The sequence below is a fragment of the Bubalus bubalis genome, chromosome 20 (assembly GCF_019923935.1).
Source record: "Bubalus bubalis isolate 160015118507 breed Murrah chromosome 20, NDDB_SH_1, whole genome shotgun sequence".
Classification (NCBI taxonomy): domain Eukaryota; kingdom Metazoa; phylum Chordata; class Mammalia; order Artiodactyla; family Bovidae; genus Bubalus; species Bubalus bubalis.
Genome location: NC_059176.1, coordinates 60,850,932 through 60,923,020, shown reverse-complemented (window position 1 = coordinate 60,923,020; position 72,089 = coordinate 60,850,932). Strand labels below are relative to the sequence as shown.

The following is a 72,089-nucleotide window of genomic DNA, read 5'->3' as shown; positions in this document are numbered from 1 at the left end:
TGTATGGCAGGGCATGTTCAGAACCGAAACCACCCCTGCTGGGGCCCTTTGGACTCCTGCAGTTATTTAGAAGCAAGGGCTGGGGTCCATCCTTCACTAACATTTTTTTAGATGACCCCTACATGTAGCACACAAGCATTAGCTGTTCTCATTCTATGCTCTGGGTAAACACATTTGCCACATGCCATTTCCCAGGTTGTATCTTTCCCAAGAATCCCTGAATTAAAACAAACAGCTCATTTTCCCCAAAGTGGAGAGTATCCAGCGGCAGTGGACCGCCCATCACATCTCCTTTGAGGACTTCTCACCAGGCGCAAGCATCTCATTACTCTTTCTAGTCACAGTCAGTAACTGTCAGAAACGCAAAAACACACCTGTCACAGGGGTAAATACTAATATCTGGATCCGCTTTAAATGCATAAGGAGAAAAAAAAAATCCAAAGGACCTCACAATTTGCAAAACCATCTCATTCACAATGGAGTCAGCGCTTCTGTTTTTTCACTTGAGCCGTTGTATTTTCACAGCATAAAAATGCTATAGATTATCAATTCACCATCAATTAAAAGCAGCAAATAAATACTACCACATTAAACACCCCTTTATCATTAAATGTTTCTTTTTATTGAAATTAAACATTTATATTTAAAATATAAAATAACAAAAAAGCCTATCTTTGGACATCCCTGGTGGCTTAGTGGTTAAGAATCTGCCTGCCAATGCAGGGGACACAGGTTCAATACCTGGTAAGGGAGGATTCCACATGTTGCCACAGAGCAACTAAGCCCATGCACCACAACTATCGAGCCCCTTGCTCAATAGCCCTTGTGTCACAATTACTGAAGCTTTCATGCCCTAGAGTCCATGCTCGCAGCAAGAGAAGCCGCTGCCATGAGAAGCCCTCACACCGCAATGAAGAGCACCCCACACACCGCAACTAGGGAAACCTGCGTGCAAAGACCCAAAGCAGTGAAAAAAAAATTAAAAACATTTGTAAACATTTGTAAAGAAGCCTATCTTAGAATTGTATTTTTTTTTAATACACAGGCAGAAAATTAAGTAAAAGAGGCATTCTCAAGTTAGCAAAGTTCTAACTCGTGAAGTTTCCCTAAATGACTCGGCCTAAAGACTCACCATATTTTTCAGACGTTACTTTTCAGAGTTGAAATAATTTCATCATATCTTGATTTTTTAAAAATTTATTTGAAATTGAGCAGTCATTGGCAGGAATATTGGAATCCAGACACAGCACAGGATCATACTATCTAAGAACTTAATTTTCTCCTGCTATAATCAATTATGTTTGCATTTTTAGGTCAAGATAAGTCAGTGGAAATAATTATTTTTTCCACAGATATTCATCAAAATATAGACTATCAAAACAAGTTATACAATACTGAGGATATGGAAAATAGTATTTTCTGAAATTGCAAATATAATTTGAAACAAAACCCCAAATTTACTAGTTTGTATTCATCCTTGCAAGTAAAGTAGATATGAAAAAGGTTCACTGGTTGACTAGAATTCACTGTAGCACAACTTACTACCCTAAAGATTTGGATAGGTCACAGGTCAAAGGATGTCCTGCAAAATTCCTTAAACAAAGATGTTCCTTAAAATTTTCACATAATTTGCTTAAAACTGGGGATGCCTCTGCTCCCTTATACCAATGGTAAAATAATATTCTATTTAATTTTTTTCTTTGTATATTAAGAAATAGGTTTATCTTGCATCACTATTGAATAATGGAGGTGCCATCTAAGGATACCCTCTGAGGTCAAATTTTCAAGGACAAATTGCAGGATGCTGAAGGATCCACAACTGGCAAAGGTTCATCTAGTCAAGACTATGGTGTTTCCAGTGGTCATGTATGGATTTGAAAGCTAGACCATAAAGAAAGCTGAGAGCTGAAGAATTGATGCTTTTGAACTGTGGTGTTGGAGAAGACTCTTGAGAGTCCCTTGGACTCCAAGGAGATCCAACCAGTCCATCCTAAAGGAAATCAGTCCTGAATATTCATTGGAAGGACTGATGCTGAAGCTGAAACTCCAATATTTGGCCACCTGATGCGAAGAACTGACTCACTGGAAAAGACCCTGATGCTGAGAAAGATTGAAGGTGGGAGGAGAAGGGGATGACAGAGGATAAGATGACTGGATGGCATCACCGACTCAATGGACGTGAGTTTGAGCAAGCTCCAGGAGTTGGTGATGGACAGGGAGGCCTGGCGTGCTGCAGTCCATGGGGTCACAAAGAGTCAGACATGCTGAGCAACTGAACTGAACTGAACTGAAGGATCTACAAGTCTATTGTGAATCATGCTGGCCTTGTCAAAGGACACCAGGCACTACTTGGAACCATTTTTGTAGCAAAAGGAAAATAGCCTGATAAAACAATTGCCTATATTTTTTACGTATTTTTTGAAATCAAAATATTTTAGTTGCTTAACTGGCAATAGCATACCTGCCCAATTTCCTCTTATAACCAACCTCCCAACTCAATGTTTAAGTTCAATGCTCTTCCTGACACTGTTTTTGTTAAATCTCTGAGTCATGTCCAACACTTTGCGACCCCATGGACTACATCCTGCCAGGCTCCTCTGTCCATGGGATTTCCAAGCCAAGAATATAGGAGTATGTTGCTATTTCCTTCTCCATCTCTTGACATTACCATGTCCTATAAGCCATTAGTATAATTTTTATTTGCCATGACTGCTTACATCCAAGGATTACTTACAAATTCAAACTTAAGTTAGATAAACTAGACTGAGAAAGTGATTACAGTTTTGCACTGGTATTTGAAATATATACTCTTAGATGTATCCATATTCATTGTCCAGTGACCTGCTGATTGAGCTTGGTAAGTAAAGGAAAGCTAGCATGGCATGGTGAAAAGAGGCAGGCTTTGTAGTGAGATTTACTTAAATTTTACTCCATCACTTGCTATGTGGTTGAGTTTAGGCCAGTTATAAGGCCTCTCTGACATTCAGTTTCCTCACTGTTAAAACAGAGATAATCATTCTTATAAATGACTGATTTATGCCTGTCCTGGGGTGTCTGCTCAATAATTTATAGCTGTTGAATTTTTACAGAAATATAGAACAGGAGATGGGGAGTGTTAGTTACATTATACTGTCTTCCATTAGGTCACAACTAGATTTTTTTTTCTTCATTTTTAGGGCCCACTTTTTAAGGAAAGGGGTTTTGATGGATGAGTAAATGCACAAGAAGAGAGTAGGAAATCTAAATTATGCATTGTGAACAGCAGCATGGAGAAGAGAATACATCACAGAGATAGGCAGTTTTGTAAAATAACTGCAGATCTATAATGTGAGAAATTTAGAACTATCTGTGTGATCCCAGAGAGCAAGACTGGATGGGAGAACTACTTAGGCAGATTTAGCTCAACATAAGAGAGAAGTGAAATTCCAACCTCTGAACTAGATGTGCTATGAGATACATCTGTTCTAATACAAGCTGGCTAGGTATCTGGTCAGGGCATTATCATCTCTATAGTGTGACTTGAATGGACTTCTGAGGTGGTGTAGTGGTAAAGAGTCTGCCTGCCAATGCAGGAGACACAGGTTCAGTCCCTGGGTTGGGAGGATTCTCTGGAGTAGAAAAGTGCAACCCATGCCAGTATTCTTGCCTGGAAAATTCCACGCACAGAGGAGCTGGTGGGCTGCAAACCACAGGGTTGTAAAGAGTCACATGTCTGAGCGACTGAGCATGCTTGCATGTGGCTGGAATAGTAGTAAAGTGAATTATTTGATAGCTAAGGAGCTGTCTTATCCTAAGAATCTATTTTAATGCATAAAGCATTACATAACGTAAAATGATGACTGTGTTTTCACACCAAGAAATAGAGTTCTACCAAGTATAATGAGATAATAACCACAAGACCATGATCATATCCTCATCTCTAGTTTCCCCAAGGTCCTTTTGTCACTTAGTACTCTCTCTTCCATCACCAAGCCAGTTTATACTCACATAATCTGGTTCCAATCTGCTTTTTCAGTCTCATATTTTGCTTCCTGCTCATCCTGGGTATAACCACATCAGGCCATCTATTAATATATAAATGGGCCATGTCTCACTATTCTCCATACCTCTGTCCATGCATCCTGTGTCTCAAAGTTTCCTCTCCTCCTTACAATCTCTCTTCTCCTCATACCCTAGCAGTGATTTTAGGAACATGACTCTTTATTTAGAAATACCAAGAGGCCTTTAAGGCCAGGACCATGTCTCATGTCTGCCAATATCTCAAAAGACTGTATGTGAGGTCTTTTGATAATTACACAATGTTGATTTTTCCCAAGCATTTTTATTCAAAATAAAGAAAAACTGAAAAAAAATCTTTGTTCTTTGCAGGGATTTCCAGTCATTGTCACTTGGGCTACTATACAACTAGACATTGTTACAGCAAAGTTTAAAGACACAAAAGAGATAAACGATGCATACCTATTTTTTTTTAATAAAATATAGACAATATAAAGACATTTCAGGCAGCGGATTTACTGTAGATGATAATTTTCAACATTTCCCAGAATACTGTGACCACAGGTCACTCTGATTGATGGGGTCAGGCTCTGACAGAGAATCTGATTGGAGTTCCTCTTGGCTTTGACAAGGATGCCTGCACTCTTCCAAATTAGACAAGGCCTCTGCTCCCTGTTGGACACAGTTAAAGCCCACCCTGCCTGTTTAAAGAGACAGTGATTTTAGTTAAGATCCAGGACACAGACTTTAAGGATATGAACAAATCAGTTTCCCCACATCCTTCCCCCTTCATCTCTGCATTAGGAAACAAAGGTTTGGGGAAAGTTGAATATATTCAGTGTAGTCCTTGCTTTCGGACAGTCTACTCATTGACGATGACATGAATATCTGGCAAGCTATACCAATTGTTTCCAGGTTATTCCATTTCTAAATTACCTTTCTCAATGAATTGAAGGCAAAATTTCCTTGAAGGTCATAGCTGCAATTTGCAAATACTTCCTAAAACCGTCAAATCAACCAGCTGATCTTAACTTTATGGAGTGATTTAAACTGCAAGCTTGATCCTGCCTTGACCTTCACCTCCTCCAGGGGGGATGTAGGATCCTGCTTGTTGCATGCTGTTCACTGAGATGCCATCTTCCTTTCTTCTCCCAGAATCGTTTCTTTTCAGCATCTGAAACCAATCATATTTGGTTGCTGCCCTGATTTTGGTAGCTCCCTCCTCTTGGGTTCCAATCCCAGATGCTAGCCAAATTTCTCTTATGAACTGTCTCTACTGGAAATGCCCACCTGCCTTTGAGAGTTGATACTAATCAATGTTGTCTTTTGACAAAGCATGGGTTCATTCTTGCCAGGGCTCTACTTCACCAAAGTACACGGATGATTCTAAGGTTGTGCCATCTTTCTCTTCACCCAATCATTAGGATGCAATTTTGGGCGATCATAAGGGAGTTGAGTGAAGGCAGTGATGATTTAATCAATAGCATATTAATGAAAATACTGGATGTGAGTCTACTATATAATAGATACTATACTAAGCACTGAGAAGATAGTGATAGACACTCAGCTCTATAGAGTGCCCCTAGAATAAGATAAAGCTGTGTTTCCCCTTGCATTTATTTAAATGTTAATATACCCTTAGTGAAAGTAGTTGTCATTCAGTCATGTTCAACTCTGCAACCCCATGGTCTGTATGTAGCCCACAAGGCTCCTCTGTCCACGGAATCCTCCAGGCCAGAATACTGGAGTGGGTTGCCATTCCCCTCTCCAGGGTATCTTACCAAACTAGGGATCAAACCCAGGTCTCCAGCACTGTAGGTGGATTCTTTACCATCTAAGCCACACAGGGAAACCTGGTGAAGATGGTATCATTGCTTAAATTTCTTCTTTTCTTTAGGAAAAAAAAAAATGTAAGGACTGCTCATTGGTGTCATTATCTCCACCTGGATATGCCTTGTATCCCTGCTCCAGTGCTCTGGTTCAAGACAATTAATCCTAATATCCAGCCCTCCTGTGGTAATTTCTCATCTTGGCAGGTCTCTTTCTGTAAGGACTAAAGGGGAGTGGCCGAGTTCCCAAAGCTTGCACTGAGCCAGATGCATGCTTCCTTCCAGACGTGAACAGCCTGTTCTGGTCTCTCCCTGGCTTTCGTCTTTCTCATTCTTGTCCTTCCTTCCTTCCTATCACTTGGCCCATAAGTAATTTCCTGAAGCTGTTGGTAAGAAAAATTGAAAGGGACCTGACTCAGTGGTAAAGAACCCGCTTGCCAATGCAGGAAAGACGCAGATGTGATCCCTGGGTCGGGAAGGTCCCCAGGAGGAGGGCATGGCAACCCCCTCCAGTATTCTTGCCTGGAGACTCCCATGGACAGAGGAGTCAAGGGGTGAAGTCCAGGGGTGTCTCAAAGAGTCAGATGCGACTGAGCACACAGACATGCAAACACCTAAAGGCTCAAGTCTTTCCCTCTTCCTGTCCTCCCTGCCTCCATTCTTCCTGCTTGCCTGCCTGTCTTCCTTCCTTTCTCGCTTCCTCATTTCCTTCCTCAGTTCCCTGGAAACAGTTTGACTTCAAAAAACAAAATGAAAACAAAGCAAATGAGTCGCACAGAAGCCTCCTCCAGGTTTTGCACATTGAAGAGCTTTGGCTGGAGCCCCCTCTAACCAAGTGTAATTAGGTGCCTGACAAATGGCAGGTAGCAGCGGAGATGGAAATCATCTCTATTATCACACTTTCCTTACTCAGAGAAAGAGCTTCAGTGCCCTAATTTTTTAACCCAATTCCAATTTCATGTTTATGAAAAGCTAGCCTCTGCCACTCCCCAGCAATCTGCTTATTGAGCATACTTTTCTGCAAGCATAATTATATCCCATCCCTTGATATGGCATCCTTTTATTTCATTTTCCTCTCCATCTCCTGCTGCGGTGACTGCCATCACAACACTTCCTGCTCTGTCCAAGAGAATAGGTCATTGATTTTTTTTTTTCCTAAAGCCAGTACCACTCTGTGAATTGGTCTTGATCCCCAGAGACAGTGAGTGTAAGAGAGAGAAATGGGGAGAGCATGGTAACACAGCCATAGGACCCTGGGTCAAAGGTCCCCATCCTCTCCAACAGAGCTACATTGTTTCCTCCCTCCCCTGAAGCCATCTCCTCTAATGACAGATGCTGCTGTGTGAGTGCTTATACTAGAAATTGGATGTCATTTATGTGTGGGCATATGATTATCATATGTACACATGAGCTTTAGCCAAGATCTGCATTTGGAAAGCAGTAAGCAACAAGGGCAATATCCATTAGTCTATAATTTTGGATTTTTTTTTTTCACCAGCTTAGACAGACTGTGCATCTTTTGTTCACATTGGAGATAGCGTGGACAGATTGAATATTTACCAATAACTTTGCAAACCAATACTCTGTGAAGCTATATGGCATTCCTAATCTGAAGGTAACGATTAGGACAGGCTGCTGAGTGTCTGGTAGGCATAGTACTCACTGCCTCTCCGCTCTGTCCCCATGATTCCGAGAACTGTACAAGCTTAGAAACAATCAGTGAATTAATTACTGAGTGAGCTCCTATTCCATGTCAAGCTCTCATCTAGGCACAAGGAATATAGTGATAAGGAAAGCAGAGAGCACTATCTTTCCGGTAAAGGAAGAGAGGATGCAAAAAGATGACTTCACTTCACAATTTTAATCTAATTGTATGTGAGCTTGGTTTGGCTGATATCTTCAAATAATCACTGTGGTTTGCTTTGAATGTGGAGAACATACTCTGAGTATACTTTGGATTTGGGTTACTATATCTATCTCTCTGACTTTATTTTGGGTATATGCATCTATATACTCTTTTCTTATTTGTAGAAACATTGGAAACTAGGTATTTCTATGACAGAAAGTGGTGAATGCAAAGGGGAACATCGCCAGACGTTTTGTGTAGAAAACATTAGATTTGGGTCCTCCCTTGTCTTGTCTCTATGTGTTTTTCCTTTGTTTTGTTTATTTGGTTTCACTTTTGATCTCCATAAAAATCAGCATCAATCTTCAAGATATTTTTTCCCAAGAATAAACTACATATTCCCTCTATGCATTGGTTTATTTTTAATTAGAAAAATGACATCCATTCCTCTATGCCTAGAAAGGTATTGTTTGTGAGTTGTCTAAACCTTCAATACATCAAAGATGCTCTGCACAAAGAAATATGACTGTCATAATTACTCTGACATTATAAACACAAATTATTTCATGTTTATATAACATCCTTCCCTTCCTCTTCAAATTTCCTCATATTTTCTCAAATTTGTCAAACTAAATTTACATTATTTTCCAGTTTACCTTGAAAAATAGATGACTTTTTCTTCTATATGATTTTTATGACTAGAAAAAAAATTCACTTATAGTATTTTTCCTACTAAACATTTTTAATATAAGTTTTCACCTTTAATTTGAATTATTTTGAAAGTTTAAGAATTAATTGCATACTTTTATTTGGCTGTCAATTTTTTTGCACATATCAATTCAATTCCTTGTATCTTAAGCTGAAAATCTTAAGTGTTGAAAATCAAACTATGGATTTGGAAGTTGCTTACTTAATAGATTACTTAATAGAATATTACAATGGTTATATATGGTGGTGGTGGCTTCCTTGCTAAGTCATGTCCAATTCATAGGTACACATGATTCAAGATGATATGCTAAAAATGTGATAATGCAAGTCAGAATTAAATAGATGAAAAACTGTACCATTATAATTCATAAATTACCAAAACCTGGAAACAACAAAGATACCTTTCAACTGGTGATGCATAAATAATCCATGTTACATCCATATGATGGGATATTATTTAGCACTGAGAAGAAATGAGTTATCCAGCCATGAGAAGACATGGAGAATGTTAAATGTATATTACTAAGTGCAAGATAACAGACTGAAAAAGACTACACACTGAATCACTCCAACTATAGGAAATTCTGGAAAAGGCAAAACTATGGAGACAGTAGAGATTAGTGGTTGCTGGCAGCTGTAGGGGAGGTAGGGAGGAATGAATACATTTAGTATAGGGTGTATTTAGGGCAGAGAAAATATTCTATATGAAACTGTAATAGTGACTACATGTCATTATCCATTGGTAAAACCCAAAGAACTATGTACAAGACAGAGTGAACCCTAATACAGACTTTGATAAAGACAATAATGTTTAAGCATCCCTGCATCAGTTGCAACAAATGTACCACTCTAAGGGCTTCCCTGGCGGCTCAGCTGGTCAAGAATCTGCCTGCAATGCAGGAGACCTGGGTTCGATCTCTAGGTTGGGAAAATCCCCTAGAGAAGGGAAAGGCTACCCTCTCCAGTATTCTGGATTGGAGAATCTATAGACTGTATAGTCCATGGGGTCACAAAGAGTCAGACATGCCTGAGTGGCGTTCACTCACTCACAAGTCATGAAACAGTAACAGGGGATACTATGAGTTGATGGGGAGGGAGTGCATAAGAAGTCTCTGTACTTTCTGCTCAGTCTTTCTATAAGTATGTAGCTTTTAAACATAAAGTCTATAGATAAAATGAAAAGCAATTCTTGACATCTGGTAGAAGGAAGCATCACAGTATTGTACTTACTACTTATATAAATTTAGAAAATTTATAAATTGAGGATAAGAATCAACTGATAGAGTTGCTATGATGATAGAATGACATTATCAATGTCAAATCCTTAATGAAATAGGTCATGAGCTACAGTACAATCTCAGTAAATACTAGTTATCTTTATCCTTGAAATTCATAACTATTCAAATAGCATCAAAAACAGATTTCACCCAAAACAAGTATTCTTCATAGGTTCACAAGGCCTTTTGAACTTTTGGCAACATTTGGCATTGTACTGCTCTGTCAAATAACCACAGTACATGTACCCTCCTCAAAAAAAGGAAACAGAAGACCAAATTTTTTCTTTGACTTCATTTCAGAAAATACATTCTTGTCACAAGCTGACTGGACAAAGTCCTGCTATCTGTCAGCAGCACTGCTTGGGAAAAAAAAAAGAAAGTTTGATGTTCTTTTTTATGTCACAGACTCTATAGATACCTTAATAAGATGTTAATTCCAGTCCCAGCATCTCAGCTAACATCATTCTCTGTTGAGACGTTCAGAAGCAGTAAGAAGCAAGATGTAACCCACTAGAATCTTATGCTCAACACAGGTAAAACTGAGCTATTCAAGAGCTATACGGAATCTCTTCACAGAATGTAAGTTTGAAGGGCAGTATTGAGTTAAATGATTCTGTTACACAAAAAGAATGCCCCATTTCATTTGGATGAAATTTTTACTTTTGTTTCTTTTCAAACTGCATCAGAAACAACAGAGGCTGCCCAGGCAGGTACTGAAGACCACGTCTTCCCCCTCCACTCTTGACCCACCTTGGCTTACCTGTTTCCTTCTTCTCTATCTCTAACATCAACTCTTTGTTGCTGAGATTTCCCAGTCAGCTCTTTATTTCAAGGACCTTTTTGACATCTGCTGGGGTATAAAACTTGGTGTCCAACTCAAAGGTCAGCCATATTCAGCATATTTTAGCACACTCTACTGGCTTTGTGTCTAGTTCACTAAAAGAATTTTGCCTTCTCACTGCCTATTAAAAATGGTCCTGAGAGATGTCACCACCAGATCCCTTGTCTAAGAGAGACATTTTTTCCCTTCCATTTTAAAATAAGTTTTGCTTTATATTTATTTATTTTTCACATGCTTAGATATACACTCGGTGGTCTAAACACATGATGATAAACATTCTCAGGTTTCCCAACTTTCAGTGCTTATGCTCTGGGCAGAGATGCAAGTTTTTAGCGCCTGGTACGTCCACTTGTTGTTGCTGTTGTTTAGTTACTAAGTCATGCCTGACTCTTTTGAGCCCCATGGACTGTAGCCTCCTGGGCTCCTCTGTCTATGGGATGTCCCAGATAAGAATACTAGCATGGGTGGCCATTTCCTTCTCCAGGGGATATTCCCGACCCTGGGATCAAACCAGGGATCAAACTCCAGGGGATATTCCCGACCCTGGGATCAAACTTTTCACTTCTCTTGCATAGGCAGGTGGATTCTTAACTGCTGAAACAGGGAAGCCCAGTATGTCCAGTTATGGCCATCCAGTTATACAACTGTTTTAAGAGCAATTTTGACAAATTATCACCAGGTTTCTTAAGACAATCTTGCACAATAACAGGGTTTCCAGAATGTCTTTTATTGTTTATCTGTCCAGTGGATTATTCTACTATTCCACTTGGTAATCTGTGACTATATCTAAGAAAGCTTAATAGTAATACTCTCTTCTTGCTCAGCTGGACCATATGCAGATCATGAATACAACAGACTTCCCCTCCCTTTCCTATATATCTTTTTCTTAACCTAAGTGTGGATATTTAAGGACCCCTCCTTCCCTTTTTAATTCAATTTCTTTTGGCCCTTGTCTCACCCTAGCTAATGCTTTAGGAATGATTCATGCCCATTTTGACAGTTTGACAGATTATTTTTTTTAGTGTGTGTTAAATAATTTTTTTTCTGTGTACTGAAAATTTCTGGTACTGGGTAACATCAGTATGAACAATAAACAGAACTGGTTGAAAATGAGACATGAATTGATATCAGAGAATGTTAAAAATGATCACTTTCTTTGAACAAAATGAGCCCTTTTGGGGTAGAACTTCACAAATACAGTCCACAGACCTAGAAAAAAGGCAACATATCCTTGATTATAAGCATTTCTTTCCACTGAGACTTTGAGAGCAGTACTATTACCATCTCAAAAACTTAACCAGGGATGAATTTGCAAGGAGGAAATTGCAGGAGAATTAATTCCGTGGTGTCCCACATAACGCCACATACCACACTTGAAATGAATTACTGTGTTCTCATTATGACTCTTCCTGAAAACCCTCTAACTGTTCTGGTTAAGACAATTAGGTTTAAAGGACTGAAAAACCAACACTCTTGTATCCTCATCCTGACTCTGTCCCTGGGTGACCAGATGAAAAAGGTACACCTTGGCCATTCTGGGTCGTGAAGATCTTTTTTGTATAGTTCTTCTGTGTATTCTTGCCACGTCTTCTTAATATCTTCTGCTTCTGTTAGATCCATACCATTTCTGTCCTTTATCGAGCCCATCTTTGCATGAAATGTTCCCTTGGTATCTCTAATTTTCTTGAAGAGATCTCTAGTCTTTCTCATTCTGTTCTTTTCCTCTATTTCTTTGCATTGATCACTGAGGAAGGCTTTCTTATCTCTCCTTGCTATTCTTTGGAACTCTGAATTCAAATGGGTATATTTTTCCTTTACTCCTTTACTTTTCACTTCTCTTCTTTTCACAGCTATTTGTAAGGCCTCCCCAGACAGCCATTTTGCTTTTTTGCATTTCTTTTTCTTGGGGATGGTCTTGATCACTGTCTCGTGTACAATGTCATGAACCTCCGTTCATAGTTCATCAGGCACTCTGTCCATCAGATCTAGTCCCTTGCATCTATTTCTCACTTCCACAGTATAATCATAAGGGATTTGATTTAGGTAATACCTAAATTGTCTAGTGGTTTTTCCCACTTTCTTCAATTTAATACTGAATTTGGCAATAAGGAGTTCATGATCTAAGCCACAGTCAGCTCCTGGTCTTGTTTTTGCTGACTGTATAGAGCTTCTCTGGAGAAGGCAATGGCACCCCACTCCAGTACTCTTGCCTGGAAAATCCCATGGACGGAGGAGCCTGGTAGGCTGCAGTCCATGGGGTCATGAAGAGTCGGACATGACTGAGCGACTTCACTTTGACTTTTCACTTTCATGCATTGGAGAAGGCAATGGCAACCCACTCCAGTGTTCTTGCCTGGAAAATCCCAGGGACAGGGGAGTTTGGTGGGCTGCCATCTATGGGGTTGCATAGAGTCGGACATGACTGAAGAGACTTAGCAGCAGCATAGAGCTTCTCTATCTTTGGCTGCAAAGAATATAATCAATCTAATTTTGGTGTTGACCATCTGGTGATGCCCATGTGTAGAGTCTTCTCTTGTATTGCTGGAAGAGGGTGTTTGCTATGACCAGTGTGTTCTCTTGGCAGAACTCTATTAGCCTTTGCCCTGCTTCATTCTGTACTCCAAGGCCAAATTTGCCTGTTACTCCAGGTGTTTCTTGATTTCCTACTTTTGCATTCCAGTCCCTAAAATGAAAAGGGCATCTTTTTTGGGTATTAGTTTTACAAAGTCTTGTAGGTCTTCATAGAACCATTCGACTTCAGCTTCTTCAGCGTTACTGGTTGGGGCATAGACTTGGATTACTGTGATATTGAATGATTTGCCTTGGAAACGAACAGAGATCATTCTGTGGTTTTAAAATTGCGTCCAAGTACTGAAAGTCAAGTGGGTCTTAGGAAGCATCACTATGAACAAAGCTAGTGGAGGTGATGGAATTCCAGTTGAGCTATTTCAAATCCTGAAAGATGATGCTGTGAAAGTCCTGCACTCAATATGTCAGCAAATTTGGAAAACTCAGAAGTGGCCTTAGGACTGGAAAAGGTCAGTTTTCATTCCAGTCCCTAAGAAAGGCAATGCCAAAGAATGCTCAAACTACTGCACAATTGCACTCATCTCACATGCTAGTAAAGGAATGCTCAAAATTCTCCAAGCCAGGCTGTAGCAATACGTGAACCGTGAACTTCTAGATGTTCAAGCTAGCTTTAGAAAAGGCAGAGGAACCAGAGATCAAATTGCCAACATCTGCTCGATCATCGAAAAGGCAAGAGAGTTCCAGAAAAACATCTATTTCTGCTTTATTGACTATGCCAAAGCCTTTGACTGTGTGGATCACAATAAACTGTGGAAAATTCTGAAAGAGATGGGAATACCAGACTACTTGACCTGCCTTTTGAGAAACCTGCATGCATGTCAGGAAGCAATAGTTAGAACTGGACATGGAACAACAGACTGGTTCCAAATAGAAAAAGGAGTACATCAAGGCTGTATATTATCACCCTGCTTATTTAACTTACATGCAGAGCACATCATGAGAAATGCTGGGCTGGAAGAAGCACAAGCTGGAATTAAGATTGCTGGGAGAAATATCAATAACCTGATATATGCAGATGACATCACCCTTATGGCAGAAAGTGAAGAGGAACTAAAGAGCCTCTTGATGCAAGTGAAAGAGGAGAGTGAAAAAGTTGGCTTAAAGCTCAACATTCAGAAAACGAAGATCATGGCATCTTGTCCCATCACTTCATGGGAAATATATGGGGAAACAGTGGAAACAGTAGCTGACTTTATTTTGGGGTGCTCCAAAATCACTGCAGATGTTGACTGCAGCCATGAAATTAAAAGACGCTTACTCCTTGGAAGGAAAGTTATGACCAACCTAGACAGCATATTAAAAAGCAGAGACATTACTTTGCCAACAAAAGTTCGTCTAGTCAAAGCTATGGTTTTTCCAGTGGTCCTGTATGGATGTGAGAGTTGGACTCTAAAGAAAGCTGAACATCAAAGAATTGATGCTTTTGAACCATGGTGTTGGAGAAGACTCTTGAGAGTCCCTTGGACTGCAAGGAGATCTAACCAGTGTAAAGGAGATCAGTCCAACTGATCTAAAGGAGATCAGTTCTGGTTGTTCACTGGAAGGACTGATGTTGAAGCTGAAACTCCAATACTTTGGCCACCTGATGTGAAGAGCTGACTCATTTGAAAAGACCCTGATGCTGGGAAAGATTGAGGGCAGGAGGAGAAGGGGAGAACAGAGGATGAGATGATTGGATGGAATCACTGACTCAATGGACATGGGTTTGGGTAGACTCTGGGAGTTGGTGATGGACAGGGATGCTTGGCGTGCTGCAGTCCATGGGGTCACAAAGAGTCGGACAGTACTGAGTGACTGAACTGAACTGAACTGGCCATTCTAGTGCCAGCACTTATGGAAGAGAGCCATGCTCTTCAGGACTCCAGACACGATTTCAACAGGATTGCTTTAGTCCTTTCAAGCCAGTTAAGAAGTTATTTCTTTCTAGGTGTTATGAAAATACACCTTACAAAGAGATCCTTTCATATTACACAGAGTGCTTCTCATGATCTCAAAGGCAAAATAAAGACCTAAAAATATCCAAAAACTGTCAGCTATATGCCAAATAAAACCGAGCACAATTATACAATTAATAGGAAAAAAATCAATAATAATAATAATAAAAACTTGGTCAAAGTGAGAATCAAGGAAATTAATGATCAATTCAACCACTTGTTGCACAGTATAAAACTCTGAATGAGGAGGACTGAATTAAATCTAATAGGAATACATTTCATGGCATATATTGTTAAGTGTGCCTTTGGTCCCACAAGGATGGTTGTCTTTATTTTTCCAACATTTATTTATGCATGTTTATTAGGTGTAGGTTCCTGCAATAAACAAACATCCAGTGGGGGGAAATACTAGACTAACCTTTGGAGAAATAAATGTAAACATTTTATGCATGCATGCTAATGATAAATTAATAGATTCCACTTATGGAGTTTACTCATTTTAAAATATGATACTTATTTCCTCCAACAAAATAAAGTGTATTATTATTATTACCTTTTTTTTTTAAGATGAAGAAATTAAAGTTCAAAGCTTTAGGTGACTTGTCCAAGAGTTTTCAGTCAATGAGTGGTAGAACTCCAAAGAAAACAATTTTTCTAAAGCTGATGGGCAACCAGTCCTTAAACTATGTCACAGGGACTCTTGCTGCCCAAACGTCCAGGGGCAAAGAGGGCTGCCTGTTGGGGTGAGGAGTTGCCCTTTAAGACTAGGCTCTGCTCCCATTCCCTGCATTTGCATACCATGTCAGAAGTGGTGGCATGAACACCGGGCAGGCCCTTGGCAGTGACATTCTAAGTTGCAGGTTACTTGGAGATGGAAAGGACAATGGGAGCTTGAGTTTCTGTACCAGCCTCTCTTCCACTACTTGCCTCACCTCCACATGGGGCAAATCAACCTGGAATCCTACTCCTTGTTTGAGAATTAGTACTTTGTCCAAGAAAACTTTTCCTTAGAGAAATAGGTGACCAATAATATTGGTACCGACCTTCTCAGATCGACTGGGACCACAACTGAACCTTTTCTTACCTGGTGCCACATGCGCCAATTGAATGAAACCAGGTTCAGGAAAGTGGAGCAGAAACTTTACTTGTAACTGGCTGATGGGGAAGGGAAGGCTAGTCCTGTACAGACCCCTTCCCCCGAAGGAAGGAAGTGGCAGACACTGTATTTGTAGCTCGAGGATGGGGAAAGGAGAGCTAGTCCTTTAAAGACCCCTTCCCCCTGAAAGAAGGAAGCGGGAAACTTGTAAGAGGTAAGAGGTGGGTACACCACCAGCGTTCTGGCAAGGGGGTTGAAATTTCCAGAAACAACCCGAACATGCACAGCACTTTGTACTCCTTTGCACAGAGCACTAGTCGTGTCTAGGAAAGTGCAAGTCCTCTATGGGCAGCGATCCTAGCATGGTAATGAGGCAAAAAGGCAGCTTCTGAACATTGAGTCTCATCGGCACAGGCGCTGGCATCCTGGTCGGACTCGAACTGGTTCAGAGCAGTTAACTGTCGCCATGTTGGGCTTTTCTAACTCATGTTGGTTCTCTGATTTTGTGTCTGTGGCTTTTGTCTTGATTTCTGTTAAGCCAGCACAGCTGTGGGCATATTTAAGGGATTGTGATGTAGGGGAAAAAAGAGAAAATAGGTTAGCCTTTGCACAGGTGTGGGTCTGTTCCCGGTGATACTAAGACCAGCTTATACACTCACCTAGATTGGAATGAACATGCTGACCACCTTGGGCACTTGGACCAAGTCTCTTCCAGACTTACACATAGTACCTCCGCCTCAGCATGCCTGGGTCACCATGGTGGGTGCATAGAAGGGGACCAGAGTGAGACTGGTGGGCACCTCGTGTGCTCTACCTTCCAGCTTCTTCTTCTGTGTATATAGTAAATCCCTGAGGGTTAGCAGAGTCGAGTTCTTTCGTGATAACTGTAGCATGAGGGTGCATCCGCATTTAGTGCTGACATGGAAATCAAGGATTTAATTTATAAGTATAGACACTGATTGATAATTGGTGTATGGTAGGTAGGTATTTTTAAATTTTTTTAGAATCGTGCTTTTAATACCTTTATTTAAAAAATTTAAAGTAAATCTTGGCATATCACTTGAAGCATTAAATACATATCAACTATTGTAGATTTAATAAAACACATAAATGTGTTTAAAAAAATGAGTGCATACCTCAGTTTGATACACGGACAACTTTTTGGCAGAATCTGCTTATATCTTTAAAACTGGTGTTTAATAAAAACCGTCCGCTGCATGTTGCTCTCTTGTGGATTTGGTCTGTTCTTACTGTTAGGAAGGGTTGTATTTGACAAGAATGAGGTTTATAATTGTGTTTATAAATAGATGAACAAATAAGTGAATAATAAGTTGCTGTTCAGTTGCTAAGTTGTGTTTGACTCTTTGTGATCCCATGGACTGCTGCACACCAGGCTCCTCTGTCCTCCAGTATCTCCCAAAGTATGCTCAAATTCATGTCCATTGGGTCAGTGATGCTATCTAATCATCTCATCCTCTGCCAGCCCTTCCCTCCTGCCTTCAATCTTTCCCAGCAACAGGGTCTTTTCCAATGAGTCCGTTCTTTGCATCAGGTGGCCAAAGTACTGGAGCTTCAGCTTCAGCATCAGTCCTTCCAATGAATATTCAGGGTTAATTTCCTTTATGATTGAATAATAAGCATAAAATTTTTATTAAACATGCCAGATCTATAAGAAAATATTATACCCCAGGTACAATGAGTTAGCATCAAAGCTCCATCATTAAGCAAAATATGAATTCCATCTATAAAACTGTGAAATAACCAGTTGAAAGATGAAAAGATACAGAATTAAAATCTTACTTCTCCCATTATTTAATTTACCCTTGAAACAACTTCCAAATCTTAGATTATTCCCATCTCTGAGCATACAAATCTTCAACTTTTCTCCATTCTTTCTCCAAGACTTCAATAACTTGGGAGGGGATGCGTGTAAATATTAGAAGAGCCCAACATATTTCAAAAAGTTATGACATTCAAATGAAATTACATATACAAAGTAGTAAGTTGTAAAGTGTCATATAGGTATAGATTAATTCCATTGCTAAATTATCCTAACTGCAATTTAAAAAACAGATTAAGTAGACATAATAAAGTAATAATTATCTATGAAAGGAAAATATTCCAGAAAGTCTGCTTAGAATTAAAGTTCTAGACAAATAAAGTTGTGTTTACTTTATCTAGAACAAATAGAAACTCATCTGGCATCTTGTAGATCCTCATTATGAATGATAATATTGTCACTAAAGGTTTTGCTCTACAAGACTCCACCACCCCTGAGGGGCAATTGCATATAGTATTGACATTTCTCAAAAGTCCACATTGATTATACAAGGCAATTGATCAGTAATAGCACCTTTTAAGGCCCCACTACTCTGCCCTCCAGCAAAGTAGCAGGCTCTGTGCTGATAGTCCTTCCAGATAGACTATCAATAAAAACAGTTGCCTTTGATTTTAGAAGCACACATTCCATTTTCTGAAGCTCAGAGAGATGTCCAAAGGTATATTTTACTCATTTTAAGTCTCCTGATACAGCCTTAATCAGAAACATAACTCTCAGATACTAACTCTAAATATATGACACAGCTTCACTCAACTTTTCAAATATTTCCTCTTTTCTGCCGTACAGTTTTATTGTATTTTAATGGTGATGAAAGATATATTGTCATAAGAGAATATATTTTCATCTTGCGTCATATGAAACCCTGGCTCTAGTATCTAAATGTTAAACACATCTGCTAATAGACTAAAGATTGACTCCTTCTCTCCCTCTCTCTTGCCCTCTCTCTCTCTACTTTAAATCTGTCACTTGACACCTTTTAAAAACAAAAATGTACTCAAATGTATTATTGGTTTGATTTTCTTCTCCCATCCACACAGGTAACAGTTCACACAAATATATACACTGGTACATACACAGTCCTGCTATAAATAAATGTATGCCTCTGTGGAAGGAGGGAAGGAATCCAGCTTGTTCATTGTTAAGAAGACCAAGTGAGAAGCAGAAGGTTCTTCTGTTTAGTGGGACCTTGCCATCTTGCTTTGATCTATGTGGCTACAGCTGGTGAACTGATGCTTCTATTCCTGGTACTTCCCCTGTACTTTTTTTTTTTTTTTCCCCAAGGAGTATCCCTAACAGATTTTAGTAGGATTGCCTCCATTCAATTTTAGTGGTGCCATTCCCACTCTGTCAGATACAGAGCAGCCTTATTAATCACACTCAGGTCCACTAATACCAACAATCCGTCACCACAGTCGACCCAATGCATCATCCACGGTAACTAGAAAATTCACTCTGAGACCTGATGACTTGTCCTGACTGTGTCCTGGAGCACAAAGCAAACAGAAGCCACTAGGTATACCTTATGTTGTCTTTTACTCTTCTTCTTCTTTCATTTTTTTGGGGGGTAGGGAGTGACAGCTCAAAGCTTATTGGGTGTGAAAGGCATTTTCCCTTTAAAGAAGGATGGGGTGAAGGGAAAGTTAGGGAGTTTGGGATAGAAATATACACACTGCTGTATTTAAAATGGATAACCAACAAGGACTTACTGTCTAGCACGTGGAACTCTGCTCAATGTTATGTGGCAGCCTGGGTGGGAGGGGAGTTTGGGAGAAAATGGATACATGTATGTGTATGGCTGAGTCCCTTCACTGTTCACCTGAAATGACCACAACACAGCCTCGCCCAACTTTTCAAATATTTCCTCTTTTCAGTCTCACAGTTTTATTGTATTTTAAGGGTTATACCTCAATACAAAATGAATTAAAAAAAATTAAAAAGTTTTTACTCCCTGTTACCTCCTTCTTGCTATGGATTGAGCTCATCTGGTAAAGGGTCGTCACTTGATCCCTTGATGATAATGTCAATGAGTCGATATGAATTGGGAATTCGTGTTTCTAGATGAATTTTGACAACATGCTTTTGACTTTTAAAATAATATTTAATCAAATAATATGAATGATGTCCTCTGTTTACCTGCCAAGGTGAATTTTTCATTTCATTGCAGTTTTTCCTTTGTATGTGGAAAAATGTTGTAGCAAGATAGATGAGCAGAAGAGTTAGCTTGATCCAAACACAACATCTCATTAGAATATGTGGACCTGACAGGTTGACCATGGGGATATCAATCGATGTGACACCGATGTTAATAATGGGTTTGGTGCAACAACTTACTTTAATAATGGTGGATATGCTAAATAAACAATACTATCGAGCACCTCCTTTTTTTCAGGTACTGTACTTACCATTTTGCTTGTTTTATTTGTACTTTTCTATTTTGTACATGTTGCAAACATGTATGGTTGGTGTGATCATTTTCATTTTACAGTTGAGAAGACTGAGAGACCAGAAGCAACTAAGGAACTTGGTCAGATATACACATCTCAAAATTATAGAGCCAGAGTGGCACCCAGGTCTGCCTGCCACCAAAACGGGTGGTGACATCAACTTTGCCCAACAGGTTACTTACATACAGAGTGAGAATCTGGCAAAAGATAAACTGTATTTTTACTATTACTTCCCCCATACCATCCAAAGAACCAAAGAATTTAATAAAATAATTTGAGTAGATATTTTGAAGATGTCTTTCTAGATCTCTGACCACTGCAAATGCTCTGCTCCCTCTGACTGTCTGACATGTGTGTGAACTCACAGTTTTATTTATGTGATTCCACCTTGCTCTACAGGCACCAGGCCAGTGCTGACTAGTCCAGGGGTTTCCACCAGGGCCAACTTGGCTGAACTAATCAGTTAAATTCTCTGAATTGGGGGAATAGAATGCAGAGAAGATGAATCAGTGCTTTATGTGTCTTATGGTGAGAAATGTGCAATTTGGACATAGTCATCTTCTACCATGAAGGCTGAGAAGTGAGAAGCAGAGACATTCAGTTTGCCTTGACAAAAGAAAAAAGTCGATGCAGACAACTGAGAGACAAGTAATAGGAAGAAAATGTTGTCTGGGTTTGCTGATTCCCCATGGCAATCCCTTCTGAGGTCATATAGCACACAGCTTTGGGATTCTTTGAGATGTTTGAGTTCTATGCTCAATATTCAGAGGTCATACCCACAACTGTCCCTTTTATTAATGCTAGTTTAAGTTGTTTCCCAATTCTTAAAACTCAAAGAAGTTCAACTAATACATGAAGTGTCTTACTCTCCCTCATCCGCTCAGCTTACACTCTGTGAGACACTGGCACCGGTGGTGGTAAGGCTACCTGGGCTGCCCACGTCCATATTTCCCCGCTAGAAGAGAAAAACCACCTCCTACTCTACACACCGTGCTCACAGCTAGGACAGGGATACTCGAACCTTTAGAGAAACAGAAAGCTACCTCCCGGTCTTCAAAGACTGACTTACACTGATCACAGCAGCAGATGAGTTCATTACTCTACACGCTCGCCATCCTGAGGGACAAAGCTCTATATTCAGTATCCCATATCTTCCATGAAGTGACATTGCCCACAGGCTTTAAAGTTCTGTTTGTTTGTTAACTCTCTCTGTGATCTCAAAATATCAAATCAGAAATGCCATATTCTATCTTTCAGAAAACACACTTTTTTTGGAAAAGAAATATTTCACACAGAATGTCTACCTAAAGCTGTCTTTTTCATTCCTCAATAACAGGGGAAAGAATTATCTTTTAAAAGAGTTAAAATAATATTTCTCTCCTCAGGCATCAGAAATTTAACTTTTCAGTAGATTTTACTGCCTCCTGTCATCATTCTTTGCTTTGGTCACTCCACTTGGCGTGCCTTGACCATGTCAAATATGTTACAGCCCTTGAGATCAAAAGTACCCTCTTCTACTTTTTTGTTTAATAAAATCCGAGTCACCTTTCAAACCTTGGGTCAAATGTCTTCTCTTTCCAGTAGCCTTCCCTGGTAAGTTCTCATGTCCCAGCTTTAGAGCTTGTGTTTCCACTGAACACCTAGACGATGTGCTTCATATCGCAGATGAAAGCTTATGTGTTTCTCTCCTCCAGTATTACTTTTTATCTGACACACATGGACTATATCTATTATTGCATGTTAAAATGCCTAATAAATTGGTCAGTACGTGGAATAGAATTTTAACAATATTTGGTTGAGTTCAAATAAACACAAATCTACATTTTCTTGGCAGAAAACTTTGCAGAAAGGTATGTTTTGAATTTAGAATATTTCGATTTTAGAAAGGAAAAACAGTGCATCTAAACTCTACTGTCCCTTGTATTAAATACATTAATATTTCAGGCCATGGAATATAATAGTGTTCTTTCTAAGCGGAATAATTAAAGACAAAAAGTTGCCCAGGTTAAGTTCACAGTTTCACAGTTTTATGAAAAACAAAAGAAAGTAATCAACAAGCTTTCACAACTTTTGAGGTTCAGAGCTGTTTAGATTTCAGAATTACAGAAGCAACTGTAGAGTTGGAAATCCATAAAGACTTTCTAGGTAAGTTCATTAAAAATTATTCAAAATTATATTAGGCCCTTTGTGATGAAGTTTTTCAGGCCATGCTTTTGTTTTGTGAAAATTGTTCAGTCATTTCCGACTCTGTGATTCATGGACTATAGCCTGCCAGGCTCCTCTTTCCATGATATTCTCCAGGCAAGGATACTGCAGTGGGTTGTCATTCCCTTCTTCACGGGATCTTTCCAACCCAGGTATCAAACTGGGGTCTCCTGCTTTGCAGGTGGATTCTTGATCAACTGAACCACCAGGGAAGCTCATAGAACTATTAACATTTTCATTATCCTATGCTTCAGTTTACCCCAGACATTTAGATTATATCATCCAGGTTAATTAAAGCAGTTTCATCCACTTTTACAGTTGAAAGTAACTTATATCATCACTCCAATAATATTAAATATCAAAGCTTAATCCAGGCTGGACACCATCCTTAAGTGATTTACATGTTCTTACTCATTTAAACCACACCATCCAATGAGACAGCTATTATTTCCATATTTATGAAAATGGGAATTGAGGCATAGAGAGGTTAATTAACTTATTCAAGTTCTCATGGCTAAAATCGGGGAGCACATATTTCGATTCCCATAGGAGGGTTCTAGAGTCTCCCGAGTCCCCCAGTATCACAGCTACACAGTGCAGAAATCCCCTCAGCTGAGTTGGCTACCTGTCTTTAATACAGAGTGTTAAGTATGGAATATTGGATATTTTGTATTAAATCCCATTGCTCTACAAATTATCATTCCAAATTTGTAAACCTGTGCTTTAATTGATTTCCTGATAATTTCCAAATTCCTAAGTGACATCAAGACATACAAAATGGAAATGTGGCTTGTCTGAGTGTACAAATTATACTTCAGCCATATTTCATAAAAGACATTATTATATAGAATCAAGAAGAGTAATGTCGTCTATTAGATTTTAGTTATTAGAGACAAATAAGAAATTGAAGACCATTGATATTTTCAGTTTTCAAGATTTTTCCCACAAAGAATAAGGAAAAAATTTTGATGTCTTAAATGAGTACATTAGTTTCCCAGGGCCACCCACAAAAGTACCGCAAATGTGGTGACTTAAAACAACAGAAATGTATTCTCTCACAGCTTACGAGGCTAGACGTTCAGGATCAAGGTGTGGGCAGGTTGGTTCCTCCTAGAGGCTTTGAGGAGAATCTGTCCCACCCCTTTCTCCTGACTTCTGGGGGCCCCGCAATCCTTGGGTTCCCTGGCACATCCATACCCCCCATCATCCTTGCATGGCAATGTGCCCCATGTTCCCCAGTGAGGCAGGACATGCAGGTCACCAGACTCCTTCATGTCTCACAATTCCTGTAATTTCATAGTTTTAAAAATATTTACTCTTCATAAACTGGTTTCTTTTTAGAGTCTATAGACTTGAAAAATAGTCTTCAAATAAACAAGGATTCACTAAAGTACTTTGCTCATGGAAATTATTTCCTTTGAGTAAAATGAGGGAAAGCTCTAATGGTTAAATTGAGGACTTGTAGTATTGCATTTATAATAGCAATTTCTTTAATACAAAATAAAGAGGCCTCACTGTTTCAGGGCCTTCGGCAAAGTTTTTGGTCTCAGAAGACTGCCTTCTTAGGCTAACTGTTTTCCAGGCAAAAGGCTTTGCTCTATTCAAGGCAGAAGGGAATAGAGTAAGGGAAATCTCTTCATTTTTGTCAGACAATGCAAAAGGGAAAGAAAAAAAAGCTTTGAATGAACACCCTGGCTATTTTATTTAATAGTCTCAATAGAAATTTAATAAACTATTTAACTGGTTATTCTAGTTATAAATTTCTTTTATTTACATGAATAATGCAATCAAGTTTTCCAGGATTATTGGAAATAATGCTCTATTTACCGTAAGTAATTCCTGTTTCTGGGCATTGAAATGTCAAGTCCTATGACTTTCTAGGTACATGACATTGGCCAAGTCATTAATTGTTTCAATTTTCAAATTTATAAAGCTAACATTATATACACAACCTAAAATACATTATATATATATGCATACACACAAACATGTATATAAAAAACATTTATCTATACAGTGAACATTATGACCATCAAAATACAACACTAACATCTATAGTGTATGTGCTCTCTTCCTTCATCAGAACTGGTCTTTGCTTGCACAGTGTGTACCTGCCCTGGACATGGAGGTTGGAAATGAAGGTATTGTAGGCTTTGGGGGTCAGAGACAAAATCTGTTTGGTAACATAATAAATGAAATGTACCATCATGATTATGCAATTTGTCATCATCCTTTAAATGAACCTATTTTTACATTTTTCCTTGATTTTCCCTTTAATATTTTATTTCAAAATCCCACATAGGATGTTTTACAGGTAGTAACACATATAAAAAAAAAAAAACTGACTCCCTTGCTTCATATAAATGGAGGTCAATTATATAGAGTACTACAAATAACACTAAACTTTCTTTACTTCTCTGAACTATATTTAATGAGCATAACTTAAGGTGAGGATTAGCTTTTAGGATTAACTTAATACATAAGTGTTATTATTTCCCAAGACTCACATTCTTCAAATAGTTTTTTTAATGTGACATTGAAAATATGGTTTGATTGTGTGACATAATTCTAATATGTTTAAAGTTCATTAATTAAAAATAAGAAATGTTGAAATCAGCAGTAAGCCCGATGTTTGTACCAATGTATTCCTCCAGCAAGCACTAGAACACTACTTGAGCCTGAAAAATGATTTGTTGTCATTTATCTTTCTCTATTTATCTTAATTTGTGAGTGCATCCCAGTACTGCACCCACAGTGGAGGAATGCTGGGACTCATCTTGGACTCCTTTATTTAGACAGTTTCATTCAGGTCTTGTAGAGGAGCTGGGGCTTCTCTGGTGGCTGAGATGATTAAGATTTTGCTTGCAATGCAAGAGATCTGGGTTTGATCTCTGGGTTCAGAAGATCCTCTGGAGGAGAATGGCTACCCACTCTTGTATTCTTGCCTGGAAAATCCCAAGGACAGAGGAGCTTGGCAGATTCTAGTCCATGGGATCGCAAAGAGTTGGACACTACTGAGCGACTAATATTTTCACTTACTTCACTGTTACAGGATCTAAGGTCTCAGAAATAATGTGACTCTTGTCCTATGGCAAGTGGACATTTATGTTCCTTCTTTGGATGGAGATATGAGCCTGAGACATTACTTTGCCAACAAAGGTCCGTCTAGTCAAGACTGTGGTTTTTCCAGTAGTCATGTATGGATGTGAGAGTTGGACTGTGAAGAAAGCTGAGCGCCGAAGAATTGATGCTTTTGAACTGTGGTGTTGAAGAAGACTCTTGAGAGTCCCTTGGACTGCAAGGAGATCCAACCAGTCCTTTCTGAAGGAGATCAGCCCTGGGATTTCTTTGGAAGGAATGATGCTAAAGCTGAAACTCCAGTACTTTGGCCACCTCTTGAGAAGAGTTGACTCATCGGAAAAGACTCTGATGCTGGGAGGGATTGGGGGCAGGAGGAGAAGGGGATGACAGAGGCTGAGATGGCTGGATGGCATCACTGACTCGATAGACATGAGTCTCAGTGAACTCCGGGAGTTGGTGATGGACAGGGAGGCCTGGCATGCTGTGATTCATGGGGTCGCAAAGAGTTGGACACGACTGAGCAACTGAACTGAACTGATGAACCTGAGAGGCAGCTGAGTCACTCAGTAAATGTAATTACATGTGGGATGTAGAATTCCAGGAATAATGTTTGAACTACTAGACTGAACTGGTGATTAGCTATGAGACAATTTACAATGACTTCTGAAATAGAATTTTCTGCCCCAAATGGAAAATTTTACTATATTAAACAGATGCATATTTTTAAATTAATTAATATAGCAACAATCTTGTGAAAAAATACCACTAACTCTATTCTTATATATGAGTAACTAAGGCACAAATATGTTTTAAAAAATGTCCAAGGCCAGCCAAGCCTTAGTAGAGCCAGGATTCTAACCTGAGCTGTTAGACACCCAAGTCTATTCTCTTAACCTCTACACTGCTCACATAATGCAACCAATCATATTGCCACACTTGAGATCTTAAACCTTTGCAAAGGAATGATCAGGTTTATGAAATACCAGATTTATGAGCCACCAATAAAGCTATAATAATATAACAAAGATGTTAATACATAGTGTGTACAAAAAGGCAAGCTAGATCCTGAAGAATTTTATAGTAAGGAGAAAAGTTTGATTGAACGGCATCAACAACACTAAATTACATGGAATGAAGCCCAATCCTTATCAGTTGCTGTAATTTTTTTAAACTACATTTTATGCTGTAATTTTTTTTTAACTACATTTTAATTTTCTCATTTTTAAATGAGAAAACTACTTGTGTGGTTATATATATATATATATATATATATATATATATAATACTTACCTTACAGAGTTGTTGCATGAATAAAACTATATTAAGAAAATTTTGTGATACCGCATGTTTCCACTTACTTGTGAAATCTTAAAAAAAAAAAAAAACTCACAGAAATAGAGTACATTGATGGTTGCCAGGAGGTGGGAGGGTGGGGGAATTGGAGAAACACTGGTCAAAGTGTACAAATTTCCAGTGATAAGTAAATTCTGGGCATCTAAATGCATAGCTTGAGGACTATAATTAATAGCACTGCATTATATACTGAAAGTTTTTTAAAAGGTAGATCTTAAATATTATCACCACACACATATAAGTGATAATAATATAGGAAATGGAGGTTAACTAACCTTATTGTGGTAATCATTTCCCAGAATAGATATATCAGTTCAGTTTAATTCAGTGACTCAGTTGTGTCTGACTCTTCGGACATATATATGCAATCAACTCTTCGTGGTTCTGCATTCATGATTCAATCAACCAAAGATCAAAAATAATTCCAGAAAGGTTCAAAAAGAAAAACTTGAATTTGCCACAGACAACATTTGTATTTGCACCTATTTACATAGCATTTAGATTTTTTTCATTATTATTTTCAATCTAGAGATGCTTTAGAGTATAAGGGGGAATGTTCTTAAGTTATATGCAAATAATGTGTCATTTTATATAAGGGCTTTTTGCGACCCCATGGACTGGAGCCTGCCAGGCTCCTCTGTCCATGAAATTCTCCAGGCAAGAATACTGGGGTGGGTAGCCGTTCCCTTCTCCAGGGGATCTTCCCAATTCAGGGATCAAGCCCAGGTCTCCTGCATTTCAGGCAGATTCTTTACTGTTTGAGCCACCAAGGTGGCTCATATAAGGGATGGAGTCTCTTTGATTTTTGGTGTCTTTAGTGGGTCCTTAAACCAGTCCCCTGAGAATACCAAAGGACAACTGTAGATGTATCAGATCACTCCGTTGTACACTTTAAGTTATATGTCGATATGTCTCAATAAAGTTGGGGAGAAAAAGTAGAAAATTTTGTAGCATATTTTATGAATTGGCAAGCATAACAGTTTGTATAATACTTACATTTTATATATTTTCAAAGTGAATAACATATGTATGATAGGATACTAAAAAAGCGTCTTTACAAAGACTGATAAAATTGAGAATTTTTATAAAATAGCTCTAAGCATGAGCCTTATTTTGTTTAAAAAAAAGTTATATATACTGTGTATTGTTTTAATGTCTCAGCCAAAGGCACAGGGAATATACCTGTAGTCCAAGTTGTATTAACTCTTTGGAGCACAGAGAAGCACACACAAGGTATTTCTTAGTGAGGGGGTGTTGAGCTAGGTTTGTTATAAGGTCTATGCTTTTGTTGGATATTGGAAAGGGCTTAGGAAAGTGAGGGTCTTGATCTTGCATGCTGTCTTGAAACAGGGTCATTATGGCATTGAATATTTTAATGGGTTTTCTTAGGAGATGGAAGAAATGAAGCTGTGTTTCTTTCCTTGTCACTGATATTAACCAATAGAGGAAGATATTTGATTATTTTTGTGGCTGTATGATATCCTTGACTTTGCCATATATTCAGGCATAATTAGAGTGACCTTGCTTTGTCAAATTGCATCACAGTCTCATAGTGACCTTGTTTAATTATCACTGACACACAGCCCAGCTGTTGGCTACTAGTTTCCAGCATCTTTTGGTTTGTTTGCTTGCTTATCAATATGTAGTGAAGAAAACAGCTGATTTAGTAGTTTTCTTCATAGGCATTCAATTTTCCAAAATTTCTATGATAATAGCTAATATTTAATATTTATAAATCACTATTTTATACATTTAAATAATATATAATTTTATATAATATTTATATACATACATATATGTATATAGAGAGAGAGAGAAAGAGAGAGACTTTTCTTATCTTACTCATTGAATACATGCATCTGCTCCACGACAGGAACAGATTAGAATTTCTAACTCAGGTACCTAACTCAGTAATCTTTCTACTATTCAATGCCTTTAAGACTGGAGCTTTATATACTCCATTTTTTTCTAACTTTGGCCTTATTGCTATCTGCCTTGAGAAGGCAATGAGTCATTTCCCAAGAAATAGCTATACATTCTTTTTGACCTCTGACAAAATTGCGTTTACCTGAATTTGGGTGACCTATTACTCATTGGCTTGCAACCAGGAAAATAACTTGTTGTAGGCAGGATTCCTAACTGCAAACTAATTCTAAAGTCCTGGAGTTCAGGGCCATGATTCACATATTTCCATGTAATGCTTACCAATATGCCTGGCCAAAATCATATGCTCTCAGAAATGGCTGCTGGTAAGTAGATCTCTCTCTCTCTCTCTCTCTCTCTCTCTCTCTCTCACACACACACACACACACACATACACACTGGTTTCTCATTGATCTTGACATTTTCATTTAAAAGCATTTTTTGAGAACTTCTCAGAATATTCTAGATTCCTGTGTGTGAAATCATAATGAACTTAATTATCATGGAGGATTATAAAAGAGAGAGAAAGCCGCTCTGTCTCTCCCATCAATTGCTTCAAATACACATTCCAGGGAATATGGAATGGCTTCGGGTGTCAGTGAAGCTCTGAATAGACAGTGAGAAGACTTTCAGGTGAAGGTTTCCATTCAAATGGGGGAGGGGATGCCCTGTGCTTCAACAAGACAGAGGAAGCCATCAGTGCGGACCAGGGAGACCTGTGGCTTCAGGCACACAGGGTCCCACTGGTCCTTGACACTTTGCTGAGAATATAGGTAGAATAGAAGCCAATTGCAGGGTTTGTTTCAATGGACTAGGCATAATCAGTGACTAGGGGACTGAAAGTTATGCAATTTCTGGCAAACAGAGAAGAGACATAAATACTTTTGTGTTTTTGAAGGAAAAACCTCAGAAACTGATGTTCTCCGGAGAGCAACTGGCAATACAGAAATCTTGTGCATTGAATGAAATATGAGAAAAATGAAACCATGCAAAGATGGTCCATTAGCCAGCTAATAAGCCCTGCAAGATGAAGCAAAGACACTGAGCTCCTTATTTTGAAATCAAGAGAAAAGAGAGATGACTTTACGTGGTAAACTAAGAGGTCCTTAGTCCATTTCTGTTGCAAATATCAAAGTGTTTCTGAATGTTAATGCCCTGAACTTACCCTGGGTCCAATTTCATAATTTTCCTTGACTCTTGTATATAAAGAAATCCCACTGCTGTCAATTTAAATTGTGCGGTTAGGATTCCATGACCGTGTTCACTATCTACTAAGTATATTATTTTAATACATTTTTTATTTTATAAAACCTCATTGTGAACCAAAAGGGAGAACTGAGGTACAGACTAGGGAATCAAGCCTGGCTTCTCCGTTAAATCATTCTCTACATTTGCAAATGCAGAGAATACTGAATACTGTTTCCTGTAAGTGAAAAATGAAAGTAGGGTACCTACATCACAGTAAACATATTAGGGAATTAAAGTTTGCACAGTCTTCGGGGATGGACTTAAATGAACATCTACACAGAAAGAGAAAGAACATGGCTTAATCCTGACAGATGAGTGCATTTTACTCTGAATTCAAAAACAGAATCAAACAACCAAATTAAACTAGGAAAGGAAATGCAGACCTCAAAACGTAGGAAGTAAATTATTAAAATCTGGGATAGTCTATTTTCTAGCTCATCTCCCTTTAGGAATCCCAGAGAAGATTGTTTCCCTCTTATAGAAAATCTAGAAGCCATTTGTCAATATCATTGGGCGGGCAAGAGTCACCATGACAGCCACACCATATCAATCTAGGGTGGGATTTTTTCTCAGCACTGAGTCTTGGAAATTGGACATGCTGATTTCAGTAAGTTTTTACAAGGTAGCAATGTCTTTTTTTCCTTTCATTTCACAGGTACTAATTATTATAATTCTGACAGTCATTATTTCTTTGTGTAGAGCAATTTTAATGTATTGAGGACTCGTAAAATGCAGCAGCCATCTCTACCGACAGGTCAGCATGGGTTGTTGAGGTGTCTGAGTGTGCGTATGTGTGACCATCTGACAGTGGATAGTGTTAATATTTGCTCTATAAATACATTTAAATCAACAGCTTTTGAGCAAAAATGCTGGGATTTACCAATTTAACTCTGAATTGACATATAAACTCATAGGAAGATGTTAATTCTTGGAAAGGCAGTTGTGCTTTGCCAGGGCTTTGTCAGATGGGCTTACCATAATTCAGAGTATCTGATGGGGCCAAGATGAAAGACGAGTCTAGGGTAGAAAGAGAAAAAAAACTAGGACAGAGGTAGAAACAGGAATGAAAAATAGTATTCCTTTCCAATTCAACGTTGACGCAGTCTCATTTCTCTCACAGATCTGTATAATGAAGTCCAGATATTCAATCTATGGTATACACATTTTTAATTGCAAGAAAAGGAAAACCTTTTAATGCTATGGAAAAACACTAAATTTGTTCACCTGCATGGTCTGAATTGGTCCTAAGGGGGATTGAATGGAGATGGGGGTGGATGGGGTAGAATGTTATTTTCTCTTAATCAGTATAAAGTTATTAAACATAAATGGCTTCTCAGTGACCCAGAGACAGTAACCCTGGGGGGGAAATCACCCAAGAAAGCTCATCCCTTGCTTTATGTCTGGGTCAGTTTCTTAATCAGTTGCAAGGCATTTCTCTTGAAATAGCCATGAAAGCCTTTTTCGAGGAATAACTCACTGTTCTAGGGTTGCAGTGAAGCAAAATATGTAGAGTGTGATGCTCCTTGAGTTCAGGTGGGAGCCTTTCAACTTCCCCCTTGTTATGTGGGAAAGATGCCGTGATGAATAGAAACGTTCTTTTCAATTCAAAAGTTCTTCATGAAGGGCGGTCTCTTTGTGGGGCTGGTTCTACACAGGGCAGCTCCAGGTGACCTTTCCTGGGATCCCATGGTGGTTTTGTCTTGATCAAAATGGTTCTATTCACAGGAGGGGAAAGGCTGTGACATCATCCTGCAAAAGAAAATCCTGTAAAGAACAAGGTCGAAAAAAGATAACACCTTCTTTTGGGAAGGTGGGAGAACAGAGAGAAGAGAAGGCAGACGAAGATGAGAGATGCCACTGGCAAGAGGGAAGGTCAAACAAAGGAAATGCCAGAGAAAAGCTAGAGGCAAGAGAGAGAGCCAGGCCAGGAAGCCAACATCCTCCCGCTAGATTCGGTGTTCAGTTTCGTTCCACAACAAAGCCAGTGGGGGGGGGGCTCGATCCCATTTTTCAGTTTAGGAAACTGAGCTGCAAGATGAAGCATCTGGTCCATTCCCATGCAGTCCGCAACCAAACGAAGATTTAGTCTCAGGTCGACCTCATTTTGGCTCTAACCTCTCCCCAAGAGAATGCAAACCTGTGTTTCATTTTGATTAATTCTCACAATACCTTTTAAAGCAAATAGCTCATGTGCCACTCCTTGACCTAAAAGAGGGGCTCCTTTGCACTTTAGCCCTCAGATCTCCCAAAGAAACACCACGAGTATTATATCTCTGCTAACTGAACCCATTCATCTGTTTTCCCAACAATATCAAGATTCTTTACACTTTGAGAGGAAGGATAAAGGCGAGGAAGAATGATGGTGGGAATAAAACCGTGGTAATTCAATGCTGCCTCTGGGATTGATTGATTGATTGTTGATCGTGGCCAGGGAGTTCTTTGTACCTTACATATGTGCAGGGTTATGAGGGTCAGAGTGCCTATGCCAAAAGCGAGTTTGGAGAGAGGGAAGGCTGATGAATAAGAAAGAGAATTCCAGAGAACAGGATCGATGGGGTAGAGGGGGAATGTAGCATCATAGCAAAGAAACTGGAAGCTCCCAGAGAAATCTATAGCTATATGATCTGCACCCAAGGTGGGTGGGGGGGTCTATGGGACACTCCTTGCCCATAAAAATGTATTAGGTGGTAATGGTCCCTAATCGTGCTATGTTTGCTGCCTGAGCATGACACATCATAGTTTGAAAGAAGCAGAAGAAAGAGGAGGAGTGAGTCCTTGTAGAAAGTGCTCCCTGTGCAGCTGTTCAGGCAGTTCTCTGTACTTTGGCACCCAGCTAAGGAGGAGGTGGGGCTAGAATCCAGCTTGAGTTCAGCTCACCAAGCTCTCAGCCCTAAAGAAGGCTGGGCTGGGCTCTCCTGGAAGAAGAAATGCCTTATCTATAAGGTTGTTTCAGTCCAGGAAATGTATCTTTTTCTAATTTGCATAAAGTGGACTAGGGTCTTCAGACAAGGAACCCAGAAGTGTCAGAGATAGAGATTTGAAGGTAACATTTCCTTCCCTGTGATCACTTGCTATGTCAGATATTTTTCTCATTTACTTTCTCTTCTTGAAATGTATAAATGGTCAGACTCTGCCAATTTATAAGACTTTGGTACGAATATTCTCTAAAATATCTGTTGTAAAAGAAAATTTTTCCCTTTGAGAACAGGATATTGTTGTATGCTTGTCTATTTCTGTTTTAATCTTGTAGATTATGTTATTTTATATGGAATAATGATGTGTTTGTGAAAAATTAGAGCTGGTCATTTCTACTGATTTGGAGAACACTCGATCCCCTGCATCTGAAGAAGTTGCTATCAAGCTGAAGATATGTTCTTAAGCCCTCTCTCTTCAGAAGGCTCTCACTTTCAATTACCAACTGGTATGGAAGCTGGGAAGCAACTCTATTTCTTTACAGCATCTCAATTCCTTTTCAATGCCATTTTCTTTCTATGATTGCCTTACTTTCAAACAATATTTTGACCAAAGTGAACAGACAGATGACTGCTAGAGAATTCAGAGTCAATATGGCATGGCATAGACTCTGAACTGAGAACGCAGAGGCCGGCATAGTGGAATCACTAATTAAGCTGCATGATCACGTGATCTTGAGCAAATAACTTACCTCCCAAGATTATTTAAGTTAGACAAACTCTTCATAGTCTGCATGCCTTTAATATTGGCAACATTTATTAGCATATTAAAGGCCTTGAGAAGTCCTACAGTAAAGAGCACTGTTTGCTAACTAGGGAATGTAAAAAAAAAATTTATTTCCCCCATAACATAAATATTAATATACTAAGAATACTTCAGGCAGTGAGGAGAATGTCAGAGAAGACCTAGAAAAAAAAAAAGAAAGAAAGAAACACACAAACAAATAAAACTTATCGTAGTAGTTTGATTTAGCAGAACATGAAACAATATACACAAAGCCTTGACTGGGCAGCTGACCTGTACAAACTGCACAGTTTTGCAAGCCACATTATGAGTTCGGTATACCTCCAAAAAACAGACTGCTAAGGTGGAATGAGCATTAGTCTCTATTCTTGCTCAACTGTGTGGAGCTAGGCAAACTATTTGGCCTCTTTAATTATCAGTCTCCATATTTATTTAACACAGGAATTCTCTGCATATGTTACATAGATTGAGCATCAATTAAGTAAAAGCTTGTGAAAGTGTTCTGTAATCTATCTTGAACTCTATAAAGATAAGAAGTACCCAAAAATATCTCAAGGATAGCATTCTAGTGAATGGCATATTTTTCACATATCTACTTTAATCAAAATGATGCATTTAATATTTCAATGCAATCTATTTGTTAGAAATAAACACACTAATTGACTCTGTACTATTAAATGGCACGATTGAACATTGGTTACTGCCAGAATCCACTGAAATTCATGATCTCTGGCTGATGGCTTTCAGAATCCCTCTTCTTGACAGATGGAGAAATTTGAAAATAATCTAAAACACATAAGCTTACTTACCACAATCAATTTGAACATACTTACCAGATTGTTTTAGCTTGAATAAAAATAAGTCAAACCTAAAGACTTTACCAATCACTATAAAAGTTTCGTTATGAGTTTGACTGAGGATGAAAACTTACATAAGAGCTAAGGGACATAGAATTTGAACCTTAAAATAGAAAAGTTTTATAAGATCATTTAGAGACCTCAAGTGTTTTGCAGCTGGAACCAGAAGATACTTTTCTTCCAACAGGAACAAGAAACATCTGAGAAATGACTGAAATGTTTTAGTGTGTCTTACACATATACAGCCCCCTTAAAAAAAAAAAAATTCCCTCACTACCCATTAGACATGCCAAGGGCATCTCGTTAGATGTCCTGACTTTAGAAACAGATTTGCAAGCCAGAATGTTCCAACCCTGCAGTTGGATTGTGGGTTTTTAACCTTCACAAGTTCGCCCTTTGAGCAGAACTTGAGAAAGGAAGAAAGAAAAGAGGTAAAGAATGAAGAAGAAAAGCAAAATAAATCAAAAGCAGCTTTCTTGGTAACACAGACATCTCCAAGGGCACATGAGAAAGGACTGGAGCTCTAATGATATCAATTAGGCCTGACCCATTGGGACACTGGAAATATATTGTACTCATGGACTCTGCTCAAGTCCATATGTAAAAGGTCATTAACCGGGTACAAAATATTGCCAATTATTGGCCAAGGATGACTCCTTATCCCAAATACTTTTGAAATTCTGAAATAAATTATAACCAGTAATGCTTTCATGTTGACAAGCTAATTCTATTTAGATTTTCCTTCCTAAATCAAGGAAATTAGTATTTTTAAAAAACAGCATTACATGTTGAATGTGGATTCACACACACACACACACACAGACTCACAACTACCTGTTTCTCCCAGCTTTGTTTCCCAGTTGAGATAGGGGTTGCAGAAGAGGTTGACTTCTCCCCTGGAATGAAGATTCCCCAAAACATTCTCTTCTTTGGCTAACCTTTTCGTATCACTTTAAAGGCATGATGGGTATCTTCTCAGCAGTGGGCTGAATTTGCTGAAGCAGGAACCGTAAGCTATTTAATAAAGGATCAGACTTCCATATTTGTGTGGGAATATTTTGGCAGCCCTTCCAGGAGATGTCAGCTCTCCCAGGGCTGTGTTTAGGACGTAGTGGCCACCTGAAGGCATTCTCACGGGCTGATGACCAGCGGCTCTTGCCTACCACCCTCCCTCTGACAGCAGGCCTCCTGCTGGAGCTACAGAGATTTCCCAGTCCTCACAGAGAAACTTTGCCAACTTGGACAAACAAAGCAGAATCCTGTTACATAAAGCAACGTGAGCTGTCATCCAACTGTGTCTTTAGTTTTTGGGGGGGAAAATGGCAAATTGTCCAAGTGGGGGCTTCCTCTGGTAAGACTGCATCTCACCACTGCACCTCAACAAAACTGGGCTCAGAAGGGACTGACGTTGGGGGATGAGTCTTTCCTGTTTCCCAGTCATCAGGTTCTTGTCTAGTAAAAGGAAGTGGAGGAGGGAGGAGATTAAGATGGCAGAGGAGGAAAACATGGAGCTCACCTCCCGCTATTAACACATCAAAAAAACATGTACATGTGCAGCAATCCTCACGGAAAACAAATAGACGACTGGCAAAAAAGTGCATCTACAACCAAGGGTGTAAAGAAAGATCCATGCCAAGTAGGGTAGGAGGGGGAGAGAAGCAATCAAGTTGGGACTCAAGCTCCTAACAGGGGGCACAGAAGAGGAAGGGGATATTATGGGCTTGGAGATCTTCCCTGGGGATTGGGAGGTTCAAGCCATTTATGAGGCACCACAATCCTGGGGTCTGACAACAGGACTATGAGTCCTCTTAATTGGTTTGAAAACCAGTTGGACTTAGAGTTGTAAGGAACCTGAACTCTCCTCATGAAGAGGGTACCCACAGGCTTCCTTACTCCTCCTCTGAAGGAGGAGGGAGTAGACAAAGTTGCCCTGGGCCTTGCTCAGTTTCCCATGAACATCCCAGTGGGCATCCCTGCCCCTCTAGCTCTGGAAGAGCTCCCCACGAGGGTGAGGGCTGCTGTTGCTGAGGAGAGCGCATACTTAGCAGGGATAGAGGCTGCTCAGACCTGTCACTACATCTTACTGGGCTAAAGGTTCCCACTGCTGCACTCACAGAGATGACAGATGAGGGGCTGCCTGGAACTCTGTTTTCCTAGGACCATCCCGGTGTATGCTCCAGCCCACACAAGGTGCCCACTCTGTCTCCACTTGCTCTAGCACGGATCCCCTCCGGGGCAAACAGCCATTGCCGGTGGGTAGAGAGCACAGCCTTAGAGGCAATGAAATCAGCTTGGAACCACACCTCAGGGGTTCGGACCCAGCAACCTGGGACCTGACCACACCCAGATTACAGCAGCATGGCCACTGAGCCTGGGAGAAGCCCCAGGCCGCACTTGGCTCCGACACCAGCCCCTCTATCTCCAGCTTCACTTCTCACCAGTGTGCGAGATGCCAGCATATCCTGGGGGAGATGTAAGCTGTGATGGCCACTGGGCCTGGGAGAAGCCCCAGGCCACACTTGGCTCCGACACCAGCCCCTCTATCTCCAGCTTCACTTCTCACCAGTGTGCGAGATGCCAGCATATCCTGGGGGAGACGTAAGCTGTGTACACGTCAGATTCAGGCCTCCAACCAAAACCAGCCCAGGAATACGTGGGGACACTGCCTAGGGACACCCCCATACAAGGAGAACTCTTTGAGGGTTGTCAAAACAGCTATTTCATCTAATTTCATAGAGAGAGAGGAAGTTAAAGAAAATGAGAAGAAAAAGGAATTTCTTTCCAACAAAGAACAAGAAAAACACGTGAAAAACAATGAATGGAGTAGAGATAAGTTTCCAGATGAAGAGCTCAAAGCATTAGTAATAAGAATGGTAACTGAAATTGGGATAAGAATATATGAAAACAGAATTTTAACAAGAAATTGAAAACTAAAAACAGCAAGTCAGCACTGAAGAGTGAAATAACTGAAATAAAATATACACTAGAAGGAATTAACAGGTAACTAGGTGATACAGAAGAATGCATAGTGACCTGGAAGATAGAATAATGGAAAACAACCAGGAAAGCAAAAATAAAAGCAAACTTTAAAAATGAGAGCAGTTTAGGGGTCCTCTGACACACGTCTAGCATTGTTGTTTAGTCACTAAGTTGTGTCTGACTCTTTGTGATCCCAAAGATTTTAGATTGCAAGGCTCCTCTTTCCATGGCATTTACCAGGCAAGAATACTGGGGTGGGTTGCCATTTCCTTCTCCAGAGGATCTTCCTAACCCCAGGATCAAACCTACATCTCCTGCATTGGCAGGTGGATTCTTTACCACTGAGTCACCAAGGAATTCCATACTAACATTCAAATTATAGGTGTTCCAGAAAAAAGAGAGAGAGAGAGAAATGGTCAGAAATAGATTTGATGAAATCATGGCTGATCACATCCAGAACCTGAAGAAGGAAACAGAAATCCAGATACAGGGATGAAAGAGTGTCCAACAAGCTTAACCAATAAAAGACCCACACAAAGGCATATTATATTAAAATAGGAAGTTTTTAGTATAATATGCCTCTGTGTGGGTCTTATGCCTGTGGCGGATTCATTTCGATATATGGCAGAACCAATACAATATTGTAAAGTTTAAAAATAAAATAAAATTTAAAAAAAAAAGAGAGAGAGAAATGCCTGAGGTCTTCCCCACCCCCACCCCTTTTAAAGGAATTGCTAAGAAATACATCCTAGGTTTTTATTTCTGAAAGAAATCTTTTTCTAAAAGAATTATGTTTCATTGACCAATATTCCTTATATTTATTTGCTTTAATAAAGGGTTATGTTTCGGCATCATAAAAAAAAAATACCAAAAGTTAAAGACAACGAGAATATTTTAAAGGCAGCAAGAGAAAAACAGTCACATACAAGGGAACTCCCATAAGACTATCCGCTGATTTTTCTTTCAGAACCAGAAGGGAGTGGCATGATATATTGAAAAGTGCTGTAATAGAAACACCTATAACATGGGATATTCTACTCAGTAAGGTTGCCATTCAAACTTAAAGGAAAGATAAACATCTCAGACAAGTAAGAACTAAAAGTGCTCACCAATGCTAAGTGGACCTTAAATGAAGTGTTAAAGAGTATTTTCTAAGAGGAAAAGATAATAATATGACAAGAAGTAAGAATTTATAAAAAGGAAAAATCCCACTAGTAAAGGCAAATATGTCCATGGGGTCAAAAAAAATCAGTCACAACTGAGTGACTAACACACATACACAAAGACAAATATATAGTAAAGGCTGTGGATCAATCACTTAAATAAGTTAATATAAAGATTAAAGGACAAAATTATAAAAATAAACTATAGAACAATAAATAATTAAGGGATAAACATGAGAATGCCAAACATGACATCAAAGAACACAGAAGGTGAGTGAGGAGGGTAAAAAGGTAGATTCTTTAAAATGTGTTGGAATATAAATGACTATCTGTTAAACATAAATAAAAAAACTACAATAGATATGCAAAAACTAGGAAAGAAAGGAACAAAGACATATTACTAAATAAAACCATCAAACCACAAGTGAAAAGATGAAAAGAAAAGAAAAAAACAGACAGAGCAAAACTACAGAAAACAAGTAACAAAAAGGCAATAAGTACATAACCTTTTAAATATTACTGTATTAAATGCTTCAATCAAAAGCCATAAGGTGACGACTGGATAAAAGAATAAGACTCATATATACACTGCTTATAAGACATTCAGTTCAGATCCAAAGACATACATAGACAGAAAGTAAGAATATGGAAAAATACATTTTATGCAAATAGAAACAACAATAAAGTGGGGGTAGCAATACTCTAAAGATTAGACTTTAAAACAGACTATATGGCAATGACAAAGAAGGCCACGTATAATGATAAAGGGATCAAGAAGATATAGGGGCTTCCCAGGTGGTGCAGTGATAAAGAATCACTTGCCAATGTAGGAAACACAGGTTTGATCCCTGTGTCAGAAAGGTCCCCTGGAGAAGGAAATGGAAATCCGCTCCAGTGTTCTTACCTGGAGAATCTGATGGACAGAGGAGCCTGGCTGGCTACAGACAATGGAGTGACAAAGAGTTGGACATGCCTGAGTAACTGAGTACACATGCACAAAAAGATATAGTATCTATTAGCATATATATGTACCAAATGCAGAACCACCTAAGTGAATAAAGCAAATATTAAAATGCAAAAAGGGAGAAATTACCAATAATATAATAATAGATTTTAACACCTTACTTATAGTAAAGGACAGATCATCCAGGTACATAATCAATAAGGAAACAGTGGTTTTAAATGATACATTAAAGTAGTTGAACTTTCTAGATATTCATATGACATTCTAACCAAAACTAGCAGAATGCATGTTCTCTTAAAGTACACATAGAATATTCTCTGGAATAGATCACATACTAAGGCACAAAACAATCCTCAACAAACTTAAGAGGAAAGAAATTATCTCAAACTTTTTCCCCTAACTAAAACAGTATAAAACTAAAAAATAATTACATAAAGAAGAATGGGAAAACACAAAACCATTGAGAGTAAACAACATGCTACTAGGAAACCAATGTGTCAATGAAGAAATCAAACAGAAAATATAAAAATACCATGACACAAATGAAAACTTTCCAAAATCTATAGGATACTGCAACAGCATTTCTAAGAGGGAAGCATATAGAGACAGAAACCTACCTCGAGAAATTAGAAAAATCTCAAGCAAGCAACCCAGACCACAATTTATAAGAATTAGAAAAAGAACAAGGATCAAAGTCAACAGAAGGAAGGAAATAATAAAGTGAAGAGAGGAAATAAAGACCAAAAAAACATAGAAAAGGCCAGTAAAATCGAGTCATCTTTTTAAAAGATAAATGAAACTGATAAACTTTCAGCAAGGCTCATTAAGAAAGAAAAGAGAGAGGGCACAAATAAAATAGAAAATGAAAAAGGAAAAATAATAACCAATATCTAGACATATAAAATATTATAACAGAATAAACCAGTTATATGCCAACAAAATGGACAATGTGGAAGAAATGGATAGAAGTATACAATCTTCCAAGATTGGATCAGCAAGAAATAGACAATTAAAACAGATGAATCACTACTAATGAAACTGAATTAACAACAACAACAACAAAAAGGATGGATTCACAGGACAATTTCAGCAAAAGTATCAAGAAGAGCTGTTGCCTACTCTTTTCAAAATATTAAAAATATTTGAAGAGTAGGGGATACTTCAAAATTTATTCTATAGGATCACCACTACCAACACCAGAAAAAAGAGTTTGTGAAAAAATGCCAGGCCAAGATCTCTGATGACTATGGATGCAAAAAATCTTGAACAAAATATTAACGAACTGATTTCAACAAGGTATGAAAAAGTTCATACATCTTGGACAGGAGAGAATTATTATAAGAGTGCGATGATGGTTCAACATACGCAAATCAATAAAAGTGATACACCCCATTAACAAAAAGAATAAAACTACATGATTCTCTCAATAAATTCAGAAAATGCAGTTGATATAATTCAATATCCCTTTATGATAAAATTCTCACCAAAGCTGGTATAAAGGGGACATTGCTAAACATAATAATGACCATTTATTGCAAACCCACAGCTACCACCATACTTAACAGTGAAAAACTGGAAACTTTTCCTCTAAAATGAGAAACAAGACAAGGCTTCCCACTCTTGCCACTTTCTATATCTCATAGTGTTGGAAATCTTATTCATAGCAATCAGACAAGAGAAAGAACGAAATAGCATCCAATTTGGAAAAGAAGAAATAAAATTGTCACTATTTGCAGAGAACATGATACTGTATATAGAAAACCCAGAGGTTTCCACCAAAAAAACTATTAGAACAAATCAATGAATTCAGTAAAGTTGTAAAATACAAGATTAATATACAGAAATCCATTGTTTTTCATTAAGATGATAATGAAGTATCAGAAAGATAAGTCAAAGAAACAATTCTATTTACAATCACATTAGGAAAAATAAAAATCTAAAACACCTAGAAAAAATCTAAACCAGGAAGGCAAAATCCTAAACTCTGAAACCCATAAAATATTGATAAAGGAATTACAAGGTGATTCAAAGAAATAGGAAGATATTCTTGGATTGGAAGAATTAACATTCTTAAGATGTCTTTACTGTCCAAAGCAATCTGCAGATTTAATACAATCCTTATCAAAATACTCATGATATTTTTCACAAAACAATAATAAAATAATCACTAATTTTATACAGAATCACAACAAAAACCAGAATTACAAAGCAATCCTGAGGAAAAAGAGCAAAACTGGGGGTATTATTTTCCCAGACTTCACACTATATTACAATAGAATTGAGTAGAGAGCCCAGAAATAAACCCACACACATATGGTCAATTAATCTAATTAGTTAGTTAATTATTATTCATACATGATTACACAGAAGAACTATACTGAAAAGGTTCTTAATGACCCGGATAACAATGGTTGTGTGATCACTCACCTAGAGCCAGACATCCTGGAATGTGAACTCAAGTGGGTCTTAGGAAGCATTACTACCAACAAAGGTAGTGGAGGTGATGGAATTCCAGCTGAGCTATTTCAAATCCTAAAATGGCTGTTAAAGTGCTGCACTCAATATGCCAGCAAATTTGGAAAACTCAACAGTGGCCACTGGATTGGAAAATGTCAGTTTTCATTTCAGTTTCAAAGAAGAGCAATTCCAAAGAATGTTCAGACTACTGTACAATTACACTCACTTCATACGCTAGTAAAGTGAAAGTGAAGTCACTCAGTTTTGTCCGACTCGGCGAGCCCTTGGACTATAGCCTGCCTGGCTCCTCCATCCATGGGATTTTCCAGGCAAGAATACCGGCAATACTGGCGTGGGTTGCTGTTTCCTTCTCCAGGGGATCTTCCCGATCGAGGGATCAAACCTGAGTCTCCCGCACTGCAGGGAGACTATTCACCATCTGAGCTCAAAACCCTTCAGGATTGGCTTCAGCAGTACATGAACTGAGGACTTTCAGATTTACAAACTGGATTTAGAAAAGGCAGAGAAACAAGAGATCTTACTGCCAACCTTCCTTGCATCATAGAGAAGGCAAGGGAATTCCAGAAAAACATCAACTTCTGCTCATTGCCTATGCTAAAACATTTGACTGTGTGGATCACAACAAACTGGAAAGTTCTTTAACAGATGGTAATGCTAGACTTTACCTGCCTGAGAAACCTGAATGTGGTCAAGAAGCAACAGTTAGAATCAGACATGGAACAATAGACTGGTTCAAAACTGGGAAAGGAGCACAATGATACTGTGCGTTGTCACTCTGTTTATTTAACTTCTAAGCAGAGTACATCATGTGAAATGTCAGGCTGGATGAAGCACAACCTGGAAACAAGACTTCCAGGAGAAATATGAACAATCTCATGCAGATGATGCCACTCTAATGATAGAAAGTAAAGAGGAGCTAAGATAAGCAAAGAGGAGAGTGAAAAAGCTGGCTTAAAACTCAGAATTCAAAAAAATATGATCTTGGCATCTGGTCCCATCATTATATAACAAATAAAAGGGGAAAAGGTAGAAATAGTGACAGATTTTATTTTCTTGGGCTGCATAATCACTGCAGAGGAGGACTGCAGCCATGCAATTAAAAATTCTTCCTCCTTGGAAGGAAAGCTCTGACAAATCTAAACAGCATATTAAAAATCAGAGACATCACTTTGCTGGCAAAGGTCCATATAGTCAAAGCCATGATTTTTCCAGCAGTCATGTATGGATGTGAAAGCTGGACCATAAAGAAGGCTAAGTGCCAAAGAATTAATGCTTTTGAATTGTGGTGCTGGAGAAGTCTCTTGAGAGTCCCTTGGACAGTAAGGAGATCAAACCAGTCCATCCTAAAGGAAATCAGTCCTGAATATTCATTGAAAGGAATGATGTTGAAGCTGAAACTCCAATACTTTGGCCACCTGACATGAAGAGCTGACTCGCTGGAAAGACCCTGATGCTGGGAAAGATTGAGGCAAAAGGAGAACGGGGTGTAGAGGATGAAATGGTCAGATAACATCACCAATTCGAGGGACATGAGTTTGAGCAAGCTTCAGGAGATAGGGGAGAACAGGAAAGCCTGACATGCTGCAGACCATGGGGTCACAAAGAGTTAGGACATAGTAACTAAAGAACAGCAACATGAAATAAAAATCTAAAGACAAAAACACAGACAAAGCTCTTTGGTGTCCCACATAAAGCCTTCCATAATATCCTCAATACTAAATTCCCCAGCTTCTGCATTTAGTAGAGCCATATTTTACCACAGGTCTTAACCTACCTTTCTATCCTACCATGTACATACTCTTTAGAGAACACGTGTCCACACAGCGTATTGCTGCACCAGTAATTCTCAACTGACTGTTGTGGTGGTGGAGATTTACAATGTGTGGAGACATTTTTGGTCATAAAAATGTTTGGTCACCCTGTCATAACTGGGGAAGGGTGAGGGCTGCTACTAGAAGCTAGTGGGTAGAAGCACGGAATGCTGCTAAACATCCTGCAATGTACAAATTCAGTTCAGTTCAGTCTCCCATTCACATCCAATTCTTTGTGACCTCACAGACTGCAGCACACCAGGCTTCCCTGAATATCAAAACTCCTGGAGCTTGCTCAAATTCAAGTCCATCAAGTCAGTGATGCCATTCAACCATCTCACCCTCTGTCGTCCCCTTCTCCTCCTGCCTTCAATCTTTCCCAGCACCAGGGTCTTTTCCAATGAGACAGTTTTTCTCATCAGATGGCTAAACTATTAGAGTTTCAGTCTCAGCACCAGTCCTTCCAATGAATATTAGGGCTGATTTCCTTTAGGATGGACTGGTTGGACCTCCTTGTAGTCCAAGGGATTCTCAAGAGTCTTCTCCAACACCACAGTTCAAAAGCATCAACTCTTCGGTGCTCTCACATATGCGACTACTGGAAAAACCATAACTTTGACTAGATGGACCTTTGCTGGCAAAGTAATGTCTCTGCTTTTTTTTTTTTTTAATTTTATTTTATTTTTAAACTTTACATAACTGTATTAGTTTTGCCAAATATCAAAATGAATCCGCCACAGGTATACATGTGTTCCAGTCATAGTTTTAATCCAAGGAGCAAGCATCTTTTAATTTCATGTCTGTAGTGACCAAATGCAGTGATTTTGGAGTCCATGAAAAAAAAGTCTGCCCATATTTCCATCTATTTGCCATAAAGTGATGGGACCGGATGCTGTGATATTAGTTTTTTGAATGTTGAGTTTTAAGCCAACTTTTTCACTCTCCTCTCTTTCATCCAAAGCCTCTTTAGTCTTCTTCGCTTTCTGCCATAAGGGTGGTGTCATCTGCATATCTGAGTTTACTGATATTTCTCCTGACAATCTTGATTCCAGCTTGTGCTTCATCCAGCCTGGCATTTCTCATGATGTACTCTGCATATGAGTTAAATAAGCAGGGTAACAATATACAGCCTTGACGTACTTCTTTCCCATTTTGGAAACCAGTCTGTTGTTCCATGTCCAGTTCTAACTGTTGCTTCTTGAACTGCATACAGATTTCTCAGGAGGCAGGTAAAGTGGTTTGGCAATACCATTTCTTGAAGAATTTTCCACAGTTTGATGCGGTCCACAGAGTCAAAAGGTTTAGTGTAGTCAATAAATATAGTAGAAATTTTTCTGGAACTCTCTTGCTTTTTCAATGAGGAAATTTGATCTCTGGTTCCTCTACCTCTTCTAAATCCAGCTTGTACATCTGGAAGTTATTGATTCACATACTGTTGAAGCCTTGCTTGGAGAATTTTGAGCATTACTTTGCTAGTGTAAGGGATTTGATTTAGGTCATATCTGAATGGTCTAGTGGTTTTCCCTACTTTCTTCAATATAAGTCTGAATTTTGCTCCAATGGAAGTGACAAATAGATTCAAAGGACTAGATCAGATAGAGTGAGTGAAGAACTAAGGACAGAGGTTCATGACATTGAACAGGAGGGAGTGATCAAGACCATCCCCAAGAAAAAGAAATGCAAAAAGGCAAAATGGTTGCCTGACGAGGCCTTACAAAAAGCTGAGAAAAGAAAAGACACAAAGGCAAAGGTGAAAAAGAAAGATATACCCATTTGAATGCAGATTTCCAAAGAATAGCAAGGATAGAAAAGAAAGTCTTCCTCAGTGATCAATGCAGAGAAATAGAGGAAAACAACAGAATGGAAAGACTAGAGATCTCTTCAAGGAAATTAGAGATACCAAGGGAATATTTCATGCAAAGATGAGCTCAATAAAGGACAGAAATGGTATGGACCTAACAGAAGCAGAAGATGCTAAGAAGGAGTGGCAAGAATACACAGAAAAACTGTATAAAAAAGATTTTCACAACCCAGATAATCATGATGGTGTGATAACTCCCTAGAGCCAGACATCCTGGAATGTGAAGTCAAGTGGGCTCCACCATACCTGGGATTCTCCAGGCAAGAACAATGGAGTGGGTTGCCATTTCCTTCTCCAACGCATGAAAGTGAAAAGTGAACGTGAAGTCGCTCAGTCGTGTCCGACTCTTAGTGACCCCATGGACTGCAGCCTACCAGGCTCCTCAGTCCATGGGATTTTCCAGGCAAGAGTACTGGAGTGGGGTGCCATTGCCTTCTTGAGATTAATGCAGTTGTGCAGTAATTTGAATATTCTTTGGAACTGCCTTTCTTTGGTGTTGGAATGAAAACTGACCTTTTCCCATCTTGTGGCTACTGCTGAGTTTTCCAAATTTGATGACATATTGAGTGCAGCAGTTTCACAGCATCATCTTTTAGGATTTGAGTTATCTCAGTTGGAATTCCATCACCTTCACTAGCTTTGTTCATAGTGATTCTCAAAGCACCCAGTTGACTTTGCATTCCAAGATGTTTGGCTCTAGGTGAATGATCACACCATCATGGTTATCTGGGTCAATAGATCATTTCTGTATAGTTCTTCTATACAAAATTCTATATAAAATTCAAATTATTGCAAAAATTGGACTCAAATTGAAGAAAGCAGGAAAACCACTAGACCATTTAGATATGACCTAAATCAAATCCCTTACAATTATACAGTGGAAGTGACAAATAGATGCAAGGGATTAGATTTGATAGAGTGTCTGAAGAATGATGGACAGAGGTTCGTGACATTGTACAGGAGGCAGTGATCAAGACCATCCCCAAGAAAAAGAAAAGTAAAAAGGCAAAATGGCTGTCTGAGGAGGCCTTACAAATAGCTGAGAAAAGAAGAAACACTAAAGGCAAAGAAGGAAAGGAAAGATATACCCATCTGAATGCAGAATTCCAAAGAATAGCAAGGAGAGATAAGAAAGGCTTCCTCAGTGATCAATGCAAAGAAATAGAGGAAAACAATAGAATGAGAAAGACTAGATATCTCTTCAAGAAAATCAGAGATCCCAAGGGAATATTTCATGCAAAGATGGGCTCAATAAAGGATAGAAATGGTATGGACCTAACAGAAGCAATGCACCAGGCACCCCACCAAAAAATTTACTGAACTCAAAATGTCAAAATTGCTGAATTTGGAAACACCTTCTCCAGACCGTGGGCACCTATCATAATAATTTGACATGAAATTTATTTTTAATTGATTGACAATCGCTGAATACTCCCTTTTTCTCACCTTCCCTTTCCTCTCTCTCTCTTTAAGAATTTGTACTGTAAGTAGCATAACTGACTGCAGGTTTAGTTTTTTAAACATTTTCATACCCTTGCCTCAGTGGATCATCAAACTTCACTGTACCAAGAGGGGAAGTAAAGTATAATAACAGAAATATTACTAGGCTTAAGGTCCAGGTTGAATCTGAATTCACTTATCAACTGTATAACCATGGGAAATGCAAAAACCACACTGAGTCTTAGTGACTTTTTATTGCAAAAATGATAGTATAAGATTGTACTTTTTCTTATCTCAGTTTGAACTCTAGTACTTGGGCTCAAACAGAATGGCAGCATTCCCATATTACACACCAGGAGACTGCAACTCAAATAAATTAATTCAATTTCCCACTGTAATATGATCTATAATATCCACAGAAGAGGACACTGATCTCAGAGGCACTCAGTAAGATGAGACTTCAGTCTATTGAAGAACTTTTTGCTTCATCATTATTATCATTAATTTGTAGGTTCATCTCAATGTGAACACAAATATTACATATAGATAACTGAAACTCAAATGGACCATTCACTTTTTCCCCTTTTTAAGTTGACAAATGGCCTTACCCAGGTGTGGAGGTGAGCCCGTATTCACATCATGACCCTAGCCTGAAAATATAGTTCTTTCATTTTCTTGGCTATAAAATGTGGTTTTTCCTTCCTTACACCTTCACTTTCTGAGCTGCTTCAGAAACACATCTGTTTTCTATCTGCTGAGAGAGGAAAATATGAACGTTTTATTATCCCCTATATAATCTAATGCATTACATTGCCTATGGACTGTATATTTTGTAAAAAAAAAAAGAAGAAGAAGAAGAAGAAGTCAGAAATCTCTAGAGGTACAAAGACAGATCTAGAACAGACAGCTTCCATGAACAAGCAGATGCCAGGGACATCCCTCATATCTTCCAGTGGTCAGGCTCAGAGGTCCAATCTGCTCTTTTCAAGACTGACAGGTGATCACTTAATCCCCTAACAAATTTTATTTATAGAGGAGCATTTGAGATTGCCAGCCACCTGCACACATCTGTTTGGAAGAGCCAGTAAGGTCTGGATAGCAGCCTCATTCTGTAATCAGTGAGAGAAGTCAAAATAAGTAATGGCTGGATTCAGGTCCTTCAGAGTATCTTCCCTGGACACAGCCAAGGCTCTCTCCATTGTTTTATCAGGCTGCTCTCTAGACAAGAAGACCACCATGAGAAAGGCCACCCCTCTAGTGTTATTATGCTGAAAGAAAAGCCTTCTCAATGCCCAACTTGTCATTTAATGAGATCCCAAATACTCTTATGTCCAGTGATGAACTTTAGTCTTTTTTGTTATTATCCTTTCAAAGAATAAAAATATCCAGTGGTCAAGTCCAAGTTGATATCACATATTTTATTTTATTCAATGAAAATTCATCTTTTGAACTATTTCCTTTTGGATGGATCTCTAGGAAAATAATATTCTAAAGAAGAAACAAAAAAACCTTATATGAAATTGGGCAAAATATTTGGGCAAGTAATTCATAGAGAAAAACATATGAATGGACAATATATGAAATATTCCCAATCCTTTTGATAACAAGGGAAATAAAATTAAAATTCAATAACATCTATCTTTACTCCCATCAGATTGGAAAACATTAAGAAGTTTGAAAATGTTAACTTTGGGCAAGACTGTGAAGAAAAGGAACTCGTGTCTATTGTTGGTGATATAACTGATTTAAGCTCTTTGAAACAGATAGATCAATAGCCAGCCAAGCATTTTTCACCTAGTGGTAAGATTCCTCAGTGTGCATCCTATCAGTATTGTTCTGTTTAGATCTATGGTAAATATCAGTGGATAAAAGAGCATTATTCCAACGTTTCTGGAGAAGATCCCTGGGGAGTCAGCAGGGGATAGGAACTAGAGCTTATTTGAGAAGCTCAGACCCCAAAAGAAGACACAGCTCTTCCATCACAATAGGAGAGGGGGAGAATGGCTACAAGAAGATTGTGGGTTTTGAGGAAGGCCTCATCTAATGGCTTTTATTTGGTCTACAAATTGTAGAACAGGTTGAGGAGAGGATGTGCTAAAGGTTTGACAAGAACCCTGGTATTGTCTATTTCTAGTTGAGAGCAGGAAAACTGCTTATTAGAAAAATAATATAGTAAAATTGTGAAGCAGTATTGTGGGGATAGTGTAAAGATCAAGGAGGTTCATAAACTGGTGAGCTGAGACTCAGCTCTATCTGATCCTAAAGCTGATAGCTCTTCTTGCCTTCCTCCCAAGGCTAATGGTTTCTTTCATGGCACCCACGCTGGCACTTCAAAGCTGCTGCCACTTGCTTTCAGTTCATTTCTTCTTCCTAATCCCTGCTCATAACTCTCCATTCTCTGTCCCCATGCACATCTTAGTACACATTCCAGAATTCTCAGTAAACGACTGGGAAACTCCCTAAGTCACAGCTGTGCAAGTTGGCACAGGGGATTTAAATTGCACAGAATGACATCTTGAAGTGTGATTGGGCTTCCAGTTTTATGTTTTTGTTATTGGTGCACACTTATAAAAACAAAGGTGAATGGTTTATTTTAGAGCACAGTTTCTCTAGAGGGAATTAAACACTATACACTGCAGATGGGAGATAATGCCATATATTTTTACACAGCTACTCAATATGTTTATCCTATATTTTATAGGGAGGTGATACATAATATACATGTTTACATAAACATGTACATATGCATGTGATGTATATACATACATATGCTCTGGAGAGTAAACAGAGGCACATAACATACATATATGTATACACATATTAATGTATCTATACATGTGTATATATAGGTATGTGTGTATTTTATGACCTTCCCATAAAATATAGAAGAAATACATTGTGTCAGTATAACAAAAATACACAGTCTTATCTCCCTTCTACAGTGTATTCCATTCCCTTTTGTGAAAATAGGTGCTCTAAGATAAAATATCTTTGTGATAAGGAAAGAGAGAGAGAAAGGATATTACAAAATATTTACCATCTAGCAAGGAATGGGCACTGACAGAATAGATGGTAGCTAAATCATTGCTTTAGCCATACTAGGCACACTGCTGAATGTCAGCCCTGCCTGTGTGTTCCCAGGACCACACAATGTGTAATGCTGGATCCAAAATAAGATACAGACTTCTTATCAAGAAACTACAGATCTTGATAATGCAAATAATGGAGGTCACCATTTCTGCATTAAAATGAATCACCTATGAGGGCTGTATGCTTTGGGTTTTTCAGGGTAGTTCTGATTCGAATTAAGACACAACTGTCTTAGTCACCAGACTATTCTGAAATCCCATCATTTCATTTTGTTACCTATACTTCATATACATCCTTTTACACCCAGCAGTGGCACAGAAAACTTTGTCAGCATTTTGATTTGTAGTTCAGGAGGTAGATTCCCGTAGGATGGATAATGGTGATCTACCTTTTATCTGAACATGCACATATGTGTTTCTTTTTTTTTTTTTCCCCAGAGAAAGGCACTAATGCATAGGCAATAAATTCTAAGTAAAGGCTTATGATTTCAAGTCTCACAAACTATTCTCTGGACCTCTCCTGGACTTGAACCAGTCGATTGACATGAATAGCTCCCAACACAACACTAACTGCTGAGAACTCTCCTGACTAGCAGATAAAAGACCAGATAGATTGATGAATGCAAATAGGCAAAATAAAGATAATGCATCTCTATGACCTTCAGATTCTCTTGATTCACCTCTCCATTGGAGGAACATAAAAATTTTCCTGAAAAGTATTTCAAATATCATCAAGATATAGGGGGAAAAACAAATTAATTAACAGTAAAGCATTGGTATGGAATTCTGATGACTCTGAGATTGACATGCTGACGATTCAGATCAGTACAAAAGAATGCAGCGTAACTATCTTCAATGCATAAAAGCATCAGAACCCTTTGAAAGTTGTTATAAAGCTCAGTTTTCATTTTTGGATGAAAATCTTATGGCCTTTAATGCAATCAGTTTCTTCAAAAGAAACATAAGTTCAATACATTTTATAATGAATTATAAATCACATAATGAGGACAGTAGCAGCATTAGTTCATGTACTAAGCATTCCCATACAACAATGGCAGGCTGAACAATGCAACACAAAGTGCACTGAATCCCTGACAATGCTTCCTTAGTTTACTCAAAGAAAAAAAAATATTAATATAGATTGTGATGAAACAGAATTTGGGGAAGGGTAGCATCTGGTAAATAGAAAGGAGAGAAGAGGATATCTGATGAAATTAAAATATAGAGAAGATGAGTGAGCATCAGCAAAGACTCAGGGCAGTAATGATCAAGCACACTTAGAAGTCTTCCATGCTGTCAGGATGACAAGGGTAATACTGGGTTTTGTTCCTAGCTCTTCAGTTCAGTCCAGTCACTCAGTCCTGTCCAACTCTTTGCGACCCCATGGACTGCAGTACGCCAGGCTTCCCTGTCCATCATCAACTCCCAGAGCTTGCTCAAACTCATGTCCATTGAGTCAGTGATGCCATCCAACCATCTCATCCTCTGTTGTCCCCTTCTCCTCCTGCCTTCAATCTTTCCCAGAATCAGGGTGTTTTCCAATGAGTCTTTGCATCTGGTAACCAAAGTATTGGAGTTTCAGCTTTAGCATCAGTCCTTCCAAGGACTATTCAGGACTGATTTCCTTTAGGATGGACTAGTTAGATCTCCTTGCAGTCCAAGGGACTCTCAGGAGTCTTCTCCAACACAATAGTTCAAAAGCATAAATTCTTCAGCACTCAGATTTATTTATAGTCCAACTGTCAAATCCATACATGACTACTGGAAAAACCAAAGCTTTGACTAGGTGGACCATTGTTGGCAAAGTAATGTCTCTGCTTTTTAATATGTTATTTAGGTTGGTCATAACTTTTCTTCCAAGGAGCAAGCATCTTTTAATTTCATGGCTGCGGTAACCATCTACAGTGATTTTGCAGCCCCCCAAAAATAGTCTGTCACTATTTCCATTGCTCCCCCATCTATTTGCCATGAAGTGATGAGACCAGCTTCTACAGCATTACTGGCTGGGGCATAGGCATGGATTACTGTGATATTGAATGGTATTCCTTGGAAACGAACAGAGATCAATCTGTCGTTTTTGAGATTGCATGCAAGTATTGCATTTCAGACTCTTTTGCTGACCATGATGGCGACTGCATTTCTTCTAAGGGATTCCTGCCCACAGTAGTAGATATAATGGTCATCTGAGTTAAATTCACCCATTCCAGTCCATTTTAGTTTGCTGATTCCTAGAATGTTGACGTTCACTCTTGCCATCTCCTGTTTGACCACTTCCAATTTGCCTTGATTCATGGACCTAACATTCCAGGTTCCTATGCAATATTGGTCTTTACAGCATCAGACCTTGCTTCTATCACCAGTCTCATCCACAACTGGGTATTGTTTTTGCTTTGGCTCCATCCCTTCATTCTTTCTGGAGTTATTTCTCCATTAATCTCCAGTAGCATATTGGGCACTTACCGACCTGGGGAGTTCCTCTTTCTGTATCCTATCATTTTGCCTTTTTGTACTGTTCATGGGGTTCTAAAGGCAAGAATACTGAAGTGGTTTGCCATTCCATTCTCCAGTGGACCACATTCTGTCAGACCTCTCCACCATGACCTGTTTGTCTTGGGTGGCCCCACATAGCATGGCTTACTTTCATTGAGTTAGACAAGGCTGTGGTCCATATGATTAGACTGGCTAGATTTCTGTGATTATGGTTTCAGTGTGTCTGCCCTCTGATGCCCTCTTGCAGCACCTACCATCTTAGTTGGGTTTCTCTTACCTTGGATGTGAGGTATCTTTTCACAGCTGCTCCAGCAAAGCACAGCTACTGCTCCTTACCTTGGACGAGGTTGCGCCTCATCCTTACAAGACCTTTTAGAACTAACACCCAAAAAAGATGTCCTTTTCATTATAATGGACTGGAATGCAAAAGTAGGAAGTCACGAAACACCTGGGGTAACAGGTAAATTTGGCCTTGGAGTATGAAATGAAGCAGGGCAAAGGCTAATCGAGTTTTTCCAAGGGAACGCACTGGTCATAGCAAACACCTTATTCCAACAACACAGAAGAAGACTCTACACATGGACATCAGTAGATGGTCAACACCAAAATCAGATTGATTATATTCTTTGCAGCCAAAGATGGAGAAGCTCTATACAGTCAGCAAAAACAAGACTGGGAGTTGACTGTGGCTCAGATCATGAGCTCCTTATTGCCAAAGTCAGATTTAAATTGAAGAAAGTGGGGAAAACCACTAGACCATTCAGGTATGACCTAAATCAAATCCATTATGATTATACAGTAGAAGTGATAAATAAATTTAAGAGACTAGATCTGATAGACAGAGTGCCGGATGAACTATGGATGGAGGTTCGTGACATTGTACAGGAGATAGGGATCAAGATCATCCCCATGGAAAAGAAATGCACAGAAGCAAAATGGCTGTCTGGGGAGTCCGTACAAATACTTGTGAAAAGAAGAAAAGTGAAAAGGAAAGATATATCCATTTGAATGCAGAGTTCCAAAGAATAGCAAGGAGAGATAAGAAAGCCTTCCTCAACAATCAATGCAAAGAAATAGAGGAAAACAACAGAATGGGAAAGACTAGAGATCTCTTCAAGAAAATTAGAGATACCGAGGGAACATTTCATGCAAAGATGGGCTCGATAAAGGACAGAAATGGTATGGACCTAATAGAAGCAGAAGGTATTAAGAAGAGGTGGCAAGAATACACAGAAGAACTGTATAAAAAAGATTTTCACAACCCAGATAATCATGATGGTGTGATAACTCACCTAGAGCCAGACATTCTGGAATGTGAAGTCAAGTGGGCCTTAGAAAGCATCACTATGAACAAAGCTAGTGGAGGTGATGGAATTCCAGTTGAGCTCTTTCAAATCCTGAAAGATGATGGTGTGAACGTGCTGCACTCAATATGCCAGCAAATTTGGAAAACTCAGCAGTGGCCACAAGACTGGAAAAGGTCAGTTTTCATTCTAATCCCAAAGAAAGGCAATGCCAAAGAATGCTCAAACTACTGCACAATTGCACTCATCTCACACGCTAGGACAGTAATGTTCAAAATTCTCCAAGCCAGGCTTCAGCAATACATGAATTGTGAACTTCAAGATGTTCAAGCTGGTTTTAGAAAAGGCAGAGGAACCAGAGATCAAATTGCCAACATCTGCTGGATCATCTAAAAGGCAAGAGGGTTCCAGAAAAACATCTATTTCTGCTTTATTGACTATGCCAAAGCCTTTGACTGTGTGAATCACAATAAACTGTGGAAAATTCTAAAAGAGATGGGAATACCAGACCATCTGACCTGCCTCTTGAGAAACCTATATGCAGGTCAGGAAGCAACAGTTAGAACTGGACATGGAACAACAGACTGGTTCCAAATAGGAAAAGGAGTACGTCAAGGTTGTATATTGTCACCCTGCTTATTTAACTTCTATGCAGAGTACATCATGAGAAACGCTGGGCTGTAAGAAGCACAAGCTGGAATCAAGATTGCTGGGAGAAAAACTAATAACCTCAGATATGCAGATGAAACGACCCTTATGGCAGAAATTGAAGAGGAACTAAAAAGCCTCTTGATGAAAGTGAAATAGAGTGGAAAAGTTGGCTTAAAGCTCAACATTCCGATAACTAAGATCATGGCATGTGGTCCCATCACTTCATGGCAAATAGATGGGGAAACAGTGGAAACAGTGTCAGCCTTTATTTTGGGGGGCTTAAAAATCACTGCAGATGGTGACTGCAGCCACTAAATTAAAAGATGCTTACTCCTTGGAAGGAAAGTTATGACCAACCTAGATAGCATATTCAAAAGCAGAGACATTACTTTGCCAACAAAGGTCCGTCTGGTCCAGGCTATGGTTTTTCCAGTCGTCATGTATGATGTGAGAGTTGGACTGTGAAGAAAGCTGAGTGCCCAAGAATTGATGTTTTTGAACTGTGGTGTGGGAGAAGATTCTTGAGAGTCCCTTGGACTGCAAGGAGATCCAACCAGTCCATCCTAAAGGAGATCAGTTCTGGGTGTTCATTGGAAGGACTGATGCTGAAGCTGAAACTCCAATATTTTGGTTGCCAGATGTGAAGAACTGACTCATTGGAAAACATCCTGATGCTGGGAAAGATTGAAGGCAGGAGGAGAAGGGGACGACAGAGGATGAGATTGCTGGATGGCATCACAGACTCGATGGACATGAGTTTGTGTAAACTCCTGGAGTTGGTGATGGACAGGGAGACCTGGCCTGCTGCAATTCATGGGTTGCAAAGAGTCAGACATGACTGAGCTACTGAACTGAACTGATGGGACCAGATGCCATGATCTTAGTTTTCTGAATGTTGAGTTTTAAGCCAACTTTTTCATTGTCTTTTTTCACTTGTTTCAATAGGTTCTTTATTTCTTTTATTCCTAGCTGCCTGATATATAGGAGGTACCCAAAAAATCTCTTGTTCAATTTATTGATTCGATACAATGTGGATTGAATTCCAGACTAAGAAATGTAGCCATTATCTTATATGCAAGTAATGGAGGTGGGTGGATGGGAATTGCTTCCAATAATAGCAGATAGCTCCTATTGGACAAACTTCTACAAGAAAGCAACCATAAACTCTTGAAAAAATAAAAAATTCAACCACACAAAGGCTCCTAGAAGGGAATAGGAGAGAAAATGGAGTAGGAATTGATACTTCAAAGAAGGGCATGGCTTTTGTGATGATTAGTTTTATGTATCAACTGAGTCATAGAGTTCTCAGCTGAAGATTATCTCTGGGTGGATGCTAAAAGGGTGTTTCCAGGTAAGATTAGCTTTTGAATCCATGTATTCTGTAAAGTCCCCATCTTTCACAATGGCTCAGTGGTAAAGAATTTGCCTGCAATGCAGGAGACTTCCACGAGGCACAGGTCCAATCCCTGGGTTAGGAAGGTCCCCTGGAGAAGGAAATGGCCACCCACTCCAGTATTCTTGCCTGGAAAAATCCCATGGACATAGGAGTCTGGTGGACTGCCATCCATAAGGTTTCAAAAGAGCTGGGCACAACTGAGCAGCTAAACAACAACTCAGTAGAGTAGATTGCTGTCTGCAGTAAGGATTGCATCATCAAATCTGATGAGAAAATGGATAGAACAAAAGGAAGAGTAGGAAGCAATTCAACCCTTTTTCTTCCTACTTGCCTACATGTGCTGGGATATCAGTCTTCTCCTGACCTTTGACTGGAATATATATCATTGGTTTTCCTGAGTCTCAAGCCTTTGAACTGGCACTAGAATTACTCCACCATCCTTACTGGGTCTCAAGCTTATAGATGACTGATCACAGGACTTCTCAGCCTCCATAATCATGTTAATCATGTACACCAATTCCTCATATGTGTATATCTACCTATCTACTTACGTGTTTCTCTTTCTCCAAGAATGCTAAAACAGTTCTGGGTGAATACTCTGTTTCTATAAGTTATCTGAAGGAGATAGGTCCCCTTGTGCATGCTACAAATAGGCAAAGCTTCAACAGGAATTCTACAGTCTTACTGGACTGAAAAAAAAAAAGTAAATGAAAAAACATTTAAGCAACTAAATTGGGGGAAGAAATCCTGGAAAGGAGAAAGCAAGAGATGGAAAGCCTGCAATACTGTATAACAACTCTTCCCAGATCTCTGGATGACTCTTGAGCCAGGTATATACAAAGTGTATTTCAAGTAGTGCCTCTACAACTAAAGTAAAGGCCTGAGAACAGATGGCCAACCAAGGAGGAGACAGTTTACAGTTGAATTCAGCTACGTTAACTTCCAGCTTAAAAATTTCTCAATACTTTTTGAAAGAATATGACAAAATCCATAATCCTAAAACACTGAAGTGAAATGGCTAGGATAAGAGCTAATTTTTTTTAGCATACAAAGAAAGAAGTACATTCTTTTAAAGGAAAAAGAAGATAACCTTGAGATGATCTAATGTTTGAAGTAGCAGACAAATTTTTAAAGCACTTTGTATAATTATGCTTAAGGAAGGAAAAATACGCTCATAAGGAGCTAAATATCATAAATCTCAGCATGAAAATTATACAAACATAAAATAGATATCTGAAATATACAAGGAAAATCACTGGAGAAAAATGGGCTTTAAAAAATGGAGATAACAGAAGGAAGTCCTGATGAGGACAGACCACTAGAAACAAATCTGAAGGATAGAGATAATAAAGATTGAAAAAAAAATGAACAGAACCTCAGAAACCTGTGGGGGCAATATAAAAATGTCTAACAGATGCACAATTGGAGTCCCAGAAGGAAAAGATAGGCAGAATTGAACAGTGAAAAATAAATTAGAAGAAACAGTGACCAAAATTTCCCAAAGTCATACAATTATAAGTTCTACAAGTTCAGTGATCCATGTGTATAATAAATACATATACTACCATATCATTTCACATGAGCACCAAACTACAGAAAACCAAAAAAAGAGAAAATTTTAAATATGGATGGGAAAAATTACATGCCATTTAGTTTTTATTGGTTTTCCACTAGATAAAATGGAGGCCAGGAAAGAAATGAAATAATGTCTTAAAAGTTCAAAAAGAAAAAAGAAATATGCATATGCACACAGAGAAATCTATCATCAGTGAAAATATTCCTTCAGAGTAAAAGTAAAATAAAGGCTTTATATTTTTTTAAAAAAGAACATTAAGGAAATTGTGCAATTAGAAATGCTAACATCTTCAGGCAGAAGTAAAATTACGCCAAATTAAATTTGATTTTAAAAAATCAAATATTTCAGATTGGAAAAAAAAAGAGCAGTCATTGGAAATGTTTAATGGAAATGGCAAATGTATGGAATGAAGAAGATCAATGAGGGTCTTCAGGCATGAGCTTGAATTTCTCTGTGAGTTTGTAATCCATTCATTAATCTGTGAAATGTTCCAAGGAAATGTAAAGAAAATTTCAAAGATCCATATTTATAGCATAATAGAATACCTGGAAAATGAAAAATAACAGAAGGCTAGTATAGAAAGTTAGAGCAAACATATAGTTTGTTTGAGTTTCCTTGATATCTCAACTGGTAAAGAATTCACCTGCAATGCAAGAGACCCCAGTTTGATTCCTGGGTTGGGAAATACCCCTGGAGAAGGGATAGGTTACCCACTCCAGTATTCTTGGGCTTCCCTGGTGGCTCAGACAGTAAAGAATCCACCTACAATGCAGGAGACCTGGGTTCGATCCCTGGGTCAGGAAGATCCCCTGGAGGAGAGCATGGCATCCCACTCCAGTATTCTTGCCTGGAGAATCCCATGGACAGAGGAGCCTAGTGGGCTACAATCCTTGAGGTCACAAAGAGTCCGACATGAAACTGAGCAAATAAGTACAGCACATAGTTGGTACATAGTATATCAATAAGGTCTTACAAAATTTTCAGAATTTAGGAAATTTAAGTTTCAGTGCAAGAGAAATTTAAAAGACATTGTTCACTTTTAGGTCTTCAGCATTCTCTGGTAAAGAAGTTAAAGGCAGGCATCTGAGAATCCCAAAAAGAGAAAATGTGGCATCAAAGTGCAGGCTACTGTTGGGAGAAGAGATGTCCATCCCCTAGCAGATCTACAGGTTCTATAGGCAAGGACACAGCACAGGGTCACAGGAGACAAGAGCTAGCTCTGATGCTAATGGCAGTGAAACGCAGGATTTCTAGTTGGTAGAGATTTCAGAGACATCATGGTTCTAATTACTATTTTTAGGAAGGAAACTAAGGCCCAAAGATGTTTCATGACATCAGATGTCAGCAAACATTTTTGACATCAAAACTAGGATAAGAACCAAGAAAAAAGAATAAAATTTGGCAACAGATAAATTATCATTAGGCATATAGAGGACAATTTATACTTTATTTGCCTAGAAGAAGAGTGGTCTAGAAAAGATGTACCATACCTTCATTTAACTTCCTGTAAATTCTGTAATTCATAACTGTTATTTTATCTGTATCCACCCTTTCTCTTTCTCTTTGAGAAAATAAATAAATAAAAATACAATGGACTATGCACTCTACTGTGTTCTGAATTTTACCAAGTACATTATCTTACATTCTCTCTCTCTCTCTATGTATCATATAAATGTTCTATATCGAAAGGAAAGAAAGAAATTGTATCTTGTTGGAGCCACTACATTTTTGTATCTTTTTTACAGCACCTTAGCCATGATTTAACTAATAGAGAAATTGTAACAAGTAAGCTGTGCACTGCCATAACAAAAACTTCAAACCATTTGTTTTTTTCTTGATGGTTTGGTGTTGTGTCGGGAGCAGCGTTAGGCATTCCTGACAGAATGGAGGCACGGCCCCAACCCCCTCTCCTCATCCCGCAGGCACGGTCCCGGGATGAAGGAGTAAAGTTTTGTGATTCTGACTTGTTCTTTCCTTTCTTCGGTTGAGTTGGCTGGAAAGAATGTTAAGGTGCTTATTGCTCTTGAGAGAAGCATGAGAAGGCACAAAGCCTTCTGAAGTTGTGCCCAGAAAATAATCTATAAAGTAACCATTGACATTTGTTCAAGGATTTTTACAAAGAATGTCCCAGGATGAGCACATAGGCTGCAGCTTGAGGCCATGGGAAGGATTGTTATCTGAGACCTGTTTGTGAGGGAAATGTTTATGACAAAGAAAGTTTGCTGAGTTTAGGGTTTAGGAATAATTAAAAATAATTAGAAGCCTTTTTAGGAGATAGTGAGCTTAGGATACTAGGGGCAAGCAGGATTTAGAAAGATAAGAAATAAACTGAGGAATGTCGTATGCAGCCCAGACATAAGCATGAGTTACAATGCAATCACAAGTAAACATGATTCTAAGAGAATCACTGAAGCAGGAACTCTATTAGAAGGGTAACAATGAGACAATAAATCTGGGGGAGGGGGAACTAAAAATGTCAAACTTCTGACCTAATGCTTTTGTCAAAGTATAAAACCTGATGCTTGAAATAAACATGTAGTCCCGTACCTCGAGTCAGAGGCGACATCATTCTTCGCCAACACTGCTCATCCCTTCAGGCTGATTCCCTGGCTGCTGGAGCTGGACTCTAGCAGTATTGAGTGGCAAAAACACAGATAGCACAGCAAGCAAGTTATAACTTTCAAAGAAAGACTGTTTCAAGACTTACTCCAAAAATACTTGTTTGAAAACCAAGGAATGAGTTTATGTGTCGGATGCTCCCTGCTGCTTCTGGAAAAATCTTATAAGAGGAAAATCTTGAGCAAGAACAAGCCAAGGAGCAGGCAAAGTGGAATGAAACTGAGCTCTGGGGACGAAGATATTCCTTAAATTTAAACCAAATGGATATCCAGATATTGGGGAGCTTTAGGGTGGAACAGCTTTACTGCTGCTGCAGCCAAAACAGCAAGTGACAAGATTCCAGACCTTCCTCCAGCATTTCCCATTAGTTTGTCAACCAGAAAATAGAAGTCAGTCCAAATAAAGACAGTATGATGGTGCCTTTTCCTCCAAGCTTGCTGCTTCAATGAACCCAAGGAATCACCACAAAAATGAAGGAGAGAGAGAAACCAAGCACAGGGGTCAGAAAATAAAACTGGTTGCAGAGGCCTCAGATTTCTGTCTAGAAGAAAGTTTCAAGTCTAGTTTGTTGCACGTGGTACTGATAGAAGCAAATAAACTGCCTACTACAGCTGAGGAAGTTGTATTGCTAAAGAGACTAGAAGCCAAGTTGACAAATGCCTGTGATTTTTCACTCCTTGAAGCAATGCTTGTCCTCTATCCCTGTGTGCATGCTCAGTCACTTCAGTTGTGTCCAAGTCTTTGTGACCCCATGGACTGTAGCCCAACCAGGCCTCTCTGTCCATAGGATTCTCCAGGCAAGAATACTGGACCGGGTTGCCATTTCCTTCCTCCAGAGGATCTTACATCTCCTGCATTGACAGGCTGATTCTTTACCACTAGCACCACCTGGGAAGCCCAAACAATTACAAAACTACGCACTTCCAAGAGCTGAATATGTTCCCTCATCAGTTTCTGTTGCATCACAAAGGTAATGAAAAAGAAGAATCTCTCAGATTGTGAAGTCAGAACGCCTGGAACATAATTGACAAGAGAGCTCCTCCCAGAGAGAAAGAGAACTTTGCTAACCAGTTGAGAGTATTTGCCATGCCTGCCTGGAAGGATTTGGTAACTACTGTGAATCACTGATTACTGTGTGCTTTCCATTTTTTCCTTTTCCTCAATGGGAATTGAGTTGAGGTATATCCTTGCCATGACATACTGGGATTGAGGGAAGGCAGATAACTCGCTGAGAAGTTTATAAGCTGCTAGACTGCAAGGAGCCAGAGCTGGGCTTGATGAAAGAGGAATCCATATCATGCACAGACATGGACTTTGAACTGGTTTCAGTAGGTGGATGAGACCCTGAGTTTTTCCATTCGAGTTGAGTAAGTTTTGAGAGGGTAATGCATGATTTTGGTTGGCTATGAAAGGCAGACAGGGATAGAGACTTGATTTTCTCTCAAATGTCGTCCCCTCTTCTTCAATAGAAACAGAACCTAAGAACATAGACATTCATTGGGTCCTCTATCTCTTTACCGGAGAAGGCAATGGCACCCCACTCCAGTACTCTTGCCTGGAAAATCCCATGGATGGAGGAGCCTGGTAGGCTGCAGTCCATGGGGTTGCTGAGAGTTGGACACGACTCAGTGACTTCATTTTCACTTTTCACTTTTCACTTTCATGCATTGGATAAGGAAATGGCAACCCACTCCAATCTTCTTGCCTGGAGAATCCCAGGGATGGTGGAGCCTGGTGGGCTGCTGTCTATGGGGTCACACAGAGTCAGACACGACTGAAGCGACTTAGCAGCAGCAGCAGCAGCTATCTCTTTACGGTGGCAAGGGCCAGTCATCTAGAGGCTATATTTCTGGTCATCCCTTGCAGATCTATGCAGCCATGAGACCAGTTTCTCATCAGTGATGTGTGAGTTGAAGTGATAGAAAAAAAGGGCATATCCCTGAGTGAACTCTTGTAGCAGAGCTGCCAGGCTGTCCTGTTCTACCTGTCCCCAGATCTGTTCCTTGAGAGAATCACTGTGTTTTATTATTTCTTTTTAACAGCATCTTAGTGCAGTCTTGCCTGGAAGATGTCATGAACAGAGGAGCCTGGTGGGCTATACAGTCCATGGGGTCGCAAAGAGTAGGATGTGACTGGGCGACTAACATTTTCATTTTTTCAGTGTATACTCTAAGCCACACAAGGAATCACTTTGATTACACAGTTTTCAAACTTAGACACTTCGTTTAGAAGCAACCCACACAAAGTTCAGTGTCTCTGTATTGTGAGCCTTAAGCAAGAGGTTGTTGGCCAAATTATCCTTACAGTTCATCTCTTTCCACTCCTCCTTACCCATTTCTTAAGAGGAGAACAACTGAGGACTGGCCAAGTTCAAGAATACTGGGTCAGGTGACCAATGAATGGGTTCTTGGAAAGTTAATGATTCAAGGTATTTAATTTCCACCTTTCTTTCTAGATCTTCCATTGGAAGATTCAATGGATAATAGAACTGGAAGGGGAGGAGGCTTGGTTTGCCCTCCTCCTCCCCACCCTTCTAACAGCCCAGCCACTTAAGAGGCAGGAACTGCAAGTCTTCTTTCTTTGATTCTCATTTGGTCCTCATTTTGCACACTTTTCCTCCCACATATCTAAATTGGTTTTGGTTATCTAGCTTTCTTTCTCTTCTCTTTTCCCCACTTTGACTTCTATTTGGGTGTTAAATCAAATTCTGTGTTTTCTTCTCTTTCTCCTGTTTTATACTGGAGAATGTGAATAAGTTCTCTGCCAATAACTTTGAATATTATATCTGCTCACTGCTATTTAGTCTCTGCATGACTTATTATGTGCGACCATAGGTACAGCCCCCTCTCTCTCAAGGATTGATTTCTTCTGGGTAGCTGACCATTTTCTCCAGAATTTTCTTTACAAAAAAGGGAAGCAAACTTCCAGGCTCCAGGCATTCCCAGCCTGTCCAGTACCACTGCTGGATTTTGTCTAACTCAAGAGAAGATATTGCTATTGATTTAGCTCTTGATTTGCAGATTATAGCATAGAAGTGTAAATCTCTTCCCACCTTGTCGTATTTCTCTTCTGATATGGTTACTCTGTATATGTCTATTGTGGATAGACCAGTCTTTTCCATGTTCCTGAATATTATATGGCATTTGAAAACTTTTCTTTCTGCCATACTCTCCCCTACTTACCACCTGTCCAAATTAAGCCAATCATTCTCTCCTTTCTTTTTTTAGAGACTTTGACTTAAATTTTACAAATAGTAAAAAACACATCTTAAAAAAACTTTCCTTGCTAAAAACTTTCTCTTTCTTACTCAACAGTATATTATGTACACTTATTCATTTAACTCATTGTTTTATCCATCTGTACAATATTATACAGCATTAATAGACAATAAATTCAGCCCATCTGTCTTGATCCAATTTAAGTACTATCTCCTTCCCAAAGTCTCCTTCAATCCCTTTGGCCCATGTGGATTTTCACATCAGACATCTTTTACACACAGAAGCTAGAGCAATGTTCAATATTGGGCTCTGTTTTACATATTTGTAAGAAATCATAATCCTTTGAAAGTAGGTACTGTACCTTAATTCTCCTTTTATCTTTGCAGTATCTAAGGCAACAAGTACTAGGTATTAAATATCATAATCCCTTTGGTTGCAAGAAGTGTCTTAAACTGTCTTAAACATCTACATCTTCCCAGTATCAAATATAGAGAATGCTCAGTATATACTCATTCATGTGAATGAATACAGGAATAAATGACTCAATTAAGCTTCATCCTCTTATTTTAGTAATATTTTAATCTTTCTCAACTCCAATATTTGAAATAAAATGTGATACCTATTAATCTCCTTTCTCTAATAAGACTGTACTTACAGAAGAGATGATAACATGTATGATTTTTGACAATAGTGTCTATTAATAGAACATAAAGCAAAAAAATGAAAGCAAAGTGAAAATCCTATAAATGATTTTTTTGGAAAGTTGGAAAACTACTTTAAAGCTGAAAACAATCTTGAAAATTAATTCTCAGGTGAAAGTAAAAAGGAAGACATTCTCTCAGAGTTCAAAACTAGCCCAGAAGCAGGAGGGAGGAGGGGGCAGAGGCCACACTTCAAGAATACTAGAAAAGATTTTATAACAAATTAGGCTCCAGATGAAGCTGCTCCTGATGTTACAAGATATCATTATGCACAGCTACAGAATGCTGGTATGCATTAATAATAAAGATCAGTGTCGCCTTCCAGGGAAAGGTAGTCTTCTTTTAATTAACTTACATTTTTCTAATCAAATTGATTGAAAAGCTTTTATCCTTTTTATTTATTTCTTTTTTACTTTCAAGCATTTTGTGCATGAACCCAGAGTATATTTATTCTTACCTGTTGGTGTTTTTTTTAATGATGACATACTTGCTTTGTGGTTGAGAAATATTAGTGCCACAAACCAGAAACAAACCAGGGAATAGAATGGGAAAACATTTTGCCAGAAGTTTTCATTTTTGTCTTGGTTTAAGGGATTTGTTAACAAAATAAGCCACTTGCTATATACAAATAAATAATACAAATATTTATTAGAGAATTAACTAGCTTACTTTCAGCATACTTACATTAAAAGAAGAGAGAAATAGAAAGAGCAGAAGATACACCATCAAATTGGGTTTTGACCAAAATCCAGACTCAAACAGCACTGGGAAGTCCCTGACACAGCACATCTGGAGTCCCAGTTGGGAGAGTCTAGGCAGCATGTCTGCTCGGTGGGTGACCCTTCAAAGATTGCAGTGTGGGGGTAACTCATAATCCCAAAGTGAAAGCCACTTAGTCATGTCCCACTCTTTGTGACCCCATGGACTATAGAGTCCATGGAATTATCCAGGCCAGAATACTGGAGTGGGTAGCTGTTCCCTTCTCCAGGGGATCTTCCCAACCCAGGGATCGAACCCAAGTCTCCCACATTGCAGGTAGATTCTTTACCAGCTGAACCACAAGGGAAGCCCAAGAATATCAGAGTGGGTAGTCTATCCCTTCTCCATCAGATCTGCCCGACCCAGGAATTGAACGGGTCTCCTCCATTGCTGGTGGATTCTTTGCCAACTGAGCTATCAGGGAAGCAGAGTTATAATCCCAGGATGGATGCAGACTGACAGTATCATCAGTCTGTGCCCAAACTGCAAGCCTGGTTTCATGTTAATGCCATTGGTTTTGTCACATAAAACTTGGAATGTTGCTAAGCCTGTGTCTTGGCTAGTCAGGCCCCTTCCAGGGGCTCAACAATCTCAAGACTCCTCCCCCGTCTTGTCTATGATGCTGCAAGTCTTGCACTCACAGCAGGCAGTCACTCCAAGTCAGGGCAGTGTCCAGGCAGGTTAGAAGCAAGGTCAGAGGCCTGCTCTGCTTTGTTTCTGAAGCCTAAACAAGATTATTTATTCAATTTCCCTAACAGAAAACCTATATAGTTCATTGCAAGAAAAAAAAAATCTTATTTTTCTACAGGCAAAGTGCATGCTAAGTCACTTCAGTCAGGTCTGACTGTTTGAGGCCTATGGCTTGTAGCCAACCAGGCTCGCCTGTCCATAGAATTCTCCAGGCAAGGATACTGGAGTGGGTTGCCATGCTCTCCTCCAGGGGATCTTCCTGACCCAGGGATCATACCCATGTCTCTTATGTCTCCTGAATTGGCAGGCAACTGCTTTACCACTGGTGCCACCTGTGAAGCCCTACAGGAAAAGTAGAAACATGGTATTCCTTATGCTAAGTTACTGAAGGGCAATTGTATGCTAAAAGAGGACTTGGGTACCTTACCCTCTGCAGTGCATCTAACACTGGTACTTCATAGGCCAGGAGAACTGCACTGGACATCTCAGGGAAGACAGTTCCTGCCAGCTCTTCATGTGTATGTGCACATATCTATGGTGGCTTGTTTTCCGACTGTGGCTCCCTGTGAAGGGTCCACCTCTTTCAGCACAAACCTTAAGTCTCTGGAATTCACCTGTCAGGGGACATCAGTGAAAATTTTTCATGAGCCTGAACATATATGTTGGGACCACTTGCATTTGAGCTGTAGTTGAATCCACTGAGGTGAATGAACTCATCTAAGGAAGGTATCAAGGCAAGAAAAGTTCTGCTTGTATTTTATCTGTATTTTTCTACAGATCTAGGATAAACTTGATCCATTTTGCTCTATGTTCTTATGCATTACATTAATACTAGTAGCTCTTTAATGGGCTTAAATTATTTACATAGCTTTGGGTTAAAAATAAGAATCATATTCTTTGTTTCTTTTTAATTTTTGTCTGCATTTCACAGCATGTGGGAATTTAATTCCAGGACCAGGGATCAAACCTGTGCCCTCTGCAGAGGAAGCAGGGTCTTAACCAAGGAACCTCCAGGGAAATTCTTATACTCATTTTAATAACAATGATGGTGGAAATGTTTAAAATCATTTATAACTGAAGCCATGAGCATTAATTATTTAGGATTAGTTACATAAGAGTTAATCAATCAGATCAGATCAGATCAGACCAGTCGCTCAGTTGTGTCCAACTCATTGCAACACCATGAATTGCAGCACACCAGGCCTCCCTGTCCACCAACTCCCAGAGTTCACTGAGACTCACATCCATTGAGTCAGTGATGCCGTCCAGCCATCTCATCCTCTGTCGTCCCCTTCTCCTCCTGCCCCCAATCCCTCCCAAGCCTCAGAGTCTTTTCCAGTGAGTCAACTCTTCGCATGAGGTGGCCAAAGTACTGGAGTTTCAGCTTTAGCATCATTCCTTCCAAAGAAATCCCAAGGCTGATCTCCTTCAGAATGGACTGCTTGGATCTCCTTGCACTCCAAGGGACTCTCAAGAGTCTTCTCCAACACCACAGTTCAAAAGCATCAATTCTTCGGCGCTCAACCTTCTTCACAGTCCAACTCTCACATCCATACACGACCACAGGAAAAACCATAGCCTTGACTAGACGAACCTTTGTTGGCAAAGTAATGTCTCTGCTTTTGAATATGCTATAGTTAACCAATAGTTAACTATCTGAGCTTCCCTGGTGACTCAGATGGTAAAGCATCTGCCTACAATGCAGGAGACCCGGGTTCAATCCCTGGGTCAGGAAGATCTTCTGGAGAAGGAAATGGCAACCCACTCCAGTATTCTTGCCTGGAAAATCCCATGGATGGAGGAACCTGGTAGGCTACAGTCCATGGGGTCGCAGAGAGTCAGACACAACTGAGCGACTTCACACTCTTCACACTCACACTCACACTAACCAATAAATAGTTAAATAATTAATTACTTAGTATTATATCTTAGTTCTAGGACCCACAACAGATTTTCCAACCTGGGGATCTGGCAAAGGGACTGAGAACCCCCAGGGAATTTCACTTCGGAGGCCAGTGGGATTTGATTAGAGAACTTACACAGGACTGGGGAAACAGACCCTTGGAGAAAACAGCAGTGACCCCACAAGAGACTGACCCAGACTTGCCTGTGAGTGTCCAGGAGTCACCACAGAGGCGTGGGTCAGCGGTGACTGCTGCAGGGTCGGGGGCACTGAGGGCGGCAGTGTGTGGGACCTTCTGAAGGAGGTGGCCATTATCTTCTTTACCTCCAGTTTGGTCTCAGGTCAAACAACAGGGAGGGAACACAGCCCCACCCATCAGTAGAAAATTGGATTAAAGATTTATTAAGCATGGCCCCATCCATCAGAACAAGACCCAGTTTCCTCCAACAGGAAATCCCCATAAACCTCTTATCCTTATGTCAGAGGGCAGACAGAATGAAAACCACAATCACAGAAAACTAATCAGACTAATCATATGGACCACAGCCTCATCATATGGACCACAGCCTCGTCTAACTCAGACTCTTTTGAGTCATTTGGTAAATACTTGAGAATAGCACACCAAAATAAGATATGTATTTCCTCCAAAATTAAAAAGATGTCTATTATGTAGGGACAATGCATAGTAGACTTTTTGAATCTCATTTTGAATCTCATTTTGGTGTGCTATTCTAAAGTACTTACCAAGTGACTCAAAAGATACTGAGTGGAGCCCAGGAAAAAAAGAAGGTCTGCAACAGATCCAGGCTGCAATGAAAACTGCTCTGCATGAAGATTAAATGGACAAGATTTAAAGGAGGGGACTTTCCTGGTGATCCAGTGGTTAAGACTGCACTCCCAAGGCAGGGGGCTCAGGTTCAGTTCCTTGCCAGGGAACTTATTCCTGTATTTATTTTCTGTATTGTCCCTACATAGTAGACTATTTTTAATTTTGGAAGAAACACATATCTCATTTTGGTATACTATTCTAAACTATTTACCAAGTAACTAGCCAGATGCAAACACTAGTTCTTTAGCTTGGAAATAGTTGTTCAACAAGTCTCAAACAGTAGAAACCTACATGGTTCACTGGTTGCTCAGGCTCTTGAATTCTTGTAGGATTTTGGTATTCCTATGTCATACCAAATTGTCTAGATATTTGTGACTTCCTAGTCATCAACTTTAATCAGTATATCAGTGTAACAGAATGATGTAATGTCCTATGGAATGGAAGGATGGTCAAGATGCCTGATGATTAGACTAGAACAAAGAACTGAAGAGCTGATATAGCCCTGAATTGAGGCAGTGTCTCAGCACAGATCAAATGTGTAAGTTGAAAGGGGTGATTAAAGAATTTACTTCCTATGTTTTTTTTTTCCAGCACCTTGCACATTTCAGGCTCTTGATATGATCAAGTAATCTCTGCAATCACTCCAGAAATACGTTTGTTTATTTGTGTTTGCTACTTTAGTAGGTGAAGGCATCTCTACTGCCTTCTATGTGGCCCTTTCTATCAAAATCACCTTCACTCCACAAATCAGAGACCCAATAAAAGAATTTTGCCAGTTACTAAGTATGTCTGTGGAAATAACCACAGGGTAGACCCAAGTATCTATTGAGCTCTCCTGTTACATGGACATGAGCCAAAATTCCACTGATCACCTAATCTCAATATGCTTCCATTCTCTAAAGAAGTTGTGGTACATTTACACAATGGAATACTATTCAGCCACAAAAAGGAACACATTTGAGTGAGTCCTAACGAGGTGGATGAACCCAGAGCCTATTATACAGAACAAAGTAAGTCATAAATAGAAAAGAAAATATTGTATATTAACATGTATATATGGAATCTAGAGAGATGGTATTGATGATCCGCTTTGCAAGGCAACAAGAGAGACGCAGACATAGGGAAGAGGCTTTTCATCACAGTGGGGGACAGAGAGAGCGGGATGCCTTGAGAGAGTAGTATTGAAACATATGCATTACCATATGTAAAATATATAGCCAGTGGGGATTTGCTGTATGATGCAGGGAACCAAAAGCTGGTGATCTGTGACAACCTAGAGGGCTGGGATGGGAAGGGAGACAGGAGGGAGGTTTGCGAGGGAGAGGACACATGCATGCCAGTGGCTGGTTCATGTTGGTGTATGGCAGAAACCCATCACAATATTGTAAAGTAATTATCCTTCAATTAAAAATAAAATTTAAAACAATAAGCTCCCCTTCTCGTTGGTAGACCACAATGGTTAACTCAGCAGTTAGTGTTGATTCAGAGCCAGTAGCTAGTTTACTCTGAAAGGTGGGTTGTTTCTTCTTTCTTCATTCATGTTATTCTGATCAATAGCTGCAGGTCCCTCCAGAGAAGGCTGCTGCTGCTAAGTCGCTTCAGTCGTGTCCGACTCTGTGCGACCCCATAGACGGCAGTCCACTAGGCTCCTCTGGTCTGGGATTCTCCAGGCAAGAATACTGGAGTGGGTTGCCATTTCCTTCTCTAATGCATGAAAGTGAAAAGTGAAAGTGAAGTTGCTCAGTCGTACCTGACTCTTAGGGACCCCATGGACTGCAGCCTACTCCTCCATCCATGGGATTTTCCAGGCAAGAGTACTGGAGTGGGGTGCCATGGCTAGGAGAATAAATTATGGTATAAAATATTGGTGGTATGGTGAGATTGTTCCTAAAATTGACTTGATTCCCTCCTCCCCACATTTATACAAGTTTACCCTGGGACTGTTCACTGGCTCAAGCCTGGAAATTTGTTGAAGACTCATGTCTATAGTGTATTGATTTATTCATATATGTTTTCACTGGAAATAGAGATTTTCAACTCAAGCACATAAGGTGATACAATGGTAGGATGCACACCTATTTTATTTAGAAGGACACCATGATTAATTAGCCAATGCCAAAGATCTCTGTGGGTCAAATCCTTTTGATTACTACTCTGGTTTGACTTTCCTTCTGGTTACCACACCCATCCTGTCTCTGTGATTAAGTGCTTCCACTTGATACCTCTAACCTCATGTTTCCATCATTTTGATTGAATTCAGAGAACTCAGTTTGATGGCACTATTTGCTACTCTTACTTTTCTCCTGTAGGGAATAATCACCACAGAATTCTTTAGGATAATGGGGTTCTGCTCTTAAAAGTAATTCTCAATCTTTAATGAGGGGAGTATTCTCTGACCTCTTTTGGAAGACATAGTTAGGAGCTGAGTAAGCAGTTCTTGCATACCAATCTCACATACCAACTAGTATTTCAACTTCATTCAGTGTAGCCTATGATTCCACATTTCAACCAATTAAGGAACCAGTTTTCAGACACTCCCAGCCACTCTGCTTATTGTAATCACATCTTACCAGTTTGACTCAATCCAACACTATTTTCCTTTCATTCTTATCCAACATCCTTAGGCTCCGTTTCCATATACATACCCCAGTGTCTGCTGCTATAAATTGGAAAACCAGGCAATGTATTTGTTCCCCTAGTATATTCCAAACCTTGTCTGGTTATAGGACTAGAGGCAACAAGAGGTGACTGGGTTAGGCCCTGAGAAGTTCAGTAATTCTCTGTAAGTTATTTGCCACAGAAGAGGGCCCTACAATTTCTTCGAGAAAGAGGAGAATGATCTTAGGCAGGAGAAAATAATTGCTTATAGTGGGACAAAATATTTTTCAGAGTTTAGAGATTCAAAGTGAAAGTCAGTCGTATCCAACTCTTTGTGACCCCATGAACTGTAGCCCACCAGGCTCCTCTGTCCATGGAATTCTCCAGGCAAGAATACTGGAGTGGGTAGCCACTCCCTTCTCCAAGGGATCTTTCTGACCCAGGGATCACATCTGCCTTGCAGGCAGATTCTTTACCATCCGAGTCACCATGGAAGCCCGATCAATGGCCTAATGAGAGCATAGAAGACTTTGCTTGGGTATTAATTCCATTTGAAGTCTAATTCAGCAACCCATAGAAAGAGACCTCAGCTTTCTTTTAATGAATCTGGTTTTTGTGAATCCTCAAGCTCTCTACTGCACTTAAGTACTCAAACAAACCCTTACCCTACTAATTTTAAAGGAAAGATACAACAGCAGCAGCTAATTTATAACCCCAGGTTGTTCCTTCCACAGTCACTTACTTTTAGGTGTGCATAGGTGATAATTTAAGAATTTTGCCACTTCA

General features: G+C 39.3%; 1 long non-coding RNA gene across 1 annotated transcript; it reads right to left on the bottom strand.

The window, feature by feature from the left end:
- Nucleotides 1-30,900: 30,900 nt before the first annotated feature.
- On the bottom strand, nt 30,901-66,588 carry LOC123330778. Its single transcript, XR_006546934.2, has 2 exons — nt 66,401-66,588; nt 30,901-31,959 (listed from the first exon to the last, which is right to left on the bottom strand). It is a non-coding gene; the product is annotated as an uncharacterized LOC123330778 (long non-coding RNA).
- Nucleotides 66,589-72,089: the final 5,501 nt, after the last annotated feature.